This window comes from Magnolia sinica, chromosome 5 (assembly GCF_029962835.1).
Source record: "Magnolia sinica isolate HGM2019 chromosome 5, MsV1, whole genome shotgun sequence".
Taxonomy (NCBI): Eukaryota; Viridiplantae; Streptophyta; class Magnoliopsida; order Magnoliales; family Magnoliaceae; genus Magnolia; species Magnolia sinica.
The window spans coordinates 27,612,843-27,684,931 of NC_080577.1; the positions used below are offsets into that span (position 1 = coordinate 27,612,843).

General features: G+C 40.1%; 2 protein-coding genes across 3 annotated transcripts; one reads left to right on the top strand and one right to left on the bottom strand.

Annotated features, from left to right (window-relative positions):
* The first annotated feature begins 2,391 nt into the window (after window positions 1–2,391).
* On the top strand, window positions 2,392–32,304 carry LOC131245846 (succinate--CoA ligase [ADP-forming] subunit beta, mitochondrial-like). The gene is made up of 12 exons (XM_058245574.1): window positions 2,392–2,681; window positions 7,858–7,968; window positions 13,141–13,252; window positions 14,234–14,298; window positions 18,961–19,038; window positions 24,206–24,280; window positions 24,448–24,600; window positions 24,710–24,844; window positions 29,771–29,935; window positions 31,244–31,366; window positions 31,667–31,738; window positions 31,890–32,304. Exons 1-12 carry the CDS (start codon window positions 2,580–2,582, stop codon window positions 31,965–31,967), a joined length of 1,269 nt encoding a protein of 422 aa, XP_058101557.1. The 5' UTR covers window positions 2,392–2,579; the 3' UTR covers window positions 31,968–32,304.
* Window positions 32,305–34,727: 2,423 nt separating this feature from the next.
* On the bottom strand, window positions 34,728–48,303 carry LOC131245845 (long-chain-alcohol oxidase FAO2-like). 2 transcript variants are annotated; one of them, XM_058245572.1, is made up of 3 exons: window positions 47,991–48,302; window positions 46,109–46,396; window positions 34,728–36,604 (listed from the first exon to the last, which is right to left on the bottom strand). In XM_058245572.1, the coding sequence occupies exons 1-3, from the start codon at window positions 48,228–48,230 to the stop codon at window positions 34,877–34,879; spliced, it is 2,256 nt and encodes a 751-aa protein (XP_058101555.1). In that variant the 5' UTR covers window positions 48,231–48,302; the 3' UTR covers window positions 34,728–34,876. The 2 variants fall into 2 exon arrangements, with proteins under 2 accessions (XP_058101555.1, XP_058101556.1); XM_058245573.1 differs by lacking the exon at window positions 46,109–46,396 and having other exon boundaries at window positions 47,991–48,303.
* Window positions 48,304–72,089: the final 23,786 nt, after the last annotated feature.

Sequence of the window (72,089 nt, forward strand, 5' to 3'; positions counted from 1 at the left end):
CGTACAGGTAGATTTTCGACAATCCAAAGCCGTCCATGTATCTGGACCAACCATGCATAGAGGATTACTGACCTGTTTCGTTGAGAAGTAATATAGACCGTCCAATTTTTACTTTCGATTTTTGTACCGCTCACTGCTTAGATTAGCCGTTAATGGGATGGTTAGGGTTACTTGATTAGCATGATCCTAGAGATAGGAAACGGATTGGCTACTCCCCCTGCCACTAGCCCGGTGAGATAGGAAACGGATTGGCTACTCCCCCTGCCACTAGCCCGGTGGCTGATGGTCGTGTTCTGTGGGCCCCACCATGATGTATGTGTTTCATCCATGCCGTTCATCCATTTTTACATATCATTTTAGGGCTGGATGCCAAAAATGAGAGGGATATAAATCTCAGGTGGACCACACTACAGGAAAACAATAGTGATTGGATATCCACCATTAAAATCCTCCTAAGGCCCACTGTACTGTTTATTTGACATCCAATCTGTTGATTAGGTCATACAGACCTAGATGAAGGTAATAAACAAATATCAGCTTGATCCAAAACTTTTATGGCCCCCCAAAAGTTTTTAATGGCCAACGGGCATTCAACACTGTTTCCTGTAATGTGGTCCACTTGAGATTACCTCATTTTTGATCTCATACCCTAAAATGATCTAGAAAAATAGATGAATGACATGGATGAAACACATACATCATGGTGGGTCCCACATAGAACCGATCATGGCGGGTGGAAGGGGAGTAGCCAATCCGTTTCCACATTGGGCCCACAGTTTGGACGATCTGAGATATATGTACAACAGTGCTGCATGCGAGGAGGATAAGTCAAAACCATTTTCTATTTTCCTACTTTTTAGTACCTTTTAGTTTGAGGGATGATCTGGTACACAATTATACACGCGTCTTGAATTTTTACAGTAGCAGTTTATAGGGAAACGGATTGGCTACTGACCCTGCAACTAGCCAATGTCTAGTGGTCGGTGCTCTGTGGGCCCCACCATGATGTATGTGTTTCATCCATTCCATCCACCCATTATTTCATACCGAAAAATGAGGTTGATCCAAATCTCAAGTGGACCGCACAGTGTTGATTGAACGCTAACCATTAAAAATTTTTTGGGAGACAAAGGCATATGGGAAAAGGTACTATGCGCTCGACCTCACTATAAGCTCCCGTGAGGTCGATCTGTGTGGGCCCCACCGTGATTCCTGTCGACCATCAACACCGTGCATTTGATGGATCCCCTTTAAATTATGGGATATCCCAAAAATAAACCATATACGGAACTCAGGTGGGCCATACCATCTAAAATCATGTGATGAGACCGTTAAAACATATAAAATCACTTGGTGGGGCCCACATGTAATTTTTATGCCCCTGAAACTTGGTCTGAACCCTCATCTAAGTGGGACACACATAATGGATGGGCTGGATTTGCAAAAAACATCTCGGTGGGCCCAAAAAATGATTATGAATGTTTTAATGGCGCACGGTCCCTCTCCACTTCTGTATGTGGTGTGGCCCAAAAAAGTCACGGATTAACTTTATTTTTGAGACTTAGGGCCACGATGGAATGGTGCATCTGACTGATGGGGTAGATGTTCGAAACACATCACGGTGGGGCCTACACAGCTCGACCTCATGGGACGGACTCGTGAGGTTCCCCCCTCTCTCTCTGTATGTGTGTGTGTGTATATATATATATATATATATATATATATATATATATATATATATATATATATATATATATATGTGCCTTCATCCAAGACCGTATGACCTAATCAATAGCTTAGATGTCAAACATCCATTACAGTGGCCCTAGGAGGTTTTTAATGGTGGAGATTCAATCACTACTGTTTTTCCATGGTGTGGTCCACCTGAGATTTAGATTTAGATCTACCTCATTTTTGGGATTAAGCCTGAAATTATCTTTCAAAATGTATGGACGGCGTGGATAAAACACATACATCATTGTGGTCCACATAGCAACGACCACTAGCCACTGGCTGGTGGCAGCGTCGCTGGCCAAACCGCGTCCGCAGTTTAGACCGCTGTTCTATTGAGGCCCACCTTGGATGGAGAACTGCTCGTATTTCTCTCTGATTATAAATAGCCAGCGACCAGCTTTTTCAGTTTAATGTGGGAAGCAATTGGGTATCTCTTCTCAGCCGTCTATTCATAGGATAAAATTCAAGTATTATGATCTTCCTTACAAAGTAAAGATTTAAGATATAGGTACATCTATATACTTAGAAATATGCCAATGGTTTAGATTACTAAAAAGATGGTCCAAAATTTCAAAATTGAAAACACGTGTACACTGAAAATATGCGAGCGACGTATGAGATAATTATTACTCCTTTCAGTAGAGCATGGAAGGTGCGGGGAAAAGGCGATTCCGAGTCAAAGCTTTTGTGGGCGGGAGCTGAGAAGGCGATTCCAACTCCGTTGTTTGAAAAAGTCTAAAAAGGGTGCAGAAATTCGGATTTCTTCCTTCCTTTCTACCTTTAAAACCGAAATAGGGTTTTCAGATACCCATTTGAAGTGAGAGAGAGAGAGAGAGAGAGAGAGAATGGCGAGAGGTTTGCTGAGAAATCTCGTTTCCCGTACGCTCTCCATCTCTGGCAAATGGCAGCAGCAGCAGATCCGTCGTCTCAACGTCCACGAGTATCAGGTCTCTCTCTCTCTCTCTCTCTCTCGGTGAGATTGTTATGTATCGTTCGTTCGGGGAAGCATAGTGGCAAACTTTTTCCCGGCAATTTCTGGGCCTGGAAAATTCCCAGGAGATTTTTCAAAATTTGAGGTTTTTTTTTTTCAAAAGCAACGTAAATTTGATAAATAAAAATATTTATTGTAAATTGATAAATAAATTTTAAAAATCCTTGATTGTAATCATCATGTGTACTAGACTATTAGATAGCGCTTGATTGAAATCAACCTATTTAATAGTCCATTATATTGTGCTTGTGGGATTTTGGTGCTCTCATTGTTGGTCCCAAGCCCGGATAAAGGAGGAGGATTTTGTCAGAGTGGCAGCCGGTGTCAGACTTATGCCATAACTTCCATCACCAATCCGAACAATTCGACATTCCAAGCTCATGCTAGGGCATTCCCTGTAAGCAATGCGCTGCATCAGAGCCCGGGTGTAGTGAGAAATGGGCAAGGGTTGGCTAGGGCATCCTCCGGAGGTGAAGTGTCACAACAATACCCAGTTTCTGTGAGAAGTAGGCAATGGTTCTTGTGCCATTCTGGACATATGTGTGTAAAGAAGCTACTCTAGGAGAACATGATTTGTCTTGCCACATGGAATATGGGAACAATGACAGGTAAGAGTATAAAGTTAGTAGATATAATGAAATGAATGGGAGTTGACATAGCTTGCATTCAAGAGACCAAGTGGAAAGGGGCCAAAACTAAAGAAATTGATGGATATAAACTTCTGTATATAGGAAAGGATAATAATAGAAATGGGGTCGGGATGGTGATAGACAAAGATGTAAGGGATAAAGTAGTAGATATTAAGAAAGTAATTGATGTGATTTTATTAATAAAGCTCGTGTTAGGAGTGGAGTTAATCAATGTTCTCAATCCATATGTACCACAGACAAGGTTAGAAGATAGAATCAAAAGATGATTATGGGAGGATATGGATGGGCTAATGCAAGGACATCCGAGTAGAGAGGATATTTGCAGGAGGAGACTTAAATGGTCATGCAGGAAAATAAAGTAGAGGATATAAGAGCATGTATGGAGGATATGGTTTTGGGAGAAGAAATGAGATGGGGAATGCTATCCTTGATTTTGCGATGGCATACAATCTAGCTCTAGCAAACACATACATTAAAAAGAGAGAGGAACATTTAATTTCATTCAAAAGTGGATCATATACATCACATGCCAAATAGATTTCTTTCTACCTATGAAAACAAAACAATTGATATGTGAGGATTGCAAGGTTATACTAGGAGATTCGTACCGCCCAACATACTTACATAGGTTAATGGTTATTTATGTCTATGTTAAGAGATAGTAGAAAGGGAGTGTAATTAATAAGTGTCCAAAAACTAGGTGGTGGAATTTAAAGGAGAGAATAATGTTGTTTAGAAAAAAATTGTTGGAAGAAGAAATGTGGAATTTTGAGGAAGAAGTAAATGTTACATGGAATGAGATGGTTGAGTGCATTAGGAAAGTGACAAAAGATGTTTTAGGGGTATCTAGAGGGAAATGCCAATCATAGAAGGAAACTTGACGGTGGAATGATGGTGTAGAAAAAGCTATTCACGGGAAATATTGATGTTTTAAAGCTTGGCAAGGGATTAGAAATGGTGAAAATTATGAATAATATAGAAATCTGAAAAAGACTTCTTAAAAAGTAGTAAGTGAGGTTAAACATAAGGCTTATGTTAATTTTACATTAGACTGGGGACTAGAGAAAGATGTATTCAAACTTGCAAAAATGGGAGTGAGTAATGGTAAGGACCAGATCATGTTAGATGCATTAAGAGCGATAACCAGAGGGTACTTAATGCGGGGGCATTTTCATTCCGGGCTCGAGTGTGGTGGCTCGTGGGATGCAGGGGTACACTCAGGGTGGGTGGCCTGCAGAACCCATGGATTTAGGGCCCGTGTGAGGCGGGTGGCTCGTGTGAGGTGGAACCCATGGATTTGGGGCCCACAAGGGGGCGGAACCTATGGATTTGGGGCTCATGAGGAGGTTTGGCCGAGGATCTAACCCATGGGTTTGGGGCCTGGGCTATGAGATAAATGGATTAATTCACCATTCTCTATCAGTTTGAGCTTTTAGAGCAAGTGATTAATTGTCTTGCCTCAGTACTAGTAAAAGACAATGGGATCAATGAAAGGTGGATAAGCTATTTTTAGAACATGTTAAATGACAACCACTCTAAGAGGATAGGAATGGAAGGAACCATAAATTCAAATGATGTTGAATACCATAGATACATTCGTAGGATTAGAACATTTGAAATGAAATAATCTTTGAGAAAGATGAAAAGAGGAAGGGCCCTTGGACCAAATGGTATACCGATAGAGGTTTGGTTACTTTGATTGACAAAGTTGTTTAACAAGATTGTAAGATCGAAGAAAATGCCAGACAAATGGAGGAACAATAGCATGATACCTATTTATAAGAGCAGAGGAGACACAGAGTTGCAGTAACTTTCGTGTGAACAAAGGAGACATATAGAGTTGCTCTAACTTTTGTGCAGTTAAACTTATGAGCTATACTATGAAACTTTGGGAGAGAGCGATTGAACAAAGACTAAGGCATGAGACGAATGCTGGGAAGTCTATCACTGAAGCTATTTTTCTACTTGGACAATTGATGGGGAAATATAAGGAGAGGAGGAAGGATATTCACATGGTCTTTATTGACTTAGAGAAACTATACGATGGAGTCCTTAGAGAGTTAATCCGACGGGTGTTGGAAAAGAAATGAGTCTTAAGAGGATTGGCATTGTTAATGATATGTATGAGTAGAACAAATGTGAGAACCACCAATGGAGAGATCAGTGAGTTCCCAATTAATGTGGGCTTGCATCAGGGGTAGATATTAAGCATGTACGTTTTTTGCATTGGTTATGGATGGGTTATTGAAACATTTGTAGGAAGTGATCTTGTTTTGTATGTTGTTTGCAAATGACATAGTTTTCATTGAGAAGATGAGAGAGAGTGTAAACATAAAGCTAGATTTATGGAGGGACTTTAGAATATAAAGTATTTAAAATTAGTCGGACTAAAATAGAGTACATGGAGTGAAATTTTAATAATATAGGTGTGAAAGCGAGGAATTAGTTAAGATTGTTGACCAAGAAGTTTCCCAAAAATGACCACTTATAATACCTTGGGTCAATAATTCATGTGAGCGGAGAGATTGGAAAGGATGTTGCCCATAGAATTCAAGCTGGGTGAAATGGAGATGTGTGCCTATAGAGTTTTGTGAGATCATCGTGTACCATTCAAACTAAAAGGGAAATTTTATGGAATAGCTATAAGACCAGCCATGCTTGATGGTAAAAAAATGTTGGGTAGTTAAAGAACAAGAAGTTCATAGGATTAGTGTAGCGATAGGTAATAAGATGAGGAAAAGTAGGCTTAGATGGTTTGGCCATGTGCAACGGAGACCAAGAATCGTGCTTGTATGAAGGAGTGAGTTGGTGCAAGTTGAAGGCACTAAAAGGGCAAGGGGAACACCCAAAAGGACGTGGATAGAGGTTATAAGAAAAGACTTGATAACCTATGGTCTAACCAAAGGTCTAACGCTTGATAGAGTGGATTGGCAAATCATGATTCATGTGAATAATGTACAGGGTAGACCTCACCCTCCAAACTGCTTTCCTTAGTGCGGTCCACTTGAATGATAGACGAGCCTAACTTTTGGGCCCCAGGCCTAAGTTTAGTCTGGCATTTGATGGTTAGAGTGGATTTTATATAATCATCACGGTGGGCTCTTTAAAAATCAAGGGTGGACTTCTCTCTCCCAATTGTTTTCCTTGCTGTGGCCCACCTGAACCACAAGCTAGCCTTTTTTATTTTATTTTTTGGGCTTTGGGCCTAACATTGGATTACACATCTAATGGTCAGAGTGGATCTCAGATACACACCATGGTGGGCCCTGTCAAAAATCCGGGATGGGCCTCCGTTTCTCACATGTGTCCTTAGAGAATAGTGATATTCCCGAAAAAGAGTTCTTAAGTCCAAGTGGTTGGACTACAAGCTATAATCTACCCATATGATAACTTCCAAAGTGTCAAGTGCATGTGACATCCAACCCTTCCAACCAATTGTCCCCATTAGGAGGATTGCCTAGTGCAATGGTCGATCCCATATACGCATCAAGTGGGTCACACTATATAAAACAATGTTCAGACATTGGTAAATAGCGAAACACAATTGTGGTCCACTTAATGAGTGGTTGTTGTGGAGTTTTCCAAAAGTTGATGCTCATCATGGGGCCAACTGATTAGACCATATACACATAAAAGGCTAGAAGTTATTAGCTGGTTGGACTTTAACCTATAGTCCAGCCTGTTGGACTTGAGAACTTCTTAGGAATTTTACCGAACACCCACCCTTATTTTTTATGGGGCCCACCTTGATGTTTAAATGAGATCCACTCCGACCATTTGATGTGTAATTCTATGTTAAGCCCAAAGCAAAGAATCAGGCTTACCAGTGATTTAGGTGGGCCACACCAAGGGAAACAGTTGGGAGAGAGATGTTAACCCTTGATTTTTATAGAGTCCACTATGATGGTTATATACTATCCATTCCAACTATTAGATGCCACACGAAAACGTAGGCCTAGGGCCCAAAAATCAGATCCATTCATGATTCAAGTGAGCCACACCAAAGAAAACAATTTTGAAGGTGAGCTTGAGACATGTGGTCTGCCTGAATCATGGATGGGGCTAATTTTCGGGCCTTGAGAATAACATGGGGTGACACACCTGATTTTTGGGATGAATTTCACAAAAACACTAGTGGGGCTCACCCAGGTTGCCACCCCTTTTCCACAGTGAGGTGAAATGACTCTCTCCGGTATATTTTATTAACAGTAATTAATCCCTTATATCTAAGCCGGTTGTATGTCCAACCGATCAGACTTGAGATTCTCTCTCTCTCTCTCTCTCTCTCTCTCTCTCTCTCTCTATATATATATATATATATATATATATCTTCAAGTTGTTTACTTCAAAATTTGCTGATATTTTCCAAAATCTCGCGATATTCGTCACATTGCGGGGAGGTTTTTCATTGACTCTTCCTGAGTTGAGTTTGGGTGGGTTGATTATATACATTTGCCTGAAATCGATGGGTTTTGGGTTCAGGGAGCTGATTTGATGAGCAAATATGGCATTAATGTTCCAAAGGGTGTCGCTGTTTCTTCCGTCGAAGAGGCGAGGAAGGCTATCCAAGATGTTTTCCCTAAGAAGGAGGAGGTAATTTGTTTGGTTTTTTATGTTGTATTTTTGAAAAAAAAATGGGTGCTCACTGCTCAGTGTGCTTGATTCACTCTGATTAACTAGTTTCTGTTGACCATGAGTTAAATGCATTCGGATTCACAATTGGTGCAGCCCACTGTATAGATGGTGGGAGCTTTGCTATGCCCCAACAATGATTACTTGCAGCCTATGGAGACATCTGGGATGTGCATCGGGTGGGACCCTCTACTTGGATGACCTGGATGAAAGAAATTGGCTGGGTAGCTGCACTAGATTAGATACGTGTGCACAAAACTGTGGACAATTTAAGAAAACCAGAGATAGTGCATGATCAATGTCCTTGTGTGGCCTACCTGATGGGTAAACCAGCCCAGTTTTGTGACAGATTATCTGCACACAGTGGGACCCACCTGATGTGTGCAGAGGTGCATTTTTGTTTACCAAAAATATAGATATTAGAGGGATGCTACTGTGCACACGCTTGATGCAAACCCTAAAGAGATGCAAATGGATCAAAGTAAGACAAACAAGATTATAAGGAAGAGCCTTAACAATCCTTTAGCGGATGCTAGAGATCGCGAAAACTCCCTCTCCAAATCTTTTTCCAAAGCAAACGAACACCAAAACTAAAGAACTTTTATTTCATCATCATCATAATCATCATAATAATGCCTTACAACTCCAAACATAGCCTTATATAGGCTTTAAACGAACAAACAAGGAAGCCCTAATTTATGGAAATGACTAAGATTTCATTGAATCCAATCACCACCATATGCGGCATATGTCAATGTGCCATAACTCAAACAATGTCAGAAGTGTATGATCTTGGGCTCATTTGAAAGCTAATACAGTGGGCTATCCAACAGGACCAATTTTCCTCATTCAGACATTGTTTGGTACCCTAAAAGAATAGTGATAGGGAAATTATTAAATACTCAATCTAACCCTTATAACTAATTAAAACCAATAAATCTAAGAATTATAATGATTGTCCGATTGATCCTCTCAACCTCACCGTGTAATCTAATCATTGATCTCCTCATATTGGTCATCAAATCACAGATTTGGCCATCAATCATGACGATTTGAGCAGTTGGATTGTTTAGATCTTGATCAATTGGCTTTTGTGACCATTTGGTTGCATCAATTCGATCTAGCTTTCAAGAGAACTCGTCCTTGAGTTAAAATTGGTGGTCTTAACTCTTAATCTCCTATGAAAATTCTCGTTTGTGTCGCATCTTTTTTGTCTTCGTTGTTAGCTGATGGTGGAAATCTAAGTGCCTAATTGGTAGCTTGTGCATAATATGTCATTGAAATACGAGCCACCTCTTCTTTTGCTTCTTGGTGGTCCTCCATGGTGTAGGTGTTGATTTCCACTTTTGTAAAGGGGATTTGTAGACCTGGATGGCTGGACTGTTGACCGTGGCTTCTTTTTTGTTGTTGGCTTTTGATTTGTGGACCTTGATTGATGTTGAGATGGTAACATGATGTTGACCTCCAAAGAAATTGCTACTATTCTCATGACACTATCCACCTATTTGACCATCAATTCGTTCATATTTGTTGATCCTTCAATCTTTTCCATTGTGCCATTTGATGGTTGATCATTTGATTTCATTAACGCTTCCTCCGATGTGGCCGTTGATCCATTAATAGGTGCATCCATAGATCCATTGAGCAAACCAATGGTACTTTCTTCCTGGGCCACCAGGCTTTTTGCAGATAGGCATTATTGGGAACTCTAGATATAGCGGGTTGAAACCCATAACACTTTTCGTGTTTGATGAAGGGCAAGCAAGGTATTCTGTTTCAGTAATGGTTACTGTAATGGTCACCACTGTTACTAATACGGGTATCGGTTGTAAAGGCCGATACAGTTACCGGCTGTAATGGCCGATATGGGAGTGTAACGACCGTTACGACCCCCATGACGGTTGGAAAAAAATTTTGCTTGAAAAATTCAGAAAAAAATATTTAGAAAATCTAGAATAATGTAAATATTCCAAATATGAATTCTTTGTCTTGAACATATTTATGATAGAGTAGCGGTCCACTATTTGGTGAGAGTATTGTATTTAGTTGTTTGGTGAACTTATGAACATGGTTATTTGTCTTTAATATTTACACATCACAATCAAACATTAGAACTAGAAAATGAGGAAAAAAGCATAAATACCACTTTTTTCAATTTTTTGAAAAGATGGCCATTGAAGCTTCTATTTGCCCAAATTGCTTCAATATATGGTTTTAATTCTAAAAAAACTATAGTAAGAGTGGTCGAAATTTGCTGTAGAATAATTTAAAAAAGTTTTTTGGAATAAAAAAAGTGAAAAAAATGATGAGAAAAATGGATCTAAATAGAAAAAAGTGGTCATTTTTCGACCGTTATGCCTTGTAATGATCGATACGATTCTAAAAAACCTACTACTCTGTTTCACCCCTGTATCGCGTAATAGTCATGGCTGTTATCTATATGTATCGGTCTTTACGACCGTATTGTAACGGATATGGAACACCTTGAGGGCAAGGTATTCCAAGACGGTTATGTAACGATAATGGTGGTTATGAACAAATTGACCAGTAATGGCCGTTATGAAAAAATTGACCAATAATGGGCATAACGGTCCTGTAATGGTCCATTAACGGGTTGAAATAGGTTTTTTAAAAGAAAAGAAATAAAAAAATAAATAAATCTATAATGGCTATTATGTCCTGTATTGTAATATGGTAACGTTGGTGGCTATACCATTATGGAATACCTTGATCGAGGCTGGAAGCAAGCTTTAACCACCTTGTTGAGTTCTTTGAATTCTATTGCAATTTCTTCATTGAATGCTCTAATCTCCTTCTTAAGTTCCCACAAATTCTCCTTCTACATCTCTTGAACATTCTCAGCCATTGCTGACATTTCCCTGCAATACAATGCTTTTGAGTAGCCGACATGTGGTTGCCTTCATTCATAACAGTAGGAGGGGTGTTAAAAGGAATCATCATAAGACATATGAAGACCGGTGAAACTTGGGGCGATAGGGATGATGATCTTGATGGTCAAAATGACCATGATAATGATATGGTGACGAATATGGATGGTCCTGGGAGTTCAGATGGGGACGATCATTCAAGGCATGTGAACATCTTCCTAACCATAACATCTTTATGTAAGAAATTGGGCTGAACTTAAGGCTCGAGTTCTATATCCAAGGGTTTTGAGAAAGAGGAGAAAAAAGTGGAAGAATGCATACGATTAGGGTCTTTGATGGATTTGGAGAAAAAAGGGAAAAAAGAGTATAACTTTGATGGGAAGAAAGAGAACAAAATAAAGGGGAAATTTTGATGAAGAGGGAAAGGTAGGAGAAAAAAAAGTAACATTGATTTTCAATTTCCCAATGAAGTAACCTGCTCTAATACCTAAATAATGCAAGTGGATCGAGAAAGAAACTATTTGCATTGGATTCAATGTACTGGATTGGAATTTCAAATCACACAAGAGAAGCAGCAATGACTATGAGCAATCTCAACAGCCCCCGGTGCACACACAACCACCACTACTACAGCAGAAAAACATGATAATTTGCTCAACAAAAGTATCAATCAACTGTCTTATTTCACATGGCCTATACCTTTATAATGGAGGTTTCCTTGTTTAGAAAATCTATAACACAATCTAAGGAATCTGGAAATAGAATTCGTTGCTAGCCAAGATCTTTAAAATAAGAATACCCATAAAGATTTTTAAAATAAGAAAACTCATTGACATGAAAATCTAATAACATAGATTTCCTAACATAGAGATATACATCCTAACATAGAAACAATGAAAAAGGAAACTAGAAACAATCTAAAAAAGGAAAGGAAACCATGCCTTTTCTCGTTTAGACGTGTGGAGCGTGCATGTGTGGGATGGGATGTGATTGCATCAATGCTTCATGGAGTTATGTGAAGTGCGAGGCAGAATATCTGTACCTCACACCATCCATAAAAAATCTCTTTTACTTACACAACTCATGAGTGTAGTCATTGGGACTGTTGATTTGGTGGCCACTGCATGAATGGGCCATAGCCAAAAACTCAAGGCCATAAGGCTACTATGGACAGTTAGGATTGAGCCCCGTTTTCAACGGGTGAAACTCACAATAATTTGTAAGTTAGGACTGTCCTATGTAATTGGGCAATGGGTACAGCATTTACCATTAAAGTTGGATACAAGTATGATACCAAATTGTGAATGTCTGGGCAGCAAAGGTCTTGTGCAGCAACCATTATTTTGGTCTATTGTACGTCTCATGGCCAAGCAGATGGAAAAGGAAGTTATTTCATACTTTAGAAGATATGCAGACACTTAGAAGTTGCATACATGGCATAAATTAACTTAAATTAAACTGCCTAAATTGTTGAACCCTCTATAACTCAGTCACAATCCCAAAATCTTAAACAATCCTAACTTCTCATTCGTGGACACTTGTTTGCTCAAATGGGACCAATGGGTATTTTTGGTCTTGTTCTAATGCCATGGTGCCTTTTAGGCTTTTACACATCCAAGTGGGGTGCCTTATATAGGCTTATGAACAAAAGAAACTCTAAATTAGAAAAAAAAATGGCAAAAGTGCCTTCCCTTGTGGTTACTTATCAATGTACTGAAGCGAGGTATTCTAGTCACTTTCTTTTATGTAAAATGACATACAATTAAAGCAAACAAAGAACAACTATTCTTATCTACTGTATGATCACAAGGTCCACATGTTTCCAAGTGGTGTTAGGTGTGTGACATATGAAATCATGCGGGCTCCACATGTCTTCTTGCATGGCACTCATTTGGAGCCCTGGTTGCATCACTCTGCCAGACTATCAAACTTTTCCTCCAGATAAAAGTTTATGAGCACCATACCACATGTATGGTGGGCACTGCGTGTCATTGAGCTGATATGGTCAAGCATGCAAACTGAATTTCTAGATAATATTGCATTGAGTACAATAGTTGGCTTTACTTGCATGGAGCATCAAAGACATAAGATATCCAATGACTGTTTATTGTTGGTGGTTTATAGTTAGTTGACTAAGTGCTGAGTTCTTCTATATGGCCGTACTTTCCAAGTCAGCTCATCTATGATTTGAAGCTGAATAACATGATACCTTTAACTATATTTCGTCTTTGCGATTCTAGTACAGTTGGTGGTCAAAAGCCAAATTCTTGCGGGTGGACGAGGCTTGGGAACTTTCCAAAGTGGTCTTAAGGGAGGAGTGCATATTGTTAAAGTTGATGAGGTTGAAGCAATATCTGGTACTGGAGTTTATTTGCTATTTAATCTGAATAGTATAATTTTTTTTTTTTTTTTTTTTGTTCCTTTTCAATCTTAGGCTTATTATGGAGATATCATGATGATGCAAGCAAATCCATGGTCCCTTGTGTGGATCATCCTGACCACATGTGTGGGTTCCACATTCCTATATACGTGGAGTCCATATAGGGTCCATGTGATGAAAGGAGACAACTTTGGATATTTTTCTTTGTGTTTATTGTTTATTAAGAGGGAATTATCAAAATTGCCCTCATTAGGGAATAGCGTCTGAGTGAGGACAGTGTAGTAATTTCCTTTTTGTGTTAAGCTATTTGAAATCCATGCCGTGCCTGTCATAGCTATTGTGGTAGAAGTTTAAGAAAGGTTTGAGAATAACCTTGTTGTGAGCTTTGTGTTTCCTATGTGGCATGTGTTGCTTGGTGAATCTTAGCATGTGTTGTTAAATATTATTCTTCTTCTTTTTCTTGCTTCCCTCAAACCATGTTTTTTTGATATTTGATTCACTCTGCACCTCTGGCTGCTTTAACTGGTCCCACAACAAGTTTGCTTTGGGATTGAGGGCTCCCTTCTTCCTCTTCTTCACACACAGTCTCCATCATTCTTACTTTGGTTCTTCATTTTCCTTCATCCCAAAAAACTCATACCCAAAACCTAACGTGCATTTTCCCCATCCCCTTAAACCCTAACCGTCACTTCTCCCCATCCATAATACCCTTACCATCCACAAAACCCCATCCCAAAACCCATCTTCATCCCCAACTGTCCCTTCCCCCATCCACAAAATCCTAACACTCTTGGTATTAAAAAATAGTTATGTTACAGTCGTATCGGCTGTTACATAAAGGAAAAGGTTGGCCCCATTACGCTATATGGGGGGTGAATCGGTCTGTTATGATAGAAATCCTTGTAGTTTTGTTATCTTCAGAAGTTTATTTGTATTCAGTCATTATATTTGATTGCAGGCAAGATGCTTGGGCAGATACTTGTTACAAAACAAACTGGACCTCAGGGAAAAGTTGTGAGCAAGGTTAGTTATTCTGTTTCTCTTCTGTGTGCTATATTAGCTGGCCCTCTTATTGAACTAGCTCTTGGATTTCTCCATCACTGTGTTTGTATTTTTTGTTCTTTTCACAGTTCTTGAACTTCTCAAAATCAGAAAATAAGTAAAATTGTTTGCTTCTGATTTCTGAATAAATTGCCCCTGTTGTTTGTTATTTTGAAGATGTAGTATAATCTTTCTTAGTTGTCATGATCATAGGGATGAAATCAGCTATGTTTGAAATCAAACAGTTAAAAGAATTGGAGTTTGAATTTTTCATAGAAACAGTCAAAAAGATGGGAAAAAGTATTGTAATCCGTAACCTGTTGACTCCCTTTTGTGTCACTAAGTCACTTTTCATTACGTTCTATGTGATACACTTGGTTGATCCATTTTGATATGTGAAATATGAATCAAAACAACACAGCTTAACACATGATGCACCGTTCTAGGCTTGAAGTTGCATCAAAACCTTAAGTCCCGATGAGTCACACCACTGATAATAGGAATGACACACCGAAAATAATCACAGGATTAGGGAAAAGATCAAAGAAGTGTGTGTGTGTGGAAAAGATCAAAGAAATGTGTATGCATGTGTGTTTGTGTGAAGAAATGTGTGTATGAAAGATCAAAGAAATGTGTGTGTAGGAACAGATCAAATAACTATATGTGCGCATGCAAGTGTGCTTGTGTGGGTGGGTGCGCGCCAGTGTGCATGTGATGGATAGGTGCGCGCCAGTGTGCATGTGATGGATATAAACTTCGGTTTATAGGAAATGACAACAATAGAAATGAAGTGAGGATAGTAGTAGACAGATATAAAAGATAGAGTTGTAGATGTTAAGAGAGTAAGTGATAGGATTTTATTAATAAAGCATGTTTTGAGAGAGGAGATAATCAATATCTTTGACGCATATGTGGCACAGGTAGGCTTAGGGGGTAGAATCAATAGACAATTTTGGAGGGATGTGGATGGAATCATGCAAGGAATTCCGAATGGAGAGGATTTTTGTAGGAGTCTTAGACGGTCATGGAGGAAAAAATAGTAGTGGATGCGAAAAGGTACATAGAGGATATGATTTTAGGAGACATGAGACGGGGATGCCATCATTAATTTTGCTATGGCATGCAATTTAGCTCTAGCAAACATCATCACCATCAAAACCTTATCCCAACTACTTGGAGTTGGCTGCACGAATCCTATTCCACCATTCCAATTTATCGGAATGTTAGATTGTCATGATTCATGATTGGCAGAAGTTTGATGTGGCTAGCAACTTATCGCAACCTTCCTTTGCCTAGGCCTGGGACCAGCAGTGAGAGTGCAAAACTCCCATTGCCGAATTTAATTTAGCTACAGCAAACGCAGACTTTAAAAAGAAAGATGAACATTACCCTTTAAAAGGATCATATACAAGTCAAATTGACTTCTTTCTACCTAGGAAGAAAGACCGGAGGCACGATATGTTTCAATCCCACTTCCATTGGCAAATCCAAATGCATGGACCAGAGCAACCGACAGTGTGAAAAAGCCAGTTGTTGTCCAATAATCAGTTGGGCCTATCCCATATGAGTTACTGTTAACCAGCATCAGACAATCACATGAAGAAGCTATCCTTAACCTTAGTGCCCACTGCATGACACAAAGAAATGTGAGTTACTAAACGCAGGATTGATATGTAAAGACTGCAAGATTATACTAGGGGAGAGTTTGAGTACGTAACATATGTTAATGATTATGGATGTTTACATCAAGATATTGAGGAGTGGGAGCAAAATTAGTAGGTGTCCTACAACTAAGCCTGCTGGTTGATGATCAGACTAAAGATATGATGGACGCCAAAGTGGATGGTGGATTTCCCTAAAATCTCCCAAATGCCAAGATCCTATTCATTCAAATATGCTGTGTAGAAATAGGTTAAGGAAAAATGAAGACATTCAACACACACACCATAGGTCAAAGTCTATATATCTTCCTTTGTGGAAGAATTTTGACGCAAGTCCAATCCATGGTGGGGCCCATCTTATAAACATTTGAGATCAATGAATCATGATCCCCCAAGTAGCTAGACACGTGCCTCATTTGATGGGCTACATGTGGAGTTATGGACCATTGCTACTCTGGTAGAGGATGATAGCATGGCCGGTCTTCTCTCAGCTTGGCATGGAGTCTCTCTGGGCAAAGAAAAATCTATGGTTTGGAGAATGTCCTTATTAGCGGTCTGGTGGGCAATCTAGGAAGAAAGAAATAGTAGATGTTTCAGAGATGTTTCCAATTCGGTAGATCGCATAGCTAAGAGAGTGCATCAGTTTATTCTTGAATGGGTCTGCAGTGTGGTCAATTTCAGCGGGATTCCCTTCACGTTTGGTCAATCTGTTGGGTTGTAATTTTCCTCTTTCTTGAGGGTGATCAGCTCGCTATCTCAGCAGGCTTTTCCTCTCCTTGTTCTCCTTTTCTTTTTTAATGAATACTTCGTTGCTTCTCAAAAAAAAGAAAAAAAGCTTCTAAGCTTGGGATACAAACATCTCAGTTCAAACTGTCCAAATTGTGAGAGTAGATTTCGTCCCATCATAACCAAAACTCATAACAATTTTGATGACATAAGTTGCTGATTTTTGGACTTCGATAGTTGAACTGAAAAATATCAACAATTCCTAGTTCAACAGTCAGGTGACCACGAATCAGCTGATTTTTGCAGCTTGGGTCCCACCTTTTGTACGGTTTATTAGGAGTTACTCTATGACACTTGAACAACTTTCTAGGTGCTTCCTGTAAAAAAAAAAGGTGCTTATGTATCAACCATCACTCTTCCACAATTATCAAATAACTCCCCTTCTCCTTCGTTTTGACATGGCAACTCCACCCACAAAAGAAGAGCCATCCAACAGCAACTTCATTTTGAGCTCAATCATGCTCCTATTTCGAACTTAATACGATGATTCCTATCTAAAGGTTTGTGTAAAATTCAATCTCATGTTTGAATTTAATATGTTTCTATTCTGGAAGCTAATTTAAAAATTACCTTTTGTTTTGAAAGGTAATGAATTTATTATAAAGGAAGGTGGAAGTCAAAGAACAACCAAGAGACAAATAATAAGGCAGACTAAAGATGAAACCGTGAGAGGACAGACAACGAGAGCCTTTATATTTGAGGTCCAATCCATTACATCCAATTTAACCCTTCTAAAGACTTCGGAAACTAGCCCACTATGATTACAAAAACATCGATTATTCCTCTCCCCACAAGGCCGAAATGCCTATCAATAACGATAGTCTTCAAAGCATTCTCCCTTTCTCCCCCATCCCATCCCCATGTCGGGATTTTCTCCCCCATCCCATCCCCATGTCGGGATAGGAAAAGATTCTAAATGGATCCTAACATCACCCACGACACTTCAAAAGATCGCCAAGAACCTCTCCCACATCTCACTAGCAAAGGGGTAGTGACTAAAGAGATGATTAATGTCAATTTTCCTCCTAGTGAGAGGTGTTGGCGTTTTCATCTCAACAACTTCCTTTCAACTCTTTCTATAACCCTAGTGCTTTGCAGGCTTGCCAATACATAAAGGAAGGCCGGGATACAAAGAAGGAAATGACCCGGTGCTAGAACCAAGCACCTCTTCAAGCTTCTTCACCTCCTCCGTAGAGGTACCAACGCCCCAACATCTCGCTTTTAAGGATATTCACCTTTAGGCCTGACACCACGTTGAAACACCTAACTATCTTTCTCAAATTATCCACCTTAGCTTCGTCCACATCACAAAATAGAATTGTGTCACTGATCTAGAGATGGGAGATTTGAGATGCTGGTTTATCAACCTTGAACCCACTATAAATTATGTGTTCCCAACTCTACTCCATTGATTCACGATTTACTAGGAACTAAAAAGCAAATTGCTGATTAAACCACATTGATGTAATCATCATCATCATTGTCTAAGCTTTATACCAACTAATTGGGGTTGGCTACATGAATTCTTTTCTGCTTTGTTTGGATTCATGTTGGAAGTTATGGCATAAATTTGATGCCAGCTGCCAACCTGAAGCAACCCTCCTTTATCCAGGTTGGGGACCGGCAATGAGAGCATAAAACCCCCACTAGTGCAATGTACTAGACAATTACAAAGGTTGATAACAATGAAGTGCTATCTAATAGTCTATTACATAGGTTGATTAAAATCAACAAGTTAACAACATCGATTTTCCATTCAATAAAATCAAAGCGCAGCAATTGGAGAATTTGTGTGCTTGAATTGATTTGTGGTTCGAGCACTGATGGAGTGATTAGGTAACTATGGGTCACACCATAAAGATCACCTCATAAGAAAATCAGGATGGTCTACTCATCAAGCAGGCTACATTGCCGAAATCAATGTACAGCCAGTGGTATGAATCAGTGCAAGGGCATGGCACCAAATGAGTGGTGATTAGTCCAGTTTTCACCTCAGGTGGCGCCCAACCTTTTGCTTGGCTTAGGTGTTCTAAGAAGTAACAAAGAAACCTTGTATGCTAGCATTCTCTTCTTCATCATATCACTGCAAATTTTGGTAACGTTTTTTGAAAGCTCTACTCAACTCTTGCTTGTGTTGAAACTAAATTTACTGTCATATCTGAAGGACTTAAAGCTTACCTGTTGCTTTTTTTAACAGGTGTACTTGTGCGAAAAGTTGTCACTTGCGAATGAAATGTACTTTGCAATCACCCTTGACCGTACAAGTGCTGGTCCAGTACGTTCCTGACTCAAGTGTTAAATTTTTGTTTACTTTCAATCCTCATTTGTATATCAAATATGAAGAGTGCATTCTTTTGCCTGAACATGCTTTCTTCCATTCGTACCATTAGAAAAAAGTTGTCTTCTATCTGTTCCTGTCCCTTCAATAAGAATTTTTTGTATTAAGTTGTCTTCATGTTTTGCTTCTGTCACATCGAGTCCAGTTTCTCTGTATTCCACGTCACTAGTTTGTTTTTCTTTGTCACAACATGTGGATTGGATTGTGCATTTTATAGCCACTACTTTACCGTATTTGTTTGCATCACACCTCAGAGAATGTTCAAGAAATATTCAGACAGTTGACAATGTTCAAGCGAACATACGCTTAGCGGGCATTTGGATAGAGAAACCAAAATGTGGACTGGAAAACCAACATGGAATTCTCATGAAATGGAACCCTCGGATTCCAAGAAGAATTCTGTCATCTGGTTCAGAGTGCAGTGTTTCATGCAAATCTTAAAAGGTCAATGGTCCCAGGGTGAGAGACGTCCCTCACATTGGAATATCTCCATATAACAGGTTTTTTCAGAACAAATTGGCAATCCACGTTTTTTGTGGAAAACCTCGGAAATGGAAAACAATTTCCGCAGTTTTTTTTTTTTGTCAAACTGATGAAATTTAGATATACACAGAAATTGTTTACTTTAGTTTTCAATGTTCCCAAACAGCCCATTAATGAAAATGTTTAGATGCTGGTTTTGGAACTCTAAGATTCACATTGTTGAATCTTCCAGTTGACTGTCTATCTTAAATTTCTGGCTAAAGTTGCAAACACAGTGGAATGCATTCAAAGAAACTTTCTGTGGGAAGGGGGCAGAGAGGAGAGTGGGAAATACAAGTTTCATCTTGTGTAGTAGTCTAGTGTCCAACTACAAAAAGGGGCTGGTGGAATAGTGATAGGTGATGTAAAGGAAAGAAATTGGCACTTCTAAGCAAGTCGTGATATGGAACTGGGGAGAAAAAAGACTCTTTGGGGAAATGTGATTGCACACACAGGGTCATGGAAGGAGATTGGTTCATTGGCATAATCCTGAGAGGGAGGGGATCAGAGGCACGGAAAGCCATTAGCAAATTTGGCAGTATTCCAATAGTGGATCATAGGGTTGGAAAGGTGATGAAGGAGGGGGTTGAGTTCATTTTCAAATTCACAGAGAAAATGCTTGTTATCTGGGTGGGGTTGAATGTTTGGATTTGGTGTTCCCTTATTTGCCATCTCTTTGAGAAAAAAAAGGGGGCCTATCTAGAGATTTCCCTGAAATTATTGGGCATTTTGTAATGTGGAATCTTACTGTTCATTGGAATCTTAAAGATGAGGAAAATTTGTGTGAGCAGTTGAGGGGGTGAGAGATCTCTTCCTTGATCCTAGGGAACCGGATCACAAGATTTGGTTAGGGTTGAGGATCAGTTGCTTCTCCTCATAAAAAATTTTCTCCAATTATATCAGAGGGGGTGGGAATATGTCTTCCCCATGTGCAAACGTGTGGTGGAAATGGCATCGAGGATTGCAAATTTTCCTTGGTCGGCCACTACTAATAAACTTTTGAAGGCGGATAACCTAAAGAAACAAAATCATGTTTCCAATCCAAACATTTGTTTCATGTGTTGAGAGGACGAGGAAATGGTTGATCATCTTTTCCTTCATTGTCCTTTGGCAAAGAGATGTGGAGCCACTTTGTATTTGGTATTGAAATGGTGATGAATACTGTGCTTGAGGGTAATATCGCTGTTTGGTGGCATGGTCGACACTGTCAAACACTGCGAACCTGTAACCTTTATTGCATTTGATTGATTCTTTTCATTTATTGTGTTCATGGTTACTTCAATTTTTATCCTACTTGTTGGTTGGCCATTGTCAATAAAATTTTGACGGTGAATAACAATGAAAAAGTCATTGATTGTAATTAACATTTGTAATAGACTTATCGCATGATTGCAATCGACCTATGTAATAGTCTATTGCATTGCCCTTGTGGGAGTTTTGTGCCTTCATCATGAATCCGAAAAATATGACATTCTAAACTCATGCTAGAGTGGAATGGTGGAACAAGATTCACGCAGCTGACCCCAGTTAACAGGGGTAAGGCTTAGATGATGATGATGATGATCATGATGATGACCCAAAGAAAGAAATGTCGTGCTTCCAATCCAGACATTTGTTTCACGTGTTGCGACTTGGGAGGATGAGGAAATGGTTGATCATCTTTTTCTTCACGGACCCCTGGCATGAGAAGTGTGGAGCCACCTCTTTGTTTTTGGTATTGAGATGGTGATAAATGCTATATGCTTGACGGCCTCATCATTGGTTTTCATAAAAAAATGATTAAGTCCTTTGGAAAATGTTGCCCATTGTAATGCATCCTGACCATAGATTGATCATGTTTGTGTTAAAAGGGATGCAAATAGTCCCCACTTTGGCTGTGCAGCTGGATGTAAAAACAACCTCATATGCAGTTTGTTTTGGGCATTTTAGAGAATCTTTTATGGGATTTAGAATATTTTAATTTTAATTTTTTTTAGTTTCGTGCTTTCATCAATCTTTTAGTGATTTTATTATGTCATAAGTTCGTCCAGACATAGTAAAGTACAGATTTGTAAGATCTCTTTGGATCTCTACCTTTTGTTTTTGGCCCATAAAACATGTCTAAGGCCATATGTATGAATGCGAGTTGATGAATTTTATGGAATAAAAGAAAGTGATTGTGATGCAGGACAATTAACCACTTGCTCTAAAAGCTCGAACTGTTAGAGTATGGCGAATTAATCCCTTTATCTCATAGCCCAGGCCCCATATCTCATGGGTTAAGACCTCGGCCGAACCTCATTTGTGGGCCCCAAATCACATGGGCTACCCACCTCGAGTGTGTCCCCGCATCTCACGGGCTGCCCCACTTGAGCCCGGTGTGAAATGCGCATTAATCACCCCTGGTAAGGAGTCTCGAACACAAGACCTCCCCCATGGGCCCCAAATTGCATGGGTCACCCACCCCGAGTGTGCCCCTGCATCCAACAGGCGACCCCACTCGAGCCCAGTGTGAAAATGCCCCTACATTAATCACCCTCGGTGAGGAGTCTCGAACACGAGACCTCCTGCTTTGATACCAATTTGATGCAGGACAATTAACCACTTGCTCTAAAAGCTCGAACTGTTAGAGTATGGCGAATTAATTCCTTTATCTCATAGCCCAGGCCCCACATCTCATGGGTTAGGAATTTGGCCGAACCCCCTTCGTGGGCCCCAAATCACATGGGTCGCCCACCTTGAGTGTGTCCCCGCATCCCACGGGCTACCCCACTTGAGCCCGGTGTGAAATGCGCATTAATCACCCCTGGTAAGGAGTCTCGAACACGAGACCTCCCCTGTGGGCCCCAAATCGCATGGGTCACCCACCCCGAGTGTACCCCAGTATCCAACAGGTGACCCCACTCGAGCCCAGTGTGAAAATGCCCCTGCATTAGATTGTAGGGAGAAGTGTATTCTCTTGCAAAGGGAGAAAACCCTAAAAACCAACCTTTTTGCATTTCGTGGGTTGTGCAAAAATCTGTTCATCTTCTTTTCTTCTTTCGCACCCATCCTGCGTCAAATTGATATTAGAACAAGTCATGCTCTTGGAAACTTCGATTTTTTTTTTCCCCCTTTATTCCCAAAACTTGTCAGAACTGTCCTAAATTCGCCCTGACCTGTCTACAATTGGCCTCACTTCCAACTCTATGTTAACCCTAAGAGGACCATAAAATTTATCCCTGAGTTTCAAACTATAGCCTATCAATCATTGTTGACATGGCGATTGGCAAGAAGTGGATATCATTACAATTTGTACAATTACTCTTTTCTGGAGTCCTGTACAAGGAATCTGAAATACAACATTCTTCAAAATGTAGTCCTTAACTTCTACATGGTATCAGTGCCACATCTCTCACTGTGGCCACTGAAACAAAATACTGTCAGATTTCTAGCATCCATCTCTAACATGCAATCCTGTCTGTCCGATAAGAGAATCTTTTATGAGATCAATAATCTAGTAAATAGTTGGTTAGTTTCCTCTTTTAGTAGAAGTCCATCCTTTGTTGATCTTTTAATGATTTTATTATGTCATAGGTAGTCTAAAAATAGTAAAGTTCAGAGTTGCCAGGTCTCTTTGGATAACTTATCGTTTGTCTTTTTGGCCTATTTGGACTTGATGAATAGTATGGAATAAAAGAAAGTGAGTTTAGGGAGAGTATTCTATTACAGAAGGAGAAACCCTTAAAAATAAGACCCTTTGAATCATTTAGTTTGTGCAAAAATCTGCTTTGGAACATTGGTTCTTTAATCAATGATGGGGTCTCTTGAATTGTGACCAACTGAGCTACTTCGGACTTGTTGGTCCCTTGAAAATTGGCATATTGTATATCCAGATTATAAAATGATATTAGGATCATACTTGTTGTTCTCGCTTCTTCCAAGGGGAGCAACCGAGGTAGCAACTCTTGCAAAGGAGGCACTAATGAGAGTGTCACCATTGGCTATGCAATCCCGCTCTCCTAGCCTTTGTACTCTGTTGCTTTTCTTTTGCTTAATAAAATTTTTAGGTGCCTATTATCATTAAAAACAAGTTAGTTACTTACTTAAAAAAAATTTATTCATTTATGTGCCTGTTGGACATTTTTATCGATATTGGATACTTATTCCTCACCTAGATAGATGTCATGTTAATCTGATGTGTGATTATTCTCTCACAGCTGCATTATGCACATGGGTATATATTTATCGCATGCAAATTCCACATTTCTAGGTTAATGGATTTTTTTCTCTCTTTTTTTTGGGGGGGACTAGGGATGTTTGTCTGTACCCACTTAAAAATGGTAAGAATAACATGCCTAATACTCATATTGCCGTGTATGGTTTTACATTCCGTGGTATTACTGGAGACCGAATTAGTCTTTCCGTACTTCACTGATGATGACTTTGGTGGCATGGTATTATTTCCAGTCATTCATGTTATTTGTTAAGGGACGTTAATCATGCAAAATTTATGTTTTTTTTTTCATCGTCAACTTCTAGCCACCTTTGGACTCTAAGAAGGTCATTATTTATGACGATGACTTTCGATTTGTCCTCAGTTGCATTACTCTTTTTCAATCAGATCATAATAGCATGCAGTAAGGGAGGAACGAGCATTGAAGACCTCGCAGAGAAGTTCCCTGATATGATTATTAAGGTCATCTACCATCTCTCACCTTTCTTTGAGGGCACCAAAAAAAAAAAAAAAAAAAACTCTCATTACTCATCTCTTTCACTTACATAGTTATTGTTTTCTGGTTGTGACATGTGAGTCAGACAACTGGGTGCTTATGTGAATGATCAGGTGCTTATTTGAATAATCAGGTGCCAATTGATGTTTTCAAAGGAATTACAGATGAAGATGCTGCTAAAGTTGTAGACGGTTTGGCTCCTAAGTTAGCAGATAGAAATTCTTCAATAGAGCAAGTGAAGAAACTTTACAAACTCTTTTGTGAATGTGACTGCACTCTGTTGGAGGTGAACATAAAGTGCTATATTACCAACAATTCTTTGTAAATTTGGTCATTTTTCTTTCAACATTGTAGTTGAACTGATGTCCTTTTTTTTTTTTTTTTCCGTTGGTCAGATAAATCCAATTGCAGAAACTTCCGATGGCCAGTTAGTAGCTGCTGATGCAAAGTTGAACTTTGATGATAATGCTGTTTTTCGCCAGAAAGACATATTTACTCTTCGGGATCCATCTCAAGAGGACCCTAGAGAGGTATCCATTGAATCCACCAGTTTCTATGCAAAGGGTAGTTCCATATAATCAGTTTGGACTGTGATAGTGGAGTGGGATGGTAATAGTTGTCTTCATGTTGAGCCCAAAAATCTAAGTGAGCAGATGATCCTAAGTCCCAGTCAATTGCTTACTTTTTGGTCATTATTAGCAGTCTGCACAAAATTTCGAGACTGGGGCAAGTTGATGGGGACATCTCGTGCACACACACGCCCTCCTTACGCACGTACACAAGGAAGGCCCCATCTTCTATCTGGATCGATGACGACATTCATGGAGGGCCTCTTAGTTAGAGGACTATGTTTTAGTTCCTTGGGGTGGACCCGATCATCATGTGGATCTCATCATTGGATCTCATGATCGTGGCCCACTACCCTAGGTGACCTAGTACTTTGGGTTTTGCTTGTTATTGTTATTAGGAATATCATGGACAGTTTAGATTGCTTTGATTAGTTATTATTTTTTATTACTTCGTCTCCAAGTATTAGGTTGCACACATGGCGCGAATTTTGGGGTATAGGGTGTTATTATAAATAGGCACCCCTTGTAGTCTTTTTTCTTAATGAAAATTAATAAAATTGCTCCGTTTTTCTGCTCCTCTAAATTTCTGAGTTGTGAAGATTCAATTGGGTGTGAAACCCTCCCTTTCTCGAAGGGCTGACTATCGTGGTGCGAAGCCACACCTATCCCGTTTTGCCCCCAGCTTCTTCCATCCATATTTCTCTTCTCCTACAAGCATTCCATCTTCAAATCCATCAATATTTTTAAATCCATCAATATTTGCAGGCGTTTTTCTATCTACAGCAGATTTTCAGAATCTGGCCTTGCAGGAGGGCTGAAACTTTGGCGGAACACCATGCACAAACCGTGCATTGGATCGAGCTGAGATTTGAGAGTTTTGGAGTCCATCCCTGGCCGACCAGGGTCAAGGTGTTCTTTTTTTGAATAGTAGGCCCCACATACGTGCGGCCGTGATCACACGCACATGCGTTTGAGCCATTACTGCTGTCCACATATGTTATAGTTCTCTGGTTCGTCTCTCTCCTCTCTTTCACTCCTCCTTCACGCAAAATCCCTAAACCTAATCCTAAATTACTCAAATCCCCAATTTTATGCCATTTCTTCAACATTTGGGTTCCCCGAATTGAAATTTCTGAATCCCTTGGATTGAGGGAATTATTTCTGTGCATGTATGGATGAATTTACCCTCTGATTCTTGTTTGGTCTATAATTTTGATTGATCTGACCCTAGCATGTGTAGGCCCGCATAAGATTCCCATTGATTGAGTGTTTGAACTTTTGTGTGGGATGTGGAATTTTGTGTAATTGTTTCTGACTAGTGTGATCTAAAGCCTGAAATCTTGCACATCATACTTGAATTTCATGTCCTGCATCAAATTTGGTATCAGAGCTTAGAGTTCTTGTAGGGGAATGCATTGCATGTTTAGGGTTTAGTTTATTTGTGTCCATTATGCATTAAGTATCATCAAATTGAGTTGTTTAAAGGTCCATAATTTCTGATATAGGCTGCTGGATTTTCTGCTATCAGAAAATCCGCATATTTCTTTGCTGGATTTTTTGTTGACAGATTTTTTTGAAAGACAGGTTGTTGGAAATTTAGTATTGTGTTGTTTTCTCCATATAGAGTCCTATAGGAGCATTCAGTCCTATCTAGGCGCATATAGTTGTGGTAGAAGGTCCTCAAAATGAGTTAGTAGTTGTATGCCCACACGTACGGGTCGTGGTTTTGGTTTGCACCCTACACTAAACATGGAGCAATTGCAAGAGTCAATGAACAAGTTGACCCAACAGTTTGAGTCTTTGGGTAGGCGCTTGGAACAACGTATGGACCAACGCTTTGAACAGCTTGATGTGCGCATTACCCAACTAGAGACCTCCGCCAGGGCAAACCCCACCATTGGGGAAGATGCCCAATCTCAGGCACGTGGTCAGGAGGATAGACCAAGGAATGGAGGTGGCCAATGAATTAGTTATGGGCGCGCACCCGTGCACCCACCCTGTGAGGTACATCAAGACCACTATGACTTCAATGCGCAACTTCTCAAAGGAGTTAGAGTAGATGTCCCCACGTTTGATAGCCACTTTGACCCTAAAGCTTTTCAAGATTGGTTGGCAGTCATGGACTACCTTTTTGAGTGGTATGACATGTTCGGCCCTGTGGCTAGAGAGTGCACCGGGTGCTAGTGTAGAGTTACCCACTGAGGCCATTCTGGTAGTGGATGAGTTTCGTGATACCTTTCCTGATGATCTACCGGATGAGTTTCCCCCTATGAGGGATATACAATACACCAGGACGTGGGACACCGTACTACCTATAGCCGAGGTTGTGTTTAATAGTTTTGTAGATAGGTCCACAAGTTTAGGTCCTTGTGAAGTCGTTACTGGCTATAAACCTAGGAAACCTATTAATCTTGTCCCTATGTCATTGTCTCATAGGCCGTCAGAGTCTGCAGAGTCTTTCGCGCATCACATTCATTCATGGCATCAAGAAATCAAACAGAAGATCATGACTAGTAATGAACATTACATACTTTCTGCAGACCAACATAAACATTTCAAGGAATTCAATGTAAGAGACTCTATGATGGTCCACATCAGGCCAGAGCGGTACCCTCAGGGAGCCGTTCGTAAATTACATGTGCGTAGCACTGGATAATTCAAAATTATAAAACGAAACGGTCTCAATGCGTATGTAATAGATCTTCCAACTTCCATGGGAATTAGTTCTACATTTAATGTGGAAGATCTAGTTGAATTTTAGGGGACCACTGATACATTGTCCAGCCTATTACCTAACTATCCTGATTCCTCAGACCTTTTCTTTGATCCATGGCCTCCTCCCTACCCATCTTCCCAGCTTCTACATCCCATACCTACCCTTCCCACACCCAGAGGGGAGATAGAGGATATTTTGGACTATCAGATAATATTGACATCAGACGAAGAATTTTAAAAGTTCCTGGTTAAGTGGAAGTCACGCCCAGCTTCAGACAGTACGTGACTCACTAAGGAGGAGCTTCAGAGACTTTATCCTGACGTCTTGGGGCAGTTCAGGAGTTTTGTTTTGCCAGTGGCGAAATCTTTGTAGCCGAAGAGAGTTGATGGGGACATCTCGCGCACATGCATGCCCCCCTTACGCACGTACGCAAGGAGGATGGCCCCACCTTCTATCTGGATCGATGACGACATCCATGGAGGGCTTCCTAGTTAGAGGACCGTGTTTTGATTCCTTGGGGTGGACCCGATCATCATGTGGATCCCATTATTGGATCTCATGATCGTGGCCCACTATCTTAGGTGACCTACTACTTTGGGTTGTGCTTATTATTGTTATTAGGAATATCATGGATGGTTTAGATTGCTTTGATTAGTTGTTATTTTTGATTACTTCGTCTTTAAGTAATAGGTCGCGCACATGGCGTGAGTTTTGGGGTATATGGTGTTATTATAAATAAGCACCCCTTATAGTCTTTTTTCTTAATGAAGATTAATAAAATTGCTTCGTTTTTCTGCTCCTCTAAATTTTTGAGTTGTGGAGATTCAATTGGGTGTGAAACCCTCCCTTCCTCGAAGGGTTGACTATCGTGGTGCGAAGCCACACATATCCCTATTTGCCCCCACCTTCTTCCATTCATATTTTTCTTCTCCTACAAGCATTCAATCTGCAAATCCATCAATATTTATAAGCGTTTTCCTATCTACAACAGATTTCCAGAATCTGGCCCTGCAGGAGGGCTGAAACTTTGGCAGAGCACCATGCACAAACCGTGTATTGGATCGAGCTGAGATTTGGGGGTTTTAGAGTCCATCCTTGGCCGACCAGGGCCAAGGTGTCCTTTTTCTGAATAGTGGACCCCACACATGTGCGGCCGGGATCACACGCACGTGTGTTTGGGCAAAGTCCACACGTGCGACACTTCTCTGGTTCGTCTCTCTCCTTTTTTTTCACTCCTCTTTCACCTAAAATCCCTACACCTAACCCTAAATTATTCGAATCCCCAATTTTTTGCCATTTCTTCAACCTTGGGGTTCCCCGAATTGAAATTTCTGAATCCCTTGGATTGGGGGAATTATTTCTGTGCATGTGTAGATGAATTTTCTCTCCTTTGATTTTTGTTTGGTCTATAATTTTAATTGATCCGGGCCTAGCATGTGTAGGCTTGGATCCGCATAAGATTCCTCTTGACTGAGTGTTTGAACTGTTGTGTGGGATGTGGAATTTTGTGTAATTGTTTCTGAACTAGTGTGATCTAAAGCCTGAAAATTTTGCACATCATACTCGAATTTCATGTCCTGCATCACAAGTAGGATGACAATTCTGCTCCCATTTTTGGATTGTAAATTGGTTCAACCATCCCGATTAAAACATTGGTTGATTTGTTAAGCTCATGCACTTGGTTTGGGGTCCAAGATGGGGCGCACACCATACACTTTGGTGGTGTAACTGATCATGCCATTATTCCTCAAAAGGATTAATGTATTTCAAGCTCTGATTGTCCAATTCATAGGTCACCTCTTGATGGATCGTAGCCTAAATGTGGCAGTTGCTGGATTATCATGTTTATCATTCACCCAAGTCTTGGATGTTCAATAAGGATCCACAAAAGACCACTGATCCGGTAGATAAGGGGCATCTAAATTGCATGAATCGCAAGCCTTATCCAAGAAGCAAACTGGTTTTGGATGGTCCAGATGAATGAGCATGTTGTCTCATGAACATTAATGTAGTTCACCTGCATGGTGGATGTTAGAAAACCCCTTTCTTATACATACATCTTCTTGATTTGGATTTTCTTGGTCATACATACATGGGGTGAAGAAATTAAAACGACATAGTCCTTACATATTGATTAAGTGATTTCTCCTCACGTTCCTTTACTTTTGCAGGTTGCTGCTGCTAAAGCAGATTTGAACTATATTGGCTTAGATGGAGAAATTGGGTGCATGGTGAATGGTGCTGGACTGGCGATGGCTACGATGGATATAATTAAGCTGCATGGGGGTACACCTGCCAATTTTCTAGATGTTGGTGGGAATGCCTCAGAAAGCCAGGTATTTGTTGCAAATTAAAGGTTATTTGGTGTTCCATACATGTCTGCTGAATAAGGATTTCTTTAAACGCCCCCCCCCCCCCCCCCCTCCTGTTGAAGCAAAACATGGTGATGAGGATTGATTGTATGATGTATATGCTTCATGGAGTTCCAAGTGCACACCATAATACATCTATTGTATTCCTGGCATTTATGTATGTTAATGAAGATTGTCAATTTGATGGGCTACCACATGGATTGTGGATGGCCAGAGATCAGAAAGCAAGTTGATTGCCTATCATGGTCATCCTTTTAGTGGCCTGAAAAATGAGAGCACTTGTGTATGGCAACTGAGACTATCAGCTTGGTGGCTACCACATGGATCATGGATGGCTGGACCTCAGAATGTAATGCGATCAGACTCATAGTCATCTGATTAGTTGCCTAAAGGGCAGATGGTTAGCTCAAATAATGAGCAGCAGTCTCCATTCAGCTGCAAAACTCGTGACAATTGGATGGTCAGAGATGTTCAATCGCTCTAATAATTCACCCGTAGCCCACCCATGTAGTGGCCTGCCAGATTATCTGGTTCCACTCACATTACATATTTTCTACATGCATGGTAGCGACAGCTTATAAGGCTTGCTATAAAGTCCGCATAAGTAATAGTCATTTCTCATGTGATGACATTTGGGACATACTTCAGCTGCCATTGTTGTCACCACCTTCACCACCATCAGGCTTGGCTTTATGGGTCCACTTTTGCCAATTATTCCTATCTAAGGTCCCATCACTTGCTGAGTCAAAAGCCTCTCTATATATACCTTCTCACTGCCTGGATCCTAGTTGTTTTAGGTCTTCATTGTCCTCTTTTTAGACCCTTCAGCCTCAATTCAAATTCCTCTTCTTATTTGAACCATCTTCGGTCTTTTTTCTTTTTGCAGATGAGTGGACCATCTCATTCTACTCTCTATCATTTTAGCTCTTATTAGGACTACTACTAGGCTGCTTTGGATGACCTTGTTTGCAGTTCTATCATTCCCAGCCTTTCCGCACATCCATATAACATCCTCATCTCTGCAACACTCTCTGCTCATTTTTGGGCCTAAAGTTGCCTATATGTTTATTTGCTTATGTTTCCTCTCAGCATATGCATGATCATCTTTCACCAAAGGAAAACTGACTCCATCTATAATCGATTCTTTTGAAGAGAATTTTCACCTTATTGGGGAATTAAGCAATTGTCATCACCATTACAATTCATTTATGATGCATCGATACCCACTTATAGACAAATATACTGGGGTTAATCTGCATCTATGTTGTGCAGGTGGTGGAAGCATTTAAAATATTAACATCAGATGAGAAGGTGAAAGCAATCTTGGTCAACATTTTTGGAGGGATCATGAAATGTGACATAATCGCCAGTGGCATTGTCAACGCTGCCAAACATGTAACTTCTATCAAACTTGACATATTCTTTTCCATTAGTTGCTTTGACTGTTACTTCAATTTCTTTATTTTATTGTGCATGATATTCGGTAACGCAATGGAAAAGTTTTTTTTTAAAAAAAAAAAAAAGAAAAAAGAAGGAAAGAAGTGGAAAGCTCTTGTGACTGTTGAATATCAAACAATAGTGTATTTTATGCTTTTTGTTTTGCTGGAAATTTGAAGCATAACACTGATCAGTCACCATTTTATCCTTGAACCATGTTGAATGAAAAGACTGAGAATTTTCTGGTCTGTTTGCAAGGTGCAACTGAAAGTGCCTGTGGTGGTTCGTCTGGAAGGCACCAACGTTGATGAAGGGAAGAGAATTCTCAAGGTAACTGTAAACCAGTCTTATGTCGAGCTTCACAGCTCAATTCTATTTTTTGTTTTTAGATGGAGTGCCTCATCATTTGATGATCAGAGAATTTATGTGCACGCACAACCATGTACATGTGAGTGCTTACATTTGTGGTATGAATATGCAGGAAAGCGGGATGGCATTAATTGCAGCAGAGGATCTAGATGATGCAGCCAAGAAAGCTGTAAAGGCGCTGGCAAGTTAGGTCTATGCCACTGTATTTTCCTTTTACTTGAGCACTCGGATCCATGGTCCACTTCATGTCTTTTCATGAGTTCGGAAATCCATCTCAGGAAGATTTCCATTGGAGGTGTGATTGAGGCAGAGGTTACTAAATAAGGCTTTTCTATTGTGTAAGCAATGATTTTAAATTTTCAAGAAAATGAGCTCATTGAGTTGGGGCCATTTATTTGATACTGCTTTTCTTCCTGTCACTCTTTGAGAATTTTTCTTTGAGGATTTGCAGTATGTTTTCATATTTTAGGCGTCAATGCTTGAACATGTGAAAAATGAAGCCAGGGAAAATCCACTTGTTTGTTATATATCTGTTCTCTTCTAATTCTGTTGATTTGTGTTTTTAACTGTCATTAGAATGACTTTTCTTCTAAGACTGCCACGCATTATTGTCAGTGAAAATTATAAGGTATGTGACCTTAATGCGAGACTAGATATTCAGTCAGAGCCTTTGACTACTGAAACTCAGGGCCTGTTTGTTAAATCTGATGTCCGAATCTGAAATCTTAATATAAAGTTTTAATCTGAAGTCGGAAAACTAATAGTGAATCTAGAACAACCAGTTTGTTAACTAACATCTGAAATGTGTTAATTTGACACATTTACTCATATGAAATAATCGTAATTGAATCCCTACCATTAAAAACTTCATAGATTCCACTGGAATGTTTATTTGCCATCTAACCTGTTGGTGTAAAAAAGATCCGGATCAAGAGACCACATAAATATCATCTTAATCCAAAGCTTTTTTTTTTTTGCCCACAAGAATTTTTTAATGTATGTGTTTTATACATGCCGTCTATTCGTTTTTCCAAATCAATTTAAGGAATGATTCCAAAAATAAGGATGATCCAAATCTCATGTGGCCCAGAACTTTCATGGCCCATTAATGGTTGATCACCACCGTTTCCCATGGTATGGTCTGCTTAATAATTGGATTTGCTTCATTTTTTGTATAATGCCCTAAAATGATTTGGAAAAACGGATGGACAAAGTGGATATAGAATATATACATCAAAGTGGGTCCCATCGTAAGGGTTGCACCGTCTTGGGTGAGTTAGGGTGTGGCACAAAAGGAAGGTCGGTTCTTGAGAAAGGGTTTTGCAAGTTCGGATGCTAGGTGGGGCTCACAGTGATGTTAGTGAGAAATTCATCCATCCATCTGTTTTGTGAGCTCATTTTAGGACACATGATTAAAAATGAGGTGGATCCAAAATTCAGGCGGGTCACACGAGGGGGAAATTTGGATAAAGAAATGCCTACGGTTGAAACCTTCCTTGACTCCACCTTGATTTTTATATATCATCCAAACTTTTTATAAGGTCATGAACATTGGGATGAAGTGAAAAGAATACTTGGGCTGATACAAAGCTTTTGTTGCAACACTAATGTTTCAACAACGGTCAGTGAATCTCTACTATTTCCTCTCGTGTGGCTCACTTGGGCTTTGAATCCACTTTATTTTTTGTATCATGGTCTAAAATGAGCTCTCAAAATGTATGAATGGGGTGGATTTCGCACAAACATCACAGTGGACCCCACCTGTCATCCACTGCAAGTTCTTAAGGAAGGATTTCACGGAAAATCCCCGTCCCCCCAAATCGGGGAGTGGATTAGGTGGGAGCATGTATAGGTGGGAGCCCGTATCCATCGGCCGGGTGGGACCCTGACTGTGGGGCTCAGGGTGATGTGTGTACCTTATATCGGCACCATACAACCATTTTGAAAGTTCACTTTAGGCCGTTATCCCAAAAAATAAGTCGACACAAATTTTAGGTAGACCACACCATAGGAAAATTTAGGTAGACCACACCATAGGAAACAATCATGATCAAATCTTCACCATTAAAAACTTCGTGGATTCCACAGAAGATTTCATTGAAATCAATACCTTCCTTTTGTGCATGGTCATTCACTATCAATCTTGTCTTATGCACTGCATCTAAGAAGTAGGAGAACCTATTTTTTTTTTTTTTTTCTTTTTTAAAATTTTAATCTTTTGTTTTTTAAAGACTGACCCACAGAGCCCTTTGACGGGAATGTCCTCTTTCACGAATCGAGCTAGAGACGGACAATTCAATGTCCGCTTTCACGAATTGAGCTAGAGATGGACAATCCTGTCAAAAGGATTTGTGGGGCTTGCCCTGATGTATATGTTTTATCTACACTGTCCATCCATTTTTTTGATATCATTTAAGAAAATAATACCAAAAAAAAAAAAAAAAAACAAGTCAGATCAAGGCTTAAGTGGGCAACACTATAAGAAACAGTGGGAATTGGGTGCCTACCATTGAAAACTTCTTGTGGCTACAGAAGGTTATGATTAAGCTGATTTTTGTGTTTTCCTTTCATCCGGGTCTGTATGACCTTATGAAGAGGTTAGATGGCAACTAAGCTTCATGGTGGAACTTAGGAAGGTTTTAATGTTCTATTCCCACTACATTACGTGATGTGGTGGACTCGAGCATTGGATGTGCCTATTTTTTGGAATCATGCTCTAAAATGATATAGAAAAGTTGATGGATGGTGTGGATCTAACACATAAATCATGATCGGCTTAGAGAAGTACCACATGTTAAAAGTTGAGTCGTGTATTATGTAAACCAAGCTTTCCAAATTTAGCATTAAGCAAAAAAAAAAAAAATCAGTATTAACAAACAGTCCCTTGGCAACTCCGGAATTACAGAAACAATGCATGAGGCACAAGTTGAATTTCCACACTTCTCTATAATGAAAACTATGAAGAACCTGTGAAATACTTGAATAACCAACTCTCATGACCCACTATTACGTAAATCTTGATACTGTCCACTGAGACATAATACTAAATTACTAATAAAAAAAGGGCAAACCCTTTGATATTTCACACAATTTCTTCAATCAGCTCCTCAATGACTCTGCCATCCTTTTTGAGAGGCAGTAGGCAATTGATTGGATAGTGATCATGGGATTGACTCCAAGTGCACTTGGCAAAACACTCCCGTCGCATACAAACAGCCCTTCTGCTTCCCAACTCTCCCCATTCTCGTCAACCCCTCCTTCCTCAATGCTACCCATCTTGCAACTCCCCATCTGATGAGCAGAACAGTAGAGGTTACAGTGCTCTTCCCTTGACCTTACCCCACCTTCTACAGTAACCCCATCCAAGAACTCCTCAAAATCCTCTTCCCTCATCCCTTTACATTTGATTCTTTGCCCATCAGAACGATGCGTACCCACCTCAACAGCTCCAGCAGCGACCAAAATCCTTAATGCCCTCCGCAATCCTTCCCTTATATTCTCCTTATCCAATCTATCAAGTCTGTATTTTATCCTCCCCTCTTCCTTCACCTCTCCAGACCCACGGTCCCTGATAAGGGGAAACAGATGCACGGTCCGCCCATACTTCATCATACTCTCCTTCATCTGTAGTCCAGACACCCAAGGGAACAGTGTAGAAAATGATGCAGGCCCAAGTGCTGGTGCTTCTATAACAGCCCGAACTCTCGAATCGTCTGCAACCACTTTATGTAATGATGTAATTATCCCTCCCTCGAATATTTTGCCCCTCAGATCTGATATTGAGTCTGGAAAGTATCCCCATACCATCAAAACGGGGTGGAGATGAAGATTCTTGCCAATGTTTGGGTTCTTCAACCCACTAGAGATCATAAGAGGAGGTGTTAAGAGAGACCCACATGCAGAAATAGTTATTTTTGATAGAATCTGCAGTCTTTTTGTGATATTCTTATTCAAGCTTCTTGCAACAACTCCCAAGCATTTCTTCTCTTTCTTCTTGCTGTGCTTGTTATTTTCTAATATAAATCTCTCAGCTTTGCATCCTGTCAAGATCACTGCACCATGATCTACAGCATCAACCAGCCAAGTAGCATCCGTCCCTTGTTTCTCTCCTGTTTTACAACCATAACAGCAAGAGCCACAGTAGTGATGCTCTGAAGAATTCCGTGGCACGTATTCTACTTCCAGACCAAGACTCTCACACCCCTTTCGAAGAACTTGATTCTGAAATCCTTCCTCTGTACAATTCTCCACAACTCCCATCCTCTTGCAGATGGTGTCCATAGCTGAAAGATAGTCTGGACTCCCAAAGAGTGGGAGTTTGTTACCTTCTGCCCATTGCTTAAGGATGGGCCGTGGCGTCTTTATGCAGGCTGACCAGTTCACAGCTGAGCCACCACCTACTGTTGACCCAGCTAATAGCATCACCTTCCCATCGAGGGTAGATAGAATTCCGCCTGATTCATACATTTGGTCCATGGAAGGTGCCTCTAGAAGAGAGTAATCTTCAGGTGTGAAGTAGTTCCCTTTCTCTAGAATGACAACTTTATGGCCAGAGCTTGCGAGAACTGCGGCTGCGACTCCCCCGCCAGAACCAGAGCCAACCACAACTACATCACATTCGAGCTTGTAGACGCTGCAGGAAGGATCTTTTGTGACTTTTAGGCCTTTCTGGGCAAGCGAGGTGAGTAGGGATGATTCGGTTTGATTTGCAGTGTCTATGATTCCCTTCTGCAGAGGCCTCTCTCTTTGGGTTTTGGATGGTTTTTCATCATTGTCTGTGCTGTATCCAATTGCATTCCATGTTGGGTTTTTGGAATTTTCGTTAGTCTGCATGAAAAGAAAGGATGAAAACCAAGTTGAAATCAGTGCTATTCCCTTAAAGATATGGATCGAACTGCCACTTGAATACTATTTACAGCTAAGTATTTCTGGAAAGGGAATTGATATTTGCAGTCCACTATCTCTTACAGGTATTGGCCCTTTTTTCAACTTTTGAAAACACAACATTAACAGTAATAAACCTTGTACTATTGTATCACCAAATGTAGTGAAAATGGCATATCTATCAAGTGGGTGGGTGCAAATGGTGGCTCCCTTGGAGATATTATTATCAACTCAAAAAAGGAAGAAGAAGAAGAAAAAGAAGAAGAAGACAGGTTTGGTCATGTGGTGCGCCCCTAGAGGCTCACTCCTGCCTTGCCATGTGATGATCCAGACTGTTCGTGTAGAATTTCCTATGTATATGGTCAACATGGAAGAATCTCATTGAATGGAGAGAGAGACTGTTTTCATGGATGTGAATTAGAAACTGCTTTTCTGAACAATCTATATTGGGGACTTCCACCGAATGGTCTGGATCGTCACACCGTGGGGGCAGAGTGTCTTGCTAGCAAACTCAGACACTAGAGTCAGCGAACTATCTACTTATTTGAGTTTGTGCATGTTTCAATGATGCCACCATTCAAGTGAACCAAATCCACTATAGACCTTCAGAAAAATACCAGTTCTTTAATGTCATAAAAAACTGCTGCAGATGAGACCAAAATAGTGGAAGAAACCCAAGTGGAAAATCAGTTCAGTCAGTGCTACTCCATCTGGTTTTTCTCTCTTTTTATTTTCTAGTTTCCATGAGCTTGCAACAAAGTAACCTGAAATCGTGTTTGGTTAGCCTGGAGAACCAAACCCGAATATCCTATCTATTGTTATTATGCTTTTCTGCTTCCCAAATAGAATTTCAACTTCCATTTCTGTTTCAAGTGGGTACCCAAACAGAACATTTTTTTATTTTTTATGGTGAAAAGGTGAAAAGAATCTAACTTCCCCTCTTGTGAGAGATAGCACTGAGGCATGAGTAAGGATCCAAACAACAGCTTATATTTCACCTGCAAATAGCCAATGCGTGTCGTCCACACATCTCTCTTTGCATTTGGTCACCATGGCATCTCTCCCCGATCTCTCCCTTACCTTTTCTCCCCTGTGCATTGCATGTGCATTACTCCTAGTATGCTTTAATTTGCTATCTTCCATTCAAGGTCTTGGAAAAAACAGTGTTTAAAAAAAAGGAAGAAAAAACCATATTAAGCAGCATTGAAAGAAAGCACATGCACCCAGAAATGAGTGGGCAAAGGCTTGTAACTGAGAAGAAACAGTCTTGTTGTATTCATTCATGACTCATGACAATGACCCCGGTGGGGTACATTCAAATTTCGAACTACATATGGTTTTACTCTCCATGATTTTGACTACACATGGTTTTACTCTCCCATGATTTTGGGTTTTCTCGTAAACATTAGAGAGGAATGCTCCAGTGCTCTCAGAGCACCACAAGTTACAGTGCTCCTAAGTTGCATTGGTTTACTTGGATAGTCCAATGGATCGATCTGAACTGTCCATTAAGTCCAGAACACACTTCACACACTACCATGCAAAAAAATAGATCTGATTGGATGATCCAATCAGTCATTGCTTTGACCTTCTTTTCAACAGCTGGCCATTGATGAACAGTCACAGTTGCATAACAAAAGTGATTATTTAGAATCATAAGCAATCCATGAGGGTCCAACAAATAGATGGATCAAATTGGTGATTGTACCTAATTTTGTGTAAATGGCCTTGATGGTCCACAATAAAGAATGGTCAATATTTGTGATGTTTGCATTAGCATACAAAATGTGAGTTGGACCTAATGAACAGTCCAGATCAATTGTTTGGACTGTATAAGCTCCGCAACTAGTTGCACTACAGCTAATAGTGCTACAAGAGCAGTGAAGCATCTCTCCTCTGGAAAAAAAAAAAACAAGAAAAAGAAAAACAGAAACGCTTGTTTGACCATGCATAGAGATGGGGAGGCTGACGTGGGTCAAGGACTTCATGTGGATGAGATCCACCCGGTCGTTAGGTGTGCAGCCTTTTGTTTGGGCAGGGCACAAAAAGTAAGCTGACTCAAAACTGAGGTAGACTACGCCATGGAGACACTTGAGATGGGAAGTCCCACCATTAAATCATCCAAATTGTGTGGGGTCCACTGTGGGTGTATATGCCATACAATCTACTCATTTGATGTGCCACACCCGGATAAATGGATTCCTGGAAAATCAGGACAGTTCAAGACCCATGTGTGCCACGCCATGAGAATTTAGAGTTTTTGGCACGATTTTACATAGTTTCTTATCATTCAGCCTGTTGCATCTAATAAAGTTTAGAGTTATTAAAGCATTTTTCTAAAGTTGTCTCACACAATCATGTTTCAGATGAATTTATTTAGATTTTCCATTATAAAATTTATTATAAGGTTTTACCATAACAACTAGGATATCCATTTAGTCTCTTCGCCAGTTGCTGCCAAAGTAATTAGTTCAGATTTCATCGTGTAATGAGTTATACAAGTTTGGTTTTTTATATCTTCATGAAACAACTCAACTGCCATGTTGAAGATAATACCACTAGTAGATTTGCAGTCATTAGATCTTCAATTCTAATTAGCGTCACAATATCCTTTTACCATAACTGTTTTTTATTTTGTAATAAATAATAAGACCCCAAGTCTTTTAAAGATATCTTAAGACCTATATATAGTATTTCATTCGTGTTACTAGAATATTTACTCGCAATAACAAGCCTAGTGCAATTCATAATATAAGATAGGCTACCAATTATACTAGCATATTCAATCCGAAATATTTCTTTACTAGTAGTATGTTCTAGTTTAATGCTTAGGTTAAAATGGGCACATACAAGTTTACAATCGAAGTGCTTATATTTTCTTAGAATCTTCTATACATAATGGGATTGAGTTAGGGTTATACCATTTTCACCCCTAATTATTTTAATCCTTAAAATAATATTTACTTTTCCAATGTCTTTTATGTCAAAGTGAGAAGACAAAATATTTAATTTCATTAATAAAATTAATATTTATATCAAATATTAAAAAATCATAATTACACACACACACACACACACACACACACACACACCATAACTTTTAATTCATAGACGTCTTAGAATGAAGACATCTTTCACCTTCATTGAAAGAAACTCCTTAGACATCATTACATTGTCAAATTTTTTGTGCCACTGTCTAGAAGCTTGTTTAAGTCCATATAAGGACTTGAAAGTTTACATACTTTATATTTTTGTCATGATTTAACAAACTTTTTAGGTTGCTCCATATATATTTCTTCTTCCAATTCACCATTTAGAATTGTAATTTTAACATAATCTATTTCATATATGACTAATTTTCAAGTGTTGTTAGTTTTAATATAATCTATTTCATATATGACTGCTTTCTTCTAAAAGGTAACATGATCATTTTCTAGTTGAGCTAAAAAACTTAAAAATCAAGACCAAAGTCCTTGGTAATCCTTAACTGTTTATTTCTCCTAATCTCAGGTTCAAACTCAGGATCATTTAAGTTTTTAAGGTGAGAGCATAAAGGTTCATTTATGTTTATAGAGGAGCCCCCACTAGATTGACCCCCATTGTTCTTAAGTTTATAAGGAAAGACATTTTCATAAAATTTTGTATTTCTAAATTTGATGATAATATTTTCACTAATATTTAGTAATCTATAAGTTTTATTATGAGAAGCACATCCAACAAGTATACACCTATAAGTTCTAGGTTTTAATTTATGTCTTTTGGGATGAGTAAGCCTAACATGCACAAGACAACCTCAAACTCTAAAATAATTTAGATTTGGTTTTCTATCTTTTCATAACTCATATGAGATTAGGATATATAACAAACTGAATACAAGGTTTTTTCACAAAGACTTAAAGGAAGATTAGAACTCGACAATATAGCATTCATCATATTGATGAGTCCCATTTTTACGCTTAACTACCCATTCGGTTGTGGAGAATAGGGAGCAATAACCTTATGAATTATGCCATTAGACTCGCAAAAATGATAAAAAAATTTTGAAGTATATTCACCATCTCCATCACTCCTAAGGATTTTGATTTTTCTGTTTAATTGATTATTTTATTTCATTTTTTAAAACTATAAATTTGAAAAATGCTTCATCCCTGGATTTTAATAAATATGCATTGTGTAAATGTAATGATGATTTATAAAGGTAACAAAATATTTCTTACCTCTTCGTAAGATTTTTTTTATAAAGATCGCATATATCAAAGTGAATCAATCTTAACGACCTTGAATTTCTTTTTACACTAGGAAAAAATTTCCTACTTACCTTGATCTAAGATTAGGATTAACATTTTAAAAAAAAAATCATTATTTTCTAAATGAGGTGTTACACCACCAGCATACACATTTCTAATAGACTTACCATTCACATGACATAGTCTACCATGCCATAATAAAACAGTGTATCTGGAATGATCATCCATAAAAGTAGTAAATGTGCATCTAAAATGATCATTTATAAATGTAATATAATATTTTTTACCTATTCTAGTAAGATTTTCTTTAAGATCACATATATCAGAGTGAATCAATCCTAATAACCCTGACTTTCTTTTTTACATCAGAAAAGGATTTCCTAGTTACCTTTATATGAGAACAGGATTCACATTTTTCAAATTCACTATTTCTAAATGAAGTATTACTCCAACATACATATTTATAACAGACTTAACATTTACATGATCTAGTCTACTATGCCATGAATAAACTTTATTCGATTCAATATTCAATTTAAACATACCATGACCATGGTTAACATAACATTTACCAATAAAGGAATCATTCTTAGTTATTATGATTTGATCTGACTCAATAACCTGCCTCAGACCCACCTTGTTCAAAAGATAACCCGAAACAAGGTTCTTTCACATATCTGGCACATGAAGAGCATTAACCAGTTTAATGGTCTTTTTAAAGGTGAACACAAGTTCAACATTTCCTTATCCAATAACATTTGCTGTAACAACATTTAATAACATTTGCTGTAACAACATTTCCCATTTGAACTTTTTTTTTTAACCCAAAGGGACCTTCTCATAACTTTTAAACTAGGTGGAATTGTAACACATGTAATAGCACTCGTGTTGATCCACTAACTGTCACTCGGTTCAATGCGAACCATGTTGCCTTCCGTGAGCATAACCACAATATCAGGTTCCTTGGTCAAATTTGCTTGAGGTGTAGGGAGTTGGCTTCTTTTTCCATTTATAGCACTCTCTTGCAAAGTGACTTAGTTTTCCATACATATAGCGGCAGAATGATGTATCTTGGTCACCATTTTTCTGGTTCTTAGTCTTTTGTTTCGGTTTCTTTTTTAACTTATTCTGATTTGGTTTCAGGTTATTGGATTAGGGCTTTCCTTTTTGTTGGTTTTGGTCATGTTTTTCATTAACCATTAAGACCTTAGATACGTCAGCTTTTTTATCTTCTAAATTATCCTAGAGTCGTGCTTCTTCCTCATTCGAAGACAAACAATCAGTTGCTGCATGGTTAACTCTTTCGTTTTATGCTGAAGAGAGTTTTTGAAGTCTTTTTAAGTGGGTAGTGGTTTATCAATAATGGTAGCTACTTAAAAGTTGTTCATCTAACTTGATTCCTTCAGACATGATTTCATGGGCTATAAGACTAAACTCATTCATGTGTTGTACCAGTGATTTATCATTAACCATTTGGAATTTGAAGTAGCCTCTTCAGTCTTGTGGTTCTTTTTTAAAGCCTTCAAAATTTCAGCAGCGGTATCATAGTTGCAATAGAGGTCATACAGTTGATTCACCATAATACCAAGTATATAGTTCTTGCAAAGATAATCAATCATCTTCATCCCATTTCTAACTAACAACAAACAACACTAGTTCGAGAAGACCTAATGTTGTAAAATCACATAAAATCGTATAAGCCATCAGCTTGAGCTGATTGCCTATGCCATTACATGATCGCGCAAGTGATTGCTCAAGCATATGGTTTTTTTTTTTTTTTTGAAAAATAAAAAAAAGGTAAAAAAATTCTAAAAAAAACTATGTATAATTACTACAAGGGATTGGATTGGGTTTATTTACCTATTTCATCATAGTTTGACTAGTAAGCCATTTATATGTTGAGTTATATTATATTATACATAAATATAATAAAATAAATTTAAATAATCAACAAGTTACACTAAGAAAGAATTAATTATTGAAAACTACAAATATAGAAATTGTATTGATAACTTGAATCTTGATGAGTTGATGCATAAAATACAAGTTACAACTATAAAAAACTTGACTGTTGTCCATTATGCCATGGCATACTTTAGTAATGTCCCAAATTTTTGTTGTTTTAGATTTAAAAAATTCTTGAAATTTTTTCGTTACAATTAGCTTATCTTATCGATTACTGATATTTAATACTCGATCTTAGTCCATACGCAGGTGTTACGTAAAGAACCACACAAATTCGATTAATTAAACCATAGGAAGCTAACGAATATGCCCGATCACGAAAACCTTGTGTCTAGCCTTGTTATCTAACCACCTAAGAGTCCGATCTAGTCGACATATTACTAACTAATTAAGATAACCATATCTTAATGAAGACCTGCCTAAAGATAAGATAACCAGGGATCGAATCTTAATTAATAAACTAAATTGACCTAGTCACTCTTTTAGCCTGAAATCAATAATTTAGGATGCTTAGGACCAAATCACAGTTCCCACTAATTGCGAATATATCACATCATAAATTTAGGTAATCTAAATCCTAATTGTTAAGTACAGAAATATTGCTACCTAATTCATTCTAGACATGCCATGATTATCTAAACAAGCTCTATGTTACTTGTTAGTGGACCGTTAGACTCGAAACTATAGAAAGAAGTTTGTCTTAGCGGGCTTGATGTCTATCGCGAACATTGAGCCAAGATTGTGCCCTAACCTTTGCGTGGCCCACTGTGATGTATGTGTATATCATCTCCACTCATCCATTTCACTAGCTCATTTTAGGAGGTGAGCCTAAACATAGGAAGATCCAAAGCTAAAGTAGACCACACCACAGGAAACAGTGGGGATAAAATGTCCACCATTGAAACTTTCCTGGCAGCCACCCTGATATTTATATGCCATCCAATCCATTCATAAATAGGTATATCAGCTTGATCCAAAACTACTGCGGCCCCAAGTAAAAGGTTTCACTAGCGGCGGTCAATCACCACTGTGGTGTGGTCCACTTGAGCTTTGTATCTTCTTCATCTTTGGGTCATGTCCGACCGAACCGAACGGACGATTGGATATAACACGTACAGTGGGCCCACAGTCCTTAGGCTAAAATGTAGAAACAAGAAAGGAAAATCAATTTTGGCTGGATTCGTTCGTTTGCACTTTGGGTTTTGATGGATTGCGGGTGCATCAGAGCTGCATGAGTGCGCTTGCTCTCTGCTTTGGATGGAACACGTGTTAGAGATCAGATCATATGAGAAAAATGAACGGCTGGAAAAAGATCCAACGGTTCGAATTCAACATAGATGTGTGATCACTTGATAAGTATACTACTCTGATACTCTGATTTTTGGTACACGCCGTGTTCCAAGTGCGAACTACTTAATAAATGTCCCAGATCGATCACACGTCTCATCCAACGGTGGGACGAGGCCTCGAATCATATCCGAACCGCTCATTAAGTCGTGAGTTGTAAAACTGATTCTGGTATTCGTGTCTGCCAGTATAAAAGGCGTGGGCCTAGATTTAGAAAACAAAAGTCGAGCGGATTGCCTGTAAACTCGGGCACAGAGATATCTCTACGCCCGGGGCTATGTAGGGCCCACAGAGATGTTCCTGACAAATCCACTCCATTCATCTGTTTTAAAAGACATAATAGGACATAAGCCTAAAAATTAGGTTCCAAAACTCAGGCAGGCCATACCACATGAAACAGTGGGAACAGAAACGTCCATCACCGTTGAAACCTTCCTGGAGCTGATCATGATGTTTATATGCCATCTAAACCGTTCATAGGGTTATTATACTCAGATAAACTGCAGCCACAAATAAAGCTCTGATACAATACTCCTGTCACCCTTCAATCCCTACTGTTGCGTTTAATATGGCCCACCTGAGTGTTGGATCTTCCTGATTTTTAGATTTCAGTTCTATTGTGGTCTTTTAAAACAGATGGACGGCGTAGATTTGTCATGAAAATCTCTGTGGTCCCACAGAGCCCCCCGGGCGTCCGGGGTTACACCTAATCCGCTCCTAAATAAAAGAGGGCGCGCTGCCCAAAAACGGATAGAGATAGATAGATGCAGTGCTTTGTAGAATTCAGTTGTATATATACGCAATACGCACGTGTTTGAGATCTACTGCACCTTTCATCGGTTGATCCCTACCGTAGATAGGTTGCAATCGTAATCGCAGGGGGTGATCCTCTTATGCTGATGGACTGTTGAGAACTACATATGAACGGTTAGGAAAAAGCCTACCCCACGGTTGCAGTTCGTTGGGCAAAGTTCGATGGTTGGGACCATATGGATGTTGTGATCTGACCTACCACCTATCTACTGTAGAATACAATAGATGAGGAGTCTGGATCTCACACTCGTACGCCATGCGTACGGGTATTGGGTGCTTAGCAACCCATTAAGGAAATGATCTGACGTGTTCAGCTGTATGACAATTACAGTACGTTAGAGCTGGATAGTGGCCATCCGTGAAGCAGGCGTGAAATCCAAACCGTGCATATGGCGCCTCTTCATATCACCGTACATCTCTACAATCATCCGGAAAGATTACGTGGGACACATCACGTGTAGAAATGTACAACCATGTCTAACCCATCTGAGTTTTGAGATGGCCTGAATTTTGGTGTGGCCCACCTGATCAATGGGTTGGATGTAATATGCAAAATAAGGTGGACCCCACATAACTTCTAGAAGTTTCTGTGGTGGGATCACTCTCCCAAAGTCCCCCATTGTTCCTTTTGATGTGGCCCACCTGAGTTATGGATTGTAGGGCTAACGAAAAGGGGCGCATCTCATGGACGGGTTAGATGGCACTCATAGATCATGGCTGGCATTTGGACAGTGGACACACAAAGCAGCATTCTTTCCAACCGTCTGTTTGATGGTAAGTTGGTAACAGATAAGCGGTTAGGATCCAATCACGCTTGCGCTGGTTGAGTTGACACCCAAATCCCAGTCTTCCCAAACGTGCCAATGTGGGATAGATCTGAGCCATTCATCAGGGGGCGCACCTTACCATGGTCCAAAGAGCAGGCCAGTCAGTTCATCCGCAGCTGAACAATCATCCATTTTCAACTTGAAGTCTTTCCTGATTTTTGGGCCAAAGAACAGGCCAAGAACGGCCCAGATCTATAATCCAAATGGGCAAAATCTGATCTTTTATGAGAGAGAGAGAGAGAAATTACCAAAGAGAAGAAGGTGAAAAAGCAGAAGATCTTGAGCATGACAAAGACAACTCTCAAGAAGGGTGGGAGAAAGAGGGGCCCACTCCTTTGGGCAGACCATCTCTTCAATATCTCCTCTCTCTTCTCCACACATAGATCTGAGAAGGTGTGTAGGAATGGGAATTTCCAACTACAGGAAGCACCCCCACATAGTATCAATGTTCCCAATCTGGTCCCCAACATCCACAGTACCATTCTTGCCAGCCAAACACCTTCTGACAATCCTCTCTTTTTCATTAGCTCTGCTACCTGTACACATTTTTACATATAACAAACAATGGGCAATTAATACTAATAAATAAATAATAGCCAACATCCACTAAATGAAATATAAAAACAAATAATGAATAAGGAATGATCCAATGCCTTTTAGCTATCCTTTTCCTATATTGATGAACTTCGCACTCATAGAGTAAAGGTAAAAAGTTTAGTTTATAGTTCGGTGGTAAATATATTGTGTTTTCACATTAAAATTAAAATTTAAATGTTTCTAAACATGTCTAAAAAAAATAAAAATCTAATAATAAGATGATACTAAACCTACACGTTTGGAGAGTTGGCAGGGGCCCACCATGATGTATGGTCTTTACCTACACCATTAGTCCGTTTTACCGGATCATTTTTAATATGTAAGTCCAAAAATGAGATAAATCCAAAGCTCAAGTGGACCACATCACAGGAAGGAGTAGTAATAAGGAGGCCCACCGTTTAAACTTTCCTAAGGATGTTTATTTGCTATCCAACCTGTTCTTAAGGTCAGCAGTCCTGGATGAAGGGAAAACTAAAATAAGTTTTTAACGGTGGGTGTTCAACCTCCCGTGTGTGGTCCACTAGAGCCTTGGATCTGCTAATTTTTGGGCCAAAAATAATATGGTAAAATGGATGAATGGGGAGGATAAAACCCATATAACATGGTGACCCATCAGAGCCCCTGCCTGTGCCGAGCTCGGGACAGGGCACGTCCGATTAGGGTTAGGTCTGGTCGGTCCGGCCAGCCCTTTGTCACCTCTGAATTCCATAGCCCTCATGGGTCATGGCACACGGATCTGTCCAATGGTCTAATCTGGCATCCACGGGCACGCTATTTTCATCAATTATTACTGTTTCGTGTGGTGTGGTCCACCTGAAATTTGGATCTATTTCATTTTTGATCCCAAAAATGAGCTGGAAAAACGGATGGGCGGCATTAATGTAAGGCACATGCATCAAGGTGGGCCCCACAGTCAGGGATCCACGTCCCTTTAAACGATCCCTTCTTAGTGGTAGCCCCGACCATTAGACCGCAAGCAGGGCCAGGCCAGGTAAAGACTGAACGGTCCTTTTTTTTTTATTTTTGGTTACGGGGGTTGTTGTAGAGATCACTTTTACCAGAGAATCCTAACCATCACTTCAAGGACGGTGAAAGAAAAGGCCGACTTATGGATTGATACGATCATCTGATGTGTGTGATTTTCAGACTGCAGCCCATCAAACATCATGTATTCTGAAGAAGTCCATAGACGGTCCAGATTGATAGGTTGGATCCTCTAAATATCCAGAATCAATGAGGAGCACTGTAATTTCTAGTTCTCTCTGAGACTACTGGATCAATTTTCATTAAAAAACACATCTTCCGGTTGACTCAAAAAACACATGTACCCAAAAATAGCAAAATAAAAAAAATAAAAATAAATCCCCACTTCAGTCATTGAAGAAAACCCATAAATCAATAATATAAACCTGAAAATTATGCTGTTTTCCACCCATTCATGAAAAAAAAAAAAAGCCAACCCAAAAGCAAAAATAAAAATTTAAAAATGTAAATAAATAAATCTTTTAAAAGAAAAAGAAAAAGAAAGAAAACCTCATCTGGGATGGGATGCTGAGATCCAGAGGCAAGGTAGAAGGCTTCGATGGTCTTGCTTGGTGGGTCCTCCCTGCTGCCTACGTGGCGTTTTTCTACTGGGATAGAGGGTATAAAGGTCCCACAAATGGCTGATAGTGATTGCATCTCTCTCGAAGAGAACCCATGACTATAACTTCCTTGTCTTCTTCCTCCTCTTAGGAGAGGGTGAGCTTCCCTTCTTCCCTTCTCTTCTTCCATCTCTCTCGAGTAGATAGACTCACGAGAGCGAAAGAGAAGGAAAGAAGCCTCTCTTTCTTATAGACTCACGGGAGAGAAGGAAAGAAGTGTAGCAGTTCCTCTCGAGTACGTTTTCCCCCCCTGTGGGACCCACATGATGAGATTGTCCGACAATTTCAACCGTTGATTTTCATTTTTACTTTCATAAATAATGTATTTTCCCATAATCATACTGTATTGATGGTTCCTTCCTTTGATTTTTGGAGGTGAATGTGATCCATTGAGATATAATTTTTTTCAATTTTGCAAATTTATATATAAACAGTGACGATGGTTTTCATCAACCAGTCAGCGTATTTTTGTGGGTTTCCTATATAGCATAGGATCCAGAAATTGGACGGTTCCGATCATCCGATTGTCTCGGCATGTGGGCTCAACAGAGCGACACGTGATTGACTTCTGAGTCGGGACAGAGGCAAAACCATGGGTTTTGTTGGGCCTATGCACGCCGCCTCCTGGCCACAGGAAGTTCATGCGATTGGAAGCCATGTAGGATTCGTAGAGATTCTCATCATAAATCCACTCCGTCCATCAGTTTCTTAAGATAATATTAGTATAGAAATCCAAAAACTAGGAAGATCCAAAACTTACGTGGGCCACACAAAACAAAGGAGATTGAACGCCCACTATTGGAAACCTTGTGCGGGCCATAGAATTTTTGCATCAGGATGATATTTGTGGATAAAAAGTTTATCTGAGTATTAATAACCATATGAATGGTCTGGATGGCAAATAAAAATCATAATCAGCTCCAGGAAGGTTTCAACGCTGGATGTTATCATTATCACTGTTTCATGTTGTGTGGCCAACTTGAATTTTCAATCTCATGATATATGGATTTATACTCGAATATGATCTTGAGAAACTGATGGACGGAGTGGAATTACCATGAGAATATCTTTGGGCTCCACATAGCTTCTGAATACGTAATCTTCCTGTGGACCGGGGAAACAGGGAATTGGCGTCCCAGTTAAAGCCGTGAGACCACCACCGTACGCGTAGCGTGGATCTAAAGCCCGAACCGTCCATGTGGTTGGACATAAGATAGATGGGTCATGTACTCAAAACAAGATTGATTAGACGATCTAGACCGCTGATTAATAGACATTAGTATCTTGAATTTGTACTTCTACTACCTTTCATTTGTTTACATGTCCGATAATCGACCATCTAGTCCCACTACTTGGGCAGTCAGGATTTCATGTCAGTGCCACATGTACGGTAGATAGCCTCACATGGCCCCAGCTACAGTGCACTCGAATGCACTGTATGGATACATCCTTACTAATTGCAGTTTTTACGTCTGGACTGTAGCTGTTGGTTCTCGGATCATGTTTCAATCATCCAAACCGTTTATTTGGTGGACCTACCATGATGAGAGACGAGAAAAAAAAAACCCTACGAGAGAGGGCGTATTTAATGTCATTCCGTATACGTCTCTTTTAACGCTGTTCTGTTGTCCATCTACAGGGAAATCGGATTGCGTACTGAGTTACTCGGTCCGCTCTTATCGTACTGACTAAACACAGTTGGGGCCCACCATGAATGTATGTAGTCTATCCACGCCGTCCATCCGTTTTTCCATATAATTTAAGGGCGTGTTTGGGCGGTGGGATTAGAAGGGATTAGGTGAGGTGGGATGGGATTCAAAAAAACATAATTATTACCCATTACAGGGATTGTCCCCCATCTCCATGGGATAAGATTAATGCCATTCTTTGTTTGTAATACGGTGCTACATTGAATGGATATACCCACCATCATTTGAAATTACTGAGAATAATATACATGTGTTATATCTAAGCCGTTCATTTGTTTTGGAACCTCATTTTATGGGCCTAAAAATGAGGTAAATCCAAAACTTATGTGGTCCCAAAGAAGTTTTCAATGGTAATTATTCAATCCCTGTTACTTTCTATGGTGGGGTCCACTTGAGATTTAGATTTATCTGGTTTTTTGGCCCATGCTCTGAAATAATCTCAAAAAATGGGTGGACGGTGTGGATATAGCCCACACATCATGGTGGGACCTACACAACTTGCTAACATTGAGTGAACCCAATGCAATTCCATCTAATCTAATTCCAAGCTATTCCATAGACATGGAGTGGAATTGGCACACGACCAGATGAATCCCATCCCACTTAATCCCTTCTAATCCCTCTGCCCAAACACGCCCTGTTGAGACAGTGAGAATAATGATCTCCACCGTTTGCTAGGCCCCACGGTGATGTTTATTTGTCATCCAACTTGTTCATAAGATGATAAAGACATAGATGAAGGGAAAATATTAAAATAAGTTTGATCCAAAACTTCCGTGGCTCCCAAGAAATTTTCAACGGTAGATGTCCAATTCACACTTTTTTTCTATGGTGTGGTTCCTTGAAGGGGTGGATATACTTTATTTTTGGGCTCAAGCCTTAAAATTATCAGATAAAATGAATGGACTAAGTGGATAAAATACATAAATCATGTTGGACCTTACAGAGTTTACTCGGTACGCTAATAGACCGTTTGGTGCAGGTATTAGATGGGATTAGGTGGGATAGAATTGCATTTGGTCCGTAAATTCCATGAATTCCATCCAGCATTTAGAGAGGATTAGAGCTGGGCATCGGACCAAGTCGAATTGGATTGGGTTCAACTCGACTCGGTACGAGTTTTACATGGCTTGACCCAAACTTGGTTTGATCCGGGACCGAGTCCGGGTCATCTGACTCGATTTGATCCCAACCCATACTGGCACGAACCGATCTGAGTCCGACTCGGTTAGGAAAACAGAGTTGGATCGGATTATGCCAAATTCGAATTGGTCTGGTGTTGAATATGGAAGTGAAAAAGATTTTCGAAAAGAAAGGATGATGATAGGTAGATGCAAACGGATTCCAAGAAATATAGAATTTAATGTACAAAAAAAAAATCACAAAACCCAAATCCTCTCTCAAAATCTATTTCTTAGAAAATGCAGTATGAGATCGAATTTAAAAAAAAAGTGGCACAAAATCAGAGAAGGAAAATATCCAAATTCCTTTCATGAAAACTACTTCTCAAAAATGCAGAAATAAAAATTACCAAAAAAAAAAAGAGAGAAATCCAAATGGCAAAAAAAAAGAAACAAAACCTACTTCCTTGTTTAAAATCTACTTCCCAAAAAATTTACAGAAATCAAACAAAATTACCCAAAAAAAAAAAAAACAAAAAACGATTCCTTTCTTCAAACCTACTTCTCAAAAAGTGCATTCTCAAAACAAACAACCAAAAAACAAAAAGTGCAGTCCCAAAACAAACAACCAAAAAACAAAAACAAAAAAGGAAAAAAGAAAGAAAACCCACTTCAAGAGCATGAAGAAATCATCAAAATCAAATAAAAAAATAGAAAGAAGACTAGAAATTCCCCGCACCTTTCGAAAGATGCTTCCCTCTCTCTGACCAGAATTCAATCTGATTTTCAGTAGAAACATAGTTGAAACGGATCGAAATCGCCCCCAAACATCTCTCAAAGCTTCCTCAAATCTTCAAGAAAAACCTAAAACTCCAAAATCACAATGCTTATTTTCAGCAAAGATCTTCGACAGATCCGAATATGATGATTTAGGGTTTGGGAATTTAGGGTTCGACGTGGCGGGCGTTCGGGTAGAGAGGGAGGGTAGGGTAAAAGGTGAAAAAATTTTATATATATATATATATATATATATATATATATATATATATATATATATATATATATATATATATATATATATATATATATATATAGAGAGAGAGAGAGAGAGAGAGAGAGAGAGAGAGAGAGAGAGAGTTAAGTGTAAAATAGTAATTATAGATCTAGTCTAGTCTGGTCCGAATCGGATTGGTTCCAAACGGATCGAATTTCGGTTCGGTGCGGTCTGATTTAAATTTGCCCCGACCCTGATCGAATTAACGGTCGGATCTGCCTGATCCTGCTCGAACTTGACCGATCTAGGTCATTGGTTCGGGTTGGACCTAGTTGGATCTGGTCGGATCCAACAGATCGGGTCAGGTTTGCCCAGCTCTAGAGAGGATGGGAAATGTTAGGATTAGTTGAGATGGAACTGCATTTAGTCCCATGGAATTGCATTTGGTCCTATGCAGGATTTACGTAGATTTTGAAATCCACTACCCATGTGGGCCCCACATTGACGCATGTGTTTATACATGTCGTCCATCCATATACATTGTTTACACAGACGTCATTCTGGTTATACACATGTACAAGTGAATGACATCCATTGTTAATTTGGTACATTTCTTACAATTCCATGGTCCACCAAACATGATTTTGGGGTTGGACGGCTACGATCTCATGATATTTCCATACATGCAATCATTGTGCAATAATGATATTAATCCTATTTAATACAAGTTACTCACTACACAATCTGCTTCCATTTACAGGTTGGAATTGTGTTGACGTCACCAATTACCGTGGCTTCCAAATGACTTCGGAAAATGTATGGACAATGTGGATATCGGAAGAGGATTGGCTGGTGTACCACACATTAGCTATATAGTTGCTGTAGGTACATGTCGTGCTAAGACAAGCATTGACGCTCCTCGAGCTCCAAGTTGTACCAACAGTTCAAAGGAGATTAAAGTTACATAAGCCTTAAAGTGATGTATTTGTTATATCTACACCGTTCATCTATTTTTAAAGATCATTTTTGAGCATTATCCAAAAAATGAATCATATCCAAAGATCATCTGGACCACACCACAAATAGCAGCTCATAACGCTAGCCAATCTGCCTCCGTGGATATAACACATACATCATGGTGGGGCGCGGATTGCGTCCTACCCTGCTCGTAAGATAATCCATTTGGGCAGGGCTCTGTGGGGTCCATCATGATGTAAGTGTTTTATCCACACCGTTCATCTCTTTTATTAGATCATTTTAAATTATGATCGTAAAAATGAGGTAGGTCCACAGCTCCAGTGGACCACACCAAAGGAAGCTGCGCTGATAATGACATCCACCGTTGAAACCTTTCTAAGGGCCACTGGGATGTTTGTTTACCATCCAACCTATTAATAAGGTAATGTAGACGTGGATGAAGGGAAAACACAAATATAAGCTTGATCCGAGAAGCTCCCAAGAATTTTTTAATGGTGGAAGTTCAATCCCCACCGTCTGGTCCACTTAAGACTTAGACCGGCTTATAGTTATGATCATAGCTTAAAATGATATGAGAAAAACGATGAATGGCACGAATAAAACATTTTCATCATGGTGGGCCCCACAGAGCCCTGCCCGTCCCAACATGGTGAGGCTCACATAACTTGGTGACGTCAACACACCGATAAGGTTGGTGGTGTAGTACATAGAGAATATTCCAATCCGCTTACTTAGAGAATATTCTAATCTAAGATTTTTGGGGCATCGCTGATCTACATGAGGCCCATCATTTAAATGATTCGTATACCCTAATCCAACTACTACAGTCCCCACCTAACAAATAACAATGTGTCCGGTACTATTATGGCGCGGACGCGGATTGCGACCTACCTCCGGCGTCCCTACCTACGAACGGGCAAGTCTGCGGGTGAGAACACCATGATGTATTTATATATCTACGCTGTCCATCCCTTCTCTAACATCATTTTAAGGTACGTGTACAAAAATAAGGTAGATCCAATAAACTTGATTTGTATTAAATGCACAAAACATTAAATTCAATAGTCATTTTTGATGTGGTCTACTTGAGCGTTGGATCTACCTTATTTTTGTGTATGTACCTTAAAATGATATGAAAGAAAGGATGAACGGCGTAGATAAACAGATACATCACTGTGGGACCGCTTACGGAACTGTCCGTTCTTGGCAAGAGGCGGGCGTGAGTAGGACGCAATCCGCGTCCTAGGTCGACCCCACACGTGACACGCCCCTTTAACACGGGAGCGGATTAGGTGTTATCAGGGTTTACCCTCACCGTGGGCCCACTTGATGATGTGTTGTATGTATATCCACGCCGTCCATCAGTTTTTTCAGCCCATTTTAAAATTTGGAATAAAAAATTAAGTAGATCTAAATCTCAGGTGGACCCACCGCAAGAAACATTGATGACCATTTAAAATTTCCTAAGGCCCGCTGCAAGAATTTCCGAAATGTTTATTTGTCATCCTACCTGTTGATAAGTTCAATCATACCTGAATTAGGGAAAATTACATTACTCTAAAACTTTCATGGCCTATAAAATGTCTTTAATGGTCATTAACCACCTTTTCCAATATGTGGTCCACTGGAGACTTATAACTGCTTAAGTTCTAATTAAATATTCTAAAATGGTCAGTAAAAACGAATGGACGGTGTGGATATACAACAATTTCATCAAGGTGGTCCCATACAGTAGGTGAGTGTTACTCGAGTAACACATGATCGGCTCCCTTTTAACACGAGTCGGGATCCACTTTCCACACACCCATGTCGGCAAAGCGAGACAAAAAGTGGGGTCGCTTTGAAAAGGCAAATTGACTGTACTAACCTCGATGTGTGATCAAATTCCTTGTAATGATTCCACCTTTCAAATATTCCGCACGTGGCCTTCTGGCAAGCCTCCCGACAAGCTTCTGGAAATTACTTGGACCAAAATGTCCTTGTCATTGTTTCTTATATGTTTTTTTTTGAGGGAATAAGAAGTTACGTAGTATTTAGTGCTAAGACAGTGATGTGTACGGAACCTTTTTTTGCGCGTGGGGCAAGGACCAAACTAGTGGGGCTCACATTAATGTATGTGTATAATCCATGCTACCCATCCTTTTTGCCATGTCATTTTAGGGCTATGGCCCAAATATTAGCCTTATCCAAAGTTCGTGTGGGCCACATAATAGAAAATAATGGTGACAATAGAACCCACTGTTGAAACTTTCTAAGCTCACTGTGATGTTTGTTAGAAGTGGACACTGCCCAAGTCAGGACTCTTTGGGCCCACGGCGGGCAGACCGACAATGTGGACGGAACAGATCACCCTATTGTGGGTCTCAAGCTATTGTACTAATGGCTATCCTTTCATTTGGTAGTAAAGGAAGTAGTGAACATGTAACAACCGTGACCCATATTACATGAGAACCACGACCCATATAACATGATAACTACGATCCATGACAACCACCCATGACAACCATGACTATATAACATGACAACCACAACCCATGATAACTACGATCCATATAACATGACAACCATGACCCATATAACATGACAACTATAACCCACGATCCATTTTAACGGTCACCACGACCCATATAACATAAAAACCACGACCCATGAAAACTACAACCCTTATCACATTACAATCACGACTTGTACTGCATTACAACCACAACCCAAGAATTTGATCATACATTGAGGCCCACATTGATGTTTGTGTATAATTCAAGCTGCCCATCCTTTTTGCCATGTCATTTTAGGGCTAGAGCCCAAATATCAGCCTGATCTAGTGCTCGCGTGGGCCACATAATAGAAAATAATGGTGACTATTGAAACTTTACAGGCTCATTATGATGTTTGTTAGAAGTGGACATTACCCAAGTCAGGACTTCTTGGGCCTATGTGAGTTGGCCGACAAGGTGGATGGATTGGATCACCTCATTGTGGGCCTTAGGCTATGGTACCAATGGCTATCCTTTCATTTGGTAGTAAAGGAAGTGAACATATAACAACCGTAACCCATATCACATGACAACCACGACTTATGACAAATATAACCCTTACCACATTACAACCGCGACCCATATAACATGACAACTACGACCCTTACCACATTACAACCACGACTCATATAACATGACAACCATGACCCTTATCAACCATGACCCATATAACATCACAACCATGACCCATGATAACTACGACCAATATAATATGACAACCACGACCCATATAACATGACAACTACGACCCATGACAACCACGATCTATTTTTGGTAGTGTAGATGGATCAAGGCTACAAATTAAGGTCGTGGTATAATCCAATTGATCTTTGGATATGCTTCAATTTTGGGCTCAACCCCTTAAATTAGATAGAAAAATGGATGGATGGCATGGATAGACCACATACATTCAAGGTGGGCCCAACCGAGTACTTAATCCGATTTCCTCTCTCAAGCGCAACTTATGTTGGAAAAAAAAACGGGCGCGGATTGCTACTGACAGGTTGAGTATCCAGACTCGCTACTCAACCTGTCCGTATCTAATTGGGAACGGATTGGCTACTCCCCTTGCCACCATCCCGTGGTTGGTGGTTAGTGCTATGTAGGCCACACCATGTCATCCATTCCGTTCATATATTCAGCCTTATCCTTTTAGGGCTTTATACCAAAAATGAGAGGGATATAAATCTCAGGTTGACCACACCACAAGAAAACAATATTGATTGGATATCAACCATTAAAATCCTTTTAAGGCCCACTGTACTGTTTATTTGACATCCAATCTGTTGATTAGGTCATACAGACCCAGATGAAGGGAAAACACAATTAATTTAAGAAAAATGATGGACGGCTTGGATAAACAGATACATCACAGTGGGCCGACCCACAAAACTGCTCATTCCAAGCTAAAGTCGGGCGGAGGTAGGACACAATCCGCGTCCAGGATAGACAAAAGCGGATTGGCTAGTGTACCTCACACCAGTTACATAGCTGCTGTAGGTACGTGTCGTGCGAAGACGAGCACTGACGCTCCTCGAGCTTCGAGTTGTACGAACAATTCAAAGGAGATCAAAGTTACATGGGCTCCACAGTGATGTATTTATTATATCTACACCGTTCATCTATTTTTTAGAGTTCATTTTAGAGCATTATCCAAAAAATGAACCATATCCAAAGATCATATGGACCACACCATAAATAGCAGTGAAGATAATGATTTTCACCTTAAACAATTTGTAGGGCCCACCATAACGTTTATTTTACATCCAATCTGTTCATAAGGTCACAAATACCTGAATGAAGAGGAAAAACAAATTTCATATTGATCCAAAACTCCTGTGACCCCAAAAAGGGTTTCAATGGTAGACGTTCAGTCCCCCACTGGTTTTTGCAGTGTGGTCCACTTGATAGTTAGATCTGTCTTATTTTTCGTATCAAGCCTTAAGACTACCTCACCAAATGGATGGACGGTTTGGATATAACACATACCTCAAAATTAGACCCACAGAACTTGCTGACGTCAATACAGCAGCTATATAGCTGTGTGAGGTACACTAGCCAATCCGCTTCCATCCGGGACACGGGGATGTGGATTAGATACTGACAAGTTGAGTAGCAGAGTCGGCTACTGAAGTGACGTCACCAAGTTCTGTGGGCCCCATTATGATGTATGTGTTGTATCCACACCGCCCATCCATTTTTAGATATCATTTTAGGGCAATAGCCAAAGAATGAGGCAGATTAAAAGTTGTAGTGGACTCTACCACAGAAAACAGTGGGGAGAGTGATTCCCATCGTTGAAACTATCCTAAGGCCCACCATAATGTTTATTTGAAATCCAACCTGTTCAAAAGTTAAAGAAGACATAAAATAAGGGAAAACACAAATATCAATTTGACCTAAAACTTTTGTGGCCTTTAGAAGTTTTTAATGGTGGGCATCACTGTCCCCACTATTTTCTATTCTGGGTCCATTGGAGCTTTGGATTTAACTCATTATTTGCATGTTGCCCTAAAATGATCTCTCCAAATGGATGGAAGGTGTGGATACAAAACATACATCATGGTGGGGCCCACAGAACTTGGTGACGTCAGTTCAGTAGCGAGTCTCGCTACTCAGCCTGTCAATAGCTAATCCGCGCTCGTGTTGACGTGTTATGCACAAAATTGCAAGTGGCTCTTATCGTACTGAGTAAACTTTGTAGAGTCCCACTATGAATGCATGTGTTATATCCTAACCGTCCATCCATTTGGCAAGCTCGTCCTAGGGCTTGAGACTAAAAATATGACAGATCTAAAGATAAAGTGGACCACACTGCAAAAAGCACTAAGGGATTTAACGTTTATTGAAACCCTTCTGCACACATCACGTAACAACCTCGCCCCTTGATAACTACGATCCATATAACATGACAACTACGACCTATATCAACCATGACCCACATAACATGACAAGTACGACCCATATAACATGATAACTACGACTCGTGACAACCATGACCCATATAACATAACAACCATGACCTATATCAACCACAATCCACATAACATGACAATCATGACCCATATAACATGATAATTATGACCCGTGACAACCACGACCCGGATAACAACCACGACCCATATAACATGACAATCATAACCCATATAACATGACAACTACGACCCGTGACAACCATGACCCATATAACATGACAACCACGACCCATGAAAACCGCGACCCATACAACTTGACAACCATGACCCATATAACTTGACAAACTTGACCCATATAACTTGGGCAGTGTCCACTTCTAACAAACATCACAGTGGGCCCATGGATTATACACATACATCAATGTGGGCCCATTTGGGTCGTGGTTTGCATGGGTCATAGTTGCCATGTTATATGGGTCGTGGTTATTATATTGCATGGATCGTGGTTTGCAACGTGTTCGCTTCCTTTTCTACCAAACCATTAGTACCATAACTTAAGGCCCACGATGGGGTGATCCGATTCATCCACCTTGTCGGTTAACTTATCATGGTCCAAAAAAGTCCTGACTTGTGCAGTGTCCACTTCTAACAAACATCAAAGTGAGCCTAGAAAGTTTTGACAGTCAACATTATTGTGGCCTGCACGAGCGCTGGATCAGGCTAATATTTGACCTTACCTCTAAAATGATACAACAAAAAGGATGGGCGGTATGGATTATACACATACATTAATGTGGGCTCATATGGGTCGTTGTTTGCATGGGTCGTAGTTATCATGTTATATGGATCGTGGTTGTTATGTTACATGGATCGTGGTATCCACGGGTTCACTTCCTCTTCTACTAAACCATTGGTACTATAGCTTAAGGCCCATAATAAGGTGATTCGATCCATCCACCTTCTCATCCAGCTCGCCGTGGGCCCAAAAAGTCCTGACATGGGCAGTGTACACTTCTAACAAACATCATAGTGAGCTTAGAAAATTTTGACAGTCACCATTATTTTTTTATTATGTGGGCCACACGAGCACTTGATCGAGCTGATATTTGAGCCCTAGTCCTAAAACTACTTAGCAAGAAGGATGGGTGACATGGATGAAACACATACATGGTGGTGAGCCCCACAGACCACCGAACACCAGCCATTGGCTGGTGGCAGGGGGAGTAGTCAATCCATCACTTTCTCGAGTTTTTAAAAAAAAGATAACTTCTTATTTACTACAGGACCGTACGACTTCTGAACCAAAGACATGAACATTTTCGACTGAAATAATATCCAGAAGTAGTTAGAAGGCCACTATTGGGATATCTGAAACATAATACCTCACGAGGTAATTTAACTAAACTTTGAGGTCAATATAGTTAAATTCCCTTTAGAAAATGGTGACATCGTTTGACCCATGTTAGATAATAACCATCCTTTCTCTTTATTATTATTATTATTAATTTATTTTTTTGCCTTTTGAAGACTTTAAAATTTTTTTGGAATAATAATGCCCCTACATCTGCATCTGTACGACTGTTAAGTGATAAGGAAGCTGAAAGCCGCTTTTGGTGGGTCCACTCAAATCGCTAATGAACCCACTCCACGGGATCCAATCCGTTCATTTGATTCACTCAATCATGAATTGAAAATAACTGCAATTTCATCCTCATTATAGCCCTATGTACCTACAAATGGCAGTAACAGAAGTGCATTAATTCTCACATTATCTCTGGTGTGGTCCACCGTTGATGCCTTTTTCCCATACTCTGGGCCATGCCCTGAAATGAAGACCCCAATCGACTGAACGGCATAGATTTCACGTGCAATTAACAGTGGGCCCCACACAAAGCTGTTTGAATGCACATTTGTAGGGCCAAGCCGTTGCAGAGGGCTCATTCAACCATTTTAGTGTGTTTTTTTTTTTGAATATTTAACCAATGCAGCTGCTCGACTGTTGCTGCTTCTATGTGTGACCACCACACTCTCTGGCACTATCCAGCGACAGTTCATATGGGAACTACATTTCTCTCCGGCATTCATTTTCAACGCTTTCTAACACTTTCTTGTGGGACCCACAACTCGGTAAGAGATTGACTACATTGTGGGTTTTTTACTTGTTTTGCTGGGTACCATTTGTAGATTGTTTTCTGACAGGGTACCATTCAAAGGTGGTTTTGGCGTGGATCATGTAGTGTATAAAACAACTAGGGCCACTGAAATGGAAGTTATGACTGTTGCATCGCACATGGATGGCGTGGATCGACCCTGCAAATGCCAGGTGTGATCCCGTTGGAAATAACTCATGTGGATCGCACCTGCAAGTGCCAGGTGCAATCCTGTTGGAAACGGCTGTTGTGGATCGTACCTGGCTGTTGTGGATCACACTTGCAAATGCCAGGTGCGATCCCATTCGAAATGGCTCTATGGATCGCACTTGTGTTCTCTTTGGATTGCACCTGCAAATGCTCTGTGCGATCTCGTTCGAAATGGCTCTGTGGATCATACCTATGCTCTTTCTGTTCATTCTTAAAAATAAATAAATAATTAATTAATTGATTAAGCTAAGTGCTCTATTAGGAGAGAGATTGCCGTAGAATGTGTCACAGATACTTTCGTAGCATGGTTGGGCTAAAAGAAGGTGGACTGTAACTTTTGATCCGGATATCATTACGGGGCACACAACCTATCAATCTTTATTGAAACGGGCCATATGAGGTGAACCGACCCACATAGTGGGTTGCATCTATCCATTTCATCAAGAAATGTGTGCTTTTAGCTCATAAACAAATTTTTAGGTCAAAGCGACTCTTTATGTTGTTAAAAGATGTCTTCTATCTTTTGGGGACGCTCGACCGGTCGAGGGTCCACTTGACTAATTACAACTCGAATTAGATTTCATCTCATTCTAGTTTTAGTTCTAGTTAGTTTCAGATAACGTATGGATATCAGTCTCTTGGGATTCGACCTCGGTCTTAACGAGTTTATTACTACATCACAACCCTATATTTGGGGAGTGAACACTCGACTAGTCGAGGGGATGGCTTGACCGGTTGAGTGGGTTGCTCGACCAGTTGAGGCCCTCCTTCGACTAATCGAGGTTACCCAGATCCTGAGCGGATTGCATAAATTTGAGGCGGTTTTCGGACTTTTCCAAAGGAAGTACATAAGATGAGTTTCCTAAACTATAAATAGGGGTCCCTGAGGATATTCTGACGTATGTTAAGGCTTTTTAAAGGTTTTTCAAGGGTTCCTAAAAGGGTTTTAGGATTTATAAAGGGTGTAGCAAGGGTGAGATTTGAGGTTGTTCGAATCGGGTAAGTCCTCTCTCTTGTAATTTTTATTTCATAGTGGGTTTCTGTCGCTTTATGCCGTAGTTTTTTCTCGTAAGGGTTTTTCACATTAAAACTTTGTGTTCTCTTGTGATTGCTTGTTACCATTGAATTGTTATCCTACATCTAGATCTGTTTGATTCTGCAACTCAAATCCCTAATAGAATATGTGTTACAGTTAGGAATTGAAATGAATATGCAGGATTAGTACTAATGGGAAACGACAAGTTTGATATTGAGAAGTACTCATGAAAAAATAATTTTGAGTTATGGAAGGTTAAGATAATTAGCTTATTAACCCAGCAAGGCGAGATTAAGGCTCTTGAGGAGCGGAAATCTACCATGAAAGATGAAGAATGAGAAAATCTTAATAGTAATGCTTTAGCCTCCATCCGTTTATGTCTCACGAATGAGGTTCTATATAATGTTTTGAGAGAGAAAACTGCAGTAAGTTTATGGGCGAAGTTAGAGAACATCTATGCAAAGAACTCCTCTGAAAATTGCCTACACTTGAAGTTACAATATTATACTTTTAAGATGACAGAGGGTGGAGATCTATAAGCCCACATTAGCAACTTTAATAAATTGATGTGTAAATTGCTGGATATGGAAGAAGTGGTCAAAGATGAAGAACATGCATGTATATTGTTGAATTCCCTTCCTGCATCGTATGAGTCATTCAAGGACATGATGTGCATCATAAACAAAACCCTTGGTGTAGACACCGTTATCTCAACCCTTCAAGGGAAGACCATGAGAAAGCTAAATGGCGACATAGGGAAATCTTTCAATGCACTAATCACAAGGGGTAAGAATTCTGAGCAAGGTATAGGATCTTCTAGACCTAGATCCAAATCCAAGGGTAAGGGTAAAAGAAAATTAAGGTGTCAGAACTATGGGATGTCTGGACACATGAAGAAGGATTATTGTAGAAATTCTAAAGCGAAGAAAGAAAATTCAGCGGCTTCTTCCAAGGAGGCCTATGTTATCACATTTGATGAAGAAACAAGTAGTGGTGATATCTTTTCTGTTTCCATGATTGGTCACTTACATGACAATTATAAAGACGAGTGGATACTTGACACTAGAACATCATATCACATGACTCCTCATTGGAGTTGGTTCACTAGTTACAAGGAATGCGATGGTGGACAGGTTTTTATGGGCAATGACAATGCTTGTAATATTGTGGCTATTGGTACGGTGAGCATCAAGATGTTTGATGGGATGGAGCGTTCCTTGATTGATGTCAGGCACGTTCCTGATATGAAGAAAAGTCTGATTTCTCTTAGTGTACTCGAAGCTATAGGGTGCAAGTTCACTGGTACTGATGGTGTCCTTAAAGTTTCAAAAGGGGCTCGTGGTTATGAGTGTCACGCCCGAATCGATCCGAGTTGGCCAGGCACGAACCCGAATTCAAGGACTGTGAGTTGTACTTAGACAAAATATACATTGCAACCCACATTATTTTCATGCATTTTCAAGCAATTAGAGCAACTAAAAAGGGTCAAAATAATTATTATTAAATAACATTTACAAATCAATCATTGAATATTTAGTTACATTGACATTCAAAAATAATTAATAACAACATACATTGATCTTTAATTAACTTCTAATAAATAAGGGGAAAAGTCTTCAATCTTGCCCAATTGATTCTTCATATACAAACTTTACAAAATAATCTATACGGGTGTGAGCGCGACAACTTGTAGGGTCACATCCTTCCTAAAATTGAAAATTCTACGTTAACACAAATAAAACTCAATAATATAAATATGATTAATTAAGAGTATTGAATCGTTATTACATGACGACAATAATAATTTATTTTTTTCATAACAACAAAATAAGACAATACAGTCATCTAGAATCCTTTTTGGTTCAATCTAGGGTAGAGCACCAATGTGTGTTGATCCTTTTAGGGAATGACCCTCGACAGAGCACCGGTGTTGATCCTTTTAGGGAGTGACCCTCGGCAGAGCACCTGGTGAATAAACTTTTAGGGTAAATACTCATAGCCGAGCACCCATGTGTGTTGATCGTTTTAGGGAATCGCCGGGGTAGAGCACCCGTGCCGATCCTTTCGGGAATGACCCTGGGCAGAGCACCCATAAACAAATAACATGGTGATCCTTTTGGGGCAGAGCACCTGTAAATTGAAATACATTCTTCATCATGTAATAATATGAAAATAGTTGTAATTTAAGTACGCCGCGATAAATGAAATGAAGTCAATTAATAACTCAAATAAATTATCTCTACAATATGCATCCAAGAAATCAAATAAAATAATATGCAACTAATAACAATGATCAAATAAATTTAATACATAATAAATAATCAAATCAATCGATATGTTAACCTAAAATTTTCAATAGGGAAGATCATTTGCCTGTGAGATATCAGATAACCCAAAAAGATTTGATCCTCCAACATGGCTTATCTATGCACCACACAACACTGTTATAACTCTGATTCAATGTAACGATTACGAACAAAAATGGATTTGTATGATAGAAGTGGTCCGATCGGATAAGATTTACAATGGACTAAAGAGTGATCATGGAGACTTCATGCAGGCTAGCCTCATCTGACTGATTGATGGAGGATCGTCAAATTTCGTGGGTGGCCTTCTCACGGACAAGCCTCATCAATCTCTCCCACCTGCGGCCATTGCTGAGGTCGTGGCCTTGGAAGATGATCTGACTCAGTCGGAAGGAAAAAAAAAACATGGAGGATGATGCCACGTTGGCATAAGATCTGGCGATGGTCGAACCCAAAGGGATCTTGATGATAAAGAGCCCTAATATTGAACTGAGTATGAGCCCTGACCCATGGGCCGCCAATCCCAGTAGCTTGAGTTTGGCTAGCACCGCAACTACATTCCCATCTTAGAGAGAGAGAGAGAGAGGGAGAGAGAGAGAGAGTCGTGGAGAGGAAGTGGATTGGTTTGTGGTGTGACGTGCATCAGCACATCACTCTTGTTTTTGTTTTTTGTTTTTTTAGAGAGTGGTCTCCACAGGAATGACGTGACAAATCCACACCGTTCATCAGTTTTGCTCGTCAAAGTTGGGGCATGTGCTAAAAAATGAGATAGATCTGGTGCTCTAGTGGGCCACACCATAGGTAACAGTGGAACCCACTGTTGAAAAAAACTAAGTGTTACATTCTACCCACCTTAACAAAATTTCATCCTCGAAATTTACTACACTATCGACTACACTCGAATATAATCGTAATGGTACGATTTGGTGTTGGCGCGTCCTCTAGCTATGGCATTCCCTCAAATGGTGGTGACATACCCATGTGTTGAAATTTGCTTAGTCTCTGGTGGTGTGGTAGTTTATCCTCTGAGGTGATGTGAGCATCGTGAAGACCTGTATTGTCACTGTTGTCATTGTTGATATGGTTGAGGTAGTTGTTGAGATTGTTGACACGGTTCTTGATATGGCTACAATGTGACGTGTACAACGAAGGCCTCATCCATGGATACTTGGTGTAAGACCCGTATCCTAGACCGCACTGTTCCTTAGACTTCCGCGATTCCGGTCAAATTCCGGTAACCTTCAACCCTTAACCGATATTTGCCACAACCCTGCGTCACATGCCGTCAACTTGAATCGACTCAAACAGAGACTTGTACCCTTGCGACCGTGCCGCCGCTACGGTTCCGATGCCGCGTCTCGCGCACCGATCCGATACCTGGGTCAGGAGATGTGGTCAGCGTTTGGTGCGAGGAAAATGCCGGCGTGTGAATTTTGAGACAATCTCTACGACTTGTCACATCAATCAATCCCATCATGTAAGTACACATCACTTTACACCCTTCCCAAGCAACCTCCAAAGTCAAAAGTTTCTTACACCACACATACATTTCTTACACAATCTACCACAAAAGTCAAAAAGTCTCTTACACATCCATCACCACCACATCTATCACCCATCTCTCTCTCTCTCTCTCTCTCTCTCTCTCTACAACCCAAAAAAAAAAATTTCATACGTCCAAGCCTCTCCAAGCCCTCCCAAGCAACAAATGTGGCCCACTTCATACCCCCCTCATCTCCCATCTCAACCATCCAAACTCCATCTCCTCCGTTCGAATCGAAGCTATGGAGTAAAGGAAGCCAAGGGACCAAGAAGAAGATGGTGGATGATCTTGGATCTCCACTCCTTTATTTCTTTGTGATGTAAGGGCCCACTTATGGTGGGACTGTCCTTGATGTAGGCTTTATATCAAAGAGAGACCCATAGTGGCGGGGCCTCTCTATCTTCGCCGATGTCTCCCTCTCTCTCCCTCTCTCTTTCTATGATCTTGGCCACCTATGATGTGTGTATATCATCCATGTCATCTACCGGTGGACCCCATCTATGTGGGACGCACCATGATGTTTATATGTCATCCCAACCACCCATAGGGGGCCCACCTTGATGTGGCTAAAGTGGGGTGTGGCTGCCAGTGGAGTATGATTTGACGTGGGCCCCAGTTCCACAGCTCACGTGGTAGGCTGAGTGAAAGATACCCTGTTTCAACGCTGGGACCCACCCAACTCCACAACTCACGTGGTAGGCTGAGTGAAAGATACCCCGTTTCAACGTTGGGACCCACCCAGTCCAGAGCTTAAGTGGTAGACCGAGTGAAAGATGCCTTGTTTCAACACTCGAGGTCTTGGTATTGATCCCTGTGGAGGTGGCTAACATGGAGTGTGTACTGTCATGGGCGTGTGCTGACGGTGGGGTTCAGGGGACCCACCCACACCGTCCATCTATTTTCTCATCAGACAGACCGTCTGATGGACGGTAGCCAGCATGCAGCTGGCAGCTGTAGCATCAGCAGGCCAGGTGGGCCTTGGCCATGAGGTGTGGCTTACATCCACACTGTTCGTATTGCAGCAGGCCTCCCCACGCTTGCACATGTGGATCCTCACCGTCCATGGCCTGGACGGTGGGCCACATTGATGAATGTTTTTCATCCAGCGTCCATTTGATAAATTTTTTTTTTTTCAAAAATAGTATATATATATATATATATATATATATATATATATATATATATATATATATATATATATATATATATTATATCTTGTGGGCCCATAACCCACAGGCGCCCCATCTACTCCGTCTGTCCCTGGCCTGTGGCTGATCAGAATCTGGGGTGGGCTACACCACGTGGACCTCACCTTGATGTATGTGTTACATCCAAACCGTCCATCCAATAGCGAGCTTGATTTAAGGCTTGAGCCCAAAAAAAATGATGAGACAGATCGAATATCAAGTGGACCACACTGCTGGGAACAGTGGGATGTATGCCCACCATGATGCATGTGTTGCATCCATACCGTCCACCATAGAAACCCTTGGGTTATAGAAGTTTTGGATTAATATGATATTTATTTTTCCTCTATATTTAGGCCTTTGTAACCTGATGAACAGACGGGATGGGAAATGGGAAATAATATTATGGTGGGGCCTACTGGAATTCAATAGTGGAAATATTTATTACCACAGCCACTTGTGGTATGGTCCAGATGATCTTTGGGATGTGATTCATTTTGTGATAATGCTCTAGAATGATCTCTAGCTGTAAATGATGTTGTGGTTGGTGTGGGCCCATTCAACGCAGCCCATATTCATGAGGCCCATCGATTCGACCCATTTGATCGGCCCATTCGAATTGGCCCATTTGATTAGGCCCATTTAAATTGGCCCATTTGATCAGCCCATTTGACTCGACCCAGTTGACTCGGCCCATTTAAATCGGCCCATTTGACTCGACCCAGTTGACTCGACCCATTTAAATCGGCCCATTTGACTCGACCCAGTTGACTCGGCCCATTTGACTCAACCCATTTGATCGACCCATTTGACTCGGCCCATTTGATGTATATGAGGCCCAAGGATACGTATGTAAGGCCTTTGTGTGGGCCGAATGCGATGTATATGAGGCTCATTTGATGTGAGATCCTAAAATGATGTATGTGATGATGTCTTTTGGCGGCCATGCCTTGGAAACAATGATGGTTTGATGTCCTCATTGTAAGAGCAATGATAGTTAAATGTCTGCATTGTAACTCTCCCGAGGGCCCATTGTTAGGCCCATACGTGTAGTGTGTAGGCCGTCTAGGTCTATCTTCGTTACGAACGGAATTCATCGCCAGATAACATGTTTAGTATAGTCTCATGTTTTATACTCATACGCATCATATGTATGCTTGATATGAGGAGTGACTGATCATAGCATATGTCTTCGGACAGATTATTTCTGAGCTCCTGGATAGGCGGTGTTGCCCTACATGAGCGCATAATATACATAGGATTGTTGCATGACTGGATAGTGTGATTCATGCATTTCGCATTGTGTGACATGGTTACTGTATGCCCTAGCGACATCAGGGCTGTAGCCTCCACAGGCATATTGTGGTTGGCAGATTGGACATGAAAAATCTTATTCTATATAGAGTGCTATAGATGTCCCTAGGTGAAAGTCCCTAAACCCTTATGGTACCAGGAGGTTGCTCCAACGTCTAGACTGAGTGGATGCATAAGCGTCGAGTGCTGATTACCAGAAGGTCACGCTTTCCACTGTGTCGTGGTCGGTTGGAAGGGGGTGTGGCCTTACACGCCCGAGAGGAGGGAGCAAAGCTAGCCTAAGTTTGACCAGCTCGAGGAATGGGTCCGCTATCGATGAGCTAAGTCCGATATTGGTAGGCGGATAGTGAGGTCTTCCACTCACCTTGTTAGCGCGATGGGGTGGTAATCTAGTTTAGAGTGCACTAGACCCCGGTAATATTTCAGAGTTGAGCTATATTGATATGTGGACTCAGATGAGGATTTGTATGCTTGAGTTGCATCTTGTATCGTATGGCCTTGGTATGGCCAACATCATTCATGCCTTGCATCGCATATCCTTGGTACGACTAATGGTATTCATAGATTCATTAGCATATTTCGTATTACTCTAATACTGTATAATTGTATTACTACCTTACGCACACACTTTCACCACCTTCTAAGCTTTCCATAAGCTTATACACGACCGTTGCGTACAGGTGACGTTAGACCGCAGAAGCACTGAGGCAGGAGCGCTTAGCAGATCATCTTGGAGCTTTTGTCTATTATCATTGTATTTCCCTTTATGCTCATTGTACTTGTAAAGTTTTGATCATAGTGGAAATGTGACGGAGTTTTTAGTTGTTGTTTGTGGGTTATGTCCTTAGTTATGCTTATTATGAATTAAATTAATGTTGAAAATCCTCCTCGTAGTATCCTAGGATCGGAACCGGTAATTGATGTGGTAGAGGTAGTTATTGAGATTGTTAAAGATATACTTGACATGGCTACAATGTGATGGGTATGGTGAATGTTGTTGCTAAGATACTTGGTATGACCATATAGAAGCCTTGTGTTGCAGTTGAGTCTTTAAGTGTTGTTGTTGCGATTCCGAATGTTGTGGCTTGTGATTACCAATGCGGGGGTCGGTGATATCCACTACCTCTTCACTTGATTTGTTGTGGGATGGTCAGTGTGATCTTGCTTCGGATTGACTCTCGGTGCTTTGTTGTGGAATTCTTTTCATTGGTGCGTTAAGTTCTTGCATTGTAGTATAGTAGCATTGCTCTCCTACATCGCATCATTATGTTATAGTGATGGGTTGTTATAACTTCGAAATGGGTCTTTAGTATATGTAAGGCGATTCACGTGGTCTGAGGGTGGTATCATGACATCAATACGTTCCTAAGTTTGAGATTGTGGTACATGTCCTTTTTGGCCTTGGTATCAATGTGGTCGCTAGGGTGACCTTGAGATGTCCTGTGGGTGTCCTTACTGTTGTGACTTCGGTTATGACCTTGACACTTTTGAAAATATGGTGGAAGTGATCTCGAGATGATGGTTGCGCTAAAGAGTGCAATGGAGATCATTGGTGCATGGATGGCAGCCCATTCCGTGGAGGTGGCCTAAAGACTTGCTTATGTGGTCCCTGATTTTACAGTTGGCAAAGAGGAATGAGTCGTGCATAGACATATAACATGGTATTCATATCCACAGTTGTAGCAGGATTTTAATAGTAATGTTGTAGAAGTGTGATCATGATCGTATAATCAAAGCAACCTAAAAATACTTTAGGTCCTACCTACTCTATTTGTAAGTGATCCACTCTAAAGGCATTGGGTCGGGCGTTCATGATAGAGTGTTGTGACTCGTATCGCTCAGATATAATCTACCATTGATTAGACAAGGATTTTTTTAAATTATAAGTACGTTAAAGATTTTTTTTTAAGGATTGCAAGGAAGATTAGATGGTCTAAAAGACTTATACATGTGTGTATTGATCCTTTTAGGGAATGACCCTCGGCAGAGCACCGGTGTTAATCCTTTTAGGGAATAACCATCGGCAGAGCACATATGAATAAACTTTTAGCATAAATACCCAGGCAGAGCACCCATGTGTGTTGATTATTTTAGGGAATCGCACAGGGCAGAGCACCCATGCCGATTCTTTCGGGTATGACCCTGGGCAGAGCACCCATAAATAAATAATATGGTGATCCTTTTGGGGTAAAGCACCCGTAAATTAAAATACATTCTTCATCATGTAATAATAAGGAAATAATTGTAATTTAAGCACATCACGATAAATAAAATGAAGTCAATTAATAACTTAAATAAATTATCTCTACAATATGCAACCAAGAAATCAAATAAAATAATATGCAACTAATGACAATGATCAAATAAATTTAATACATAATAAATAATCAAAGATATGTTAACCTAAAATTTTCAATAGGGAAGATCATTTGCCTGTGAGATATCAGATAACCCAAAAAGATTTGATCCTCCAACATGGCTTATCTATGCACCACACAACACTGCTACAACTCTAATTCAATGTAACGATCACGAACAAAAATGGATTTGTATGATAGAATTGGTCCGATCGGATAAGATTTATGATGGACTAAAGAGCGATTATGGAGACTTCATGTAGGCTAGCCTCATCTGACTGATCAATGGAGGACCATCAAATTTCATGGGTGGCCCTCTCACGGACAAGCCTCATCAATCTCTCCCACTTACGGCCATTACTGAGGTCGTGGCCTTGGATGATGATCTGACTCAGTCGGAAGGAAAAAAAAACGTGGTGGATGATGCCACATTGGCAAAAGATCTGGCTATGGTCGAACGCAAAGGGATCTTGATGATGAAGAGCCCCAATATTGAACTTAGTATGAGCCCTGGCCCATGGGCCACCGATCCCAGTAGCTTGAGTTTGGCTAGCGCCAGCAGCTGCATTCCCATCTCAAAGAGAGAGAGAGAGAGAGAGAGAGAGAGATTCGTGGAGAGGAAGTGGATTGGTTTGTGATGCACGTCACTCTTGTTTTTGTTTTTTTTAGAGAGTGGGCTCCACAGGAATGACGTGACAAATCCACACCGTTCATCAGTTTTGCCCATCAAAGTTGGGGAATGTGCTAAAAAATGAGGCCCATCCAAAGCTCAAGTGGGCCACACCATAGGTAACAGTGGAACCCACTGTTGAAAAAAACTAAGTGTTACATTCTACCCACCTTAACAAAATTTCATCCTCGAAATTTACTACACTATCGACTACACTCGAATATAATCGTAATGGTACGATTTGGTGTTGGCGCGTCCTCTAGCTATGGCATTCCCTCAAATGGTGGTGACATACCCATGTGTTGAAATTTGCTTAGTCTCTGGTGGTGTGGTAGTTTATCCTTGGGCTGATGTGAGCATCGTGAAGACCTATGATGTTATATTGTTGTCATTGTTGATATGGTTGAGGTAGTTGTTGAGATTGTTGACACGGTTCTTGATATGGCTACAATGTGACGTGTACAACGAAAGGCCTCATCCATGGATACTTGGTGTAAGACCCGTATCCTAGACCGCACTGTTCCTTAGACTTCCGCCTTCCTGATCAGATTTCGTAACCTTCAACCCTTAACCGGTATTTGCGCAACCCTGCGTCACATGCCGTCAACTTGAATCGACTCAAACAGAGACTTGTACCCTTGCGACCGTGCCGCCGCTACGGTTCCGATGCCGCGTCTCGCGCACCGATCCGATACCCTGGTCGAGAGATGTGGGCCGTTTGGTGCGAGGAAAATGCCGGCGTGTGAATTTCGAGAGAATCTTTACGACTTGTCACATCAATCAATCCCATCATGTTAAGTACACATCACCTCACACCCTTCCCCAAGCAACCTCCAAAGTCAAAAGTTTCTTACACCACTCATACCTTTCTTACACAATATACCACAAAAATAAAAAAAGGCTCTTACACCCATCACTCACCACATCAACACATCTCTCTCTCTCTCTCTCTCTCTCTCTCTCTA

Coding starts and splice junctions, on each gene's coding strand:
- LOC131245845 (XM_058245572.1), bottom strand. CDS start 48,230: ATGGAAGAAGAGAAGGGAAGAAGGGAAGCTCACCCTCTCCTAAGAGGA. Junction 46,397..47,990: donor AGCATCCCATCCCAGATGAG/GTTTTCTTTCTT, acceptor AAATGTGTACAG/GTAGCAGAGCTAATGAAAAA. Junction 36,605..46,108: donor TTTTCACCTTCTTCTCTTTG/GTAATTTCTCTC, acceptor CTTTTCATGCAG/ACTAACGAAAATTCCAAAAA.
- LOC131245846 (XM_058245574.1), top strand. CDS start 2,580: ATGGCGAGAGGTTTGCTGAGAAATCTCGTTTCCCGTACGCTCTCCATC. Junction 2,682..7,857: donor TCAACGTCCACGAGTATCAG/GTCTCTCTCTCT, acceptor TTTTGGGTTCAG/GGAGCTGATTTGATGAGCAA. Junction 29,936..31,243: donor GGAATGCCTCAGAAAGCCAG/GTATTTGTTGCA, acceptor TATGTTGTGCAG/GTGGTGGAAGCATTTAAAAT.